The sequence below is a fragment of the Oncorhynchus mykiss genome, chromosome 15 (genome assembly GCF_057628025.1).
Source record: "Oncorhynchus mykiss isolate SJ-2025 chromosome 15, ASM5762802v1, whole genome shotgun sequence".
Taxonomy (NCBI): Eukaryota; Metazoa; Chordata; class Actinopteri; order Salmoniformes; family Salmonidae; genus Oncorhynchus; species Oncorhynchus mykiss.
This window is the reverse complement of record NC_143036.1, coordinates 13,233,490-13,305,578: the sequence shown is the minus strand read 5'-3', so window position 1 is coordinate 13,305,578 and position 72,089 is coordinate 13,233,490. Positions and strand designations below refer to the sequence as shown.

Genomic DNA, 72,089 nt, shown 5'->3' with positions numbered 1-72,089 from the left:
GTGTGACATCGTGGATGTTTACAACAAGCACACAAACAGTGTGACATCGTGGATGTTTACAACACACACAAACAGTGTAACATCGTGGATGTTTACAACACACACACAAACAGTGTAACATCGTGGATGTTTACAACACACACAAACAGTGTGACATCGTGGATGTTTACAACACGCACACAAACAGTGTAACATCGTGGATGTTTACAACACGCACACAAACAGTGTGACATCGTGGATGTTTACAACACACACAAACAGTGTAACATCGTGGATGTTTACAACACGCACACAAAACACAGTGTGACATTGTGGATGTTTACAACACACACACAAACAGTGTGACATCGTGGATGTTTACAACAAGCACACAAACAGTGTGACATCGTGGATGTTTACAACACACACAAACAGTGTAACATCGTGGATGTTTACAACACGCACACAAAACACAGTGTGACACCATGGATGTTTACAACACACACAAACAGTGTAACATCGTGGATGTTTACAACACACACAAACACAGTGTGACATCGTGGATGTTTACAACAAGCACACAAACAGTGTAACATCGTGGATGTTTACAACACACACAAACACAGTGTGACATCGTGGATGTTTACAACACACACAAACACAGTGTGACATCGTGGATGTTTACAACACACACAAACAGTGTAACATCGTAGATGTTTACAACAAGCACACAAAACACAGTGTGACACCATGGATGTTTACAACAAGCACACAAAACACAGTGTGACATCGTGGATGTTTACAACAAGCACACAAAACACAGTGTGACATCGTGGATGTTTACAACAAGCACACAAAACACAGTGTGACATCGTGGATGTTTACAACACACACACAAACAGTGTGACATCGTGGATGTTTACAACAAGCACACAAAACACAGTGTGACATCGTGGATGTTTACAACAAGCACACAAAACACAGTGTAACATCGTGGATGTTTACAACAAGCACACAAACACAGTGTGACATCGTGGATGTTTACAACACACGCAAACAGTGTAACATCGTGGATGTTTACAACACACACACAAACAGTGTAACACCATGGATGTTTACAACACACACAAACAGTGTGACATCGTGGATGTTTACAACACACACAAACAGTGTAACACCATGGATGTTTACAACACGCACACAAACAGTGTAACATCGTGGATGTTTACAACACACACAAACAGTGTAACATCGTGGATGTTTACAACACACACACAAAACACAGTGTAACATCGTGGATGTTTACAACAACCACACAAACAGTGTAACATCGTGGATGTTTACAACACACACAAACAGTGTAACATCGTGGATGTTTACAACACACACAAACAGTGTGACATCGTGGATGTTTACAACACGCACACAAACAGTGTGACATCGTGGATGTTTACAACAAGCACACAAACAGTGTGACATCGTGGATGTTTACAACAAGCACACAAACACAGTGTAACACCATGGATGTTTACAACACACACAAACATAGTGTGACATCGTGGATGTTTACAACAACCACACAAACACAGTGTAACACCATGGATGTTTACAACACACACACAAACAGTGTAACATCGTGGATGTTTACAACACACACAAACAGTGTGACATCGTGGATGTTTACAACACGCACACAAACAGTGTAACATCGTGGATGTTTACAACACACACAAACAGTGTAACATCGTGGATGTTTACGACACGCACAAAAAACACAGTGTAACATCGTGGATGTTTACAACACACACAAACAGTGTGACATCGTGGATGTTTACAACACGCACACAAACAGTGTAACATCGTGGATGTTTACAACACACACAAACAGTGTAACATCGTGGATGTTTACAACACACACAAACAGTGTGACATCGTGGATGTTTACAACACACACAAACAGTGTAACATCGTGGATGTTTACAACACACACACAAAACACAGTGTAACATCGTGGATGTTTACAACACACACAAACAGTGTGACATCGTGGATGTTTACAATAAGCACACAAACAGTGTGACATCGTGGATGTTTACAACAACCACACAAACAGTGTAACATCGTGGATGTTTACAACACACACAAACAGTGTAACATCGTGGATGTTTACAACACACACAAACAGTGTAACACCATGGATGTTTACAACAAGCACACAAACACAGTGTAACACCATGGATGTTCACAACACGCACACAAACACAGTGTAACACCATGGATGTTTACAACAAGCACACAAACACAGTGTAACACCATGGATGTTTACAACAACCACACAAACACAGTGTAACACCATGGATGTTTACAACAACCACACAAACACAGTGTAACACCATGGATGTTTACAACAACCACACAAACACAGTGTAACACCATGGATGTTTACAACAAGCACACAAACACAGTGTAACACCATGGATGTTTACAACAACCACACAAACAGTGTAACATCGTGGATGTTTACAAGAAGCACACAAACACAGTGTAACACCATGGATGTTTACAACAAGCACACAAACACAGTGTAACACCATGGATGTTTACAACAAGCACACAAACACAGTGTGACATCGTGGATGTTTACAACAACCACACAAACAGTGTGACATCGTGGATGTTTACAACACGCACACACAGTGTGACATCGTGGATGTTTACAACACACACACAAACAGTGTGACATCGTGGATGTTTACAACACACACAAACAGTGTGACATCGTGGATGTTTACAACAACCACACAAACAGTGTGACATCGTGGATGTTTACAACACGCACACACAGTGTGACATCGTGGATGTTTACAACACACACAAACACAGTGTGACACCATGGATGTTTACAACACACACACAAACACAGTGTGACACCATGGATGTTTACAACACACACAAACACAGTGTGACACCATGGATGTTTACAACACACACACAAACAGTGTGACATCGTGGATGTTTACAACACACACAAACAGTGTGACATCGTGGATGTTTACAACACGCACACAAACAGTGTAACATCGTGGATGTTTACAACACACACACAAATAGTGTGACATCGTGGATGTTTACAACAAGCACACAAACAGTGTGACATCGTGGATGTTTACAACACACACACAAACAGTGTGACATCGTGGATGTTTACAACACACACACAAACAGTGTAACATCGTGGATGTTTACAACACACACAAACAGTGTGACATCGTGGATGTTTACAACACGCACACAAACAGTGTAACATCGTGGATGTTTACAACACGCACACAAACAGTGTGACATCGTGGATGTTTACAACACACACAAACAGTGTAACATCGTGGATGTTTACAACACGCACACAAAACACAGTGTGACATTGTGGATGTTTACAACACACACACAAACAGTGTGACATCGTGGATGTTTACAACAAGCACACAAACAGTGTGACATCGTGGATGTTTACAACACACACAAACAGTGTAACATCGTGGATGTTTACAACACGCACACAAAACACAGTGTGACACCATGGATGTTTACAACACACACAAACAGTCTAACATCGTGGATGTTTACAACACACACAAACAGTGTAACATCGTGGATGTTTACAACACACACAAACAGTGTAACATCGTGGATGTTTACAACACACACAAACAGTGTGACATCGTGGATGTTTACAACACACACAAACAGTGTAACATCGTGGATGTTTACAACACACACACAAAACACAGTGTAACATCGTGGATGTTTACAACACACACAAACAGTGTGACATCGTGGATGTTTACAATAAGCACACAAACAGTGTGACATCGTGGATGTTTACAACAACCACACAAACAGTGTAACATCGTGGATGTTTACAACACACACAAACAGTGTAACATCGTGGATGTTTACAACACACACAAACAGTGTAACACCATGGATGTTTACAACAAGCACACAAACACAGTGTAACACCATGGATGTTCACAACACGCACACAAACACAGTGTAACACCATGGATGTTTACAGCAAGCACACAAACACAGTGTAACACCATGGATGTTTGCAACAACCACACAAACACAGTGTAACACCATGGATGTTTACAACAACCACACAAACACAGTGTAACACCATGGATGTTTACAACAACCACACAAACACAGTGTAACACCATGGATGTTTACAACAAGCACACAAACACAGTGTAACACCATGGATGTTTACAACAACCACACAAACAGTGTAACATCGTGGATGTTTACAAGAAGCACACAAACACAGTGTAACACCATGGATGTTTACAACAAGCACACAAACACAGTGTAACACCATGGATGTTTACAACAAGCACACAAACACAGTGTGACATCGTGGATGTTTACAACAACCACACAAACAGTGTGACATCGTGGATGTTTACAACACGCACACACAGTGTGACATCGTGGATGTTTACAACACACACACAAACAGTGTGACATCGTGGATGTTTACAACACACACAAACAGTGTGACATCGTGGATGTTTACAACAACCACACAAACAGTGTGACATCGTGGATGTTTACAACACGCACACACAGTGTGACATCGTGGATGTTTACAACACACACAAACACAGTGTGACACCATGGATGTTTACAACACACACACAAACACAGCGTGACACCATGGATGTTTACAACACACACAAACAGTGTGACATCGTGGATGTTTACAACACACACACAAATAGTGTGACATCGTGGATGTTTACAACAAGCACACAAACAGTGTGACATCGTGGATGTTTACAACACACACACAAACAGTGTGACATCGTGGATGTTTACAACACACACACAAACAGTGTAACATCGTGGATGTTTACAACACACACAAACAGTGTGACATCGTGGATGTTTACAACACGCACACAAACAGTGTAACATCGTGGATGTTTACAACACGCACACAAACAGTGTGACATCGTGGATGTTTACAACACACACAAACAGTGTAACATCGTGGATGTTTACAACACACACAAACAGTGTGACATCGTGGATGTTTACAACACGCACACAAACAGTGTAACATCGTGGATGTTTACAACACGCACACAAACAGTGTGACATCGTGGATGTTTACAACACACACAAACAGTGTAACATCGTGGATGTTTACAACACGCACACAAAACACAGTGTGACATTGTGGATGTTTACAACACACACACAAACAGTGTGACATCGTGGATGTTTACAACAAGCACACAAACAGTGTGACATCGTGGATGTTTACAACACACACAAACAGTGTAACATCGTGGATGTTTACAACACACACACAAACAGTGTAACATCGTGGATGTTTACAACACACACAAACAGTGTGACATCGTGGATGTTTACAACACGCACACAAACAGTGTAACATCGTGGATGTTTACAACACGCACACAAACAGTGTGACATCGTGGATGTTTACAACACACACAAACAGTGTAACATCGTGGATGTTTACAACACGCACACAAAACACAGTGTGACATTGTGGATGTTTACAACACACACACAAACAGTGTGACATCGTGGATGTTTACAACAAGCACACAAACAGTGTGACATCGTGGATGTTTACAACACACACAAACAGTGTAACATCGTGGATGTTTACAACACGCACACAAAACACAGTGTGACACCATGGATGTTTACAACACACACAAACAGTGTAACATCGTGGATGTTTACAACACACACAAACACAGTGTGACATCGTGGATGTTTACAACAAGCACACAAACAGTGTAACATCGTGGATGTTTACAACACACACAAACACAGTGTGACATCGTGGATGTTTACAACACACACAAACACAGTGTGACATCGTGGATGTTTACAACACACACAAACAGTGTAACATCGTAGATGTTTACAACAAGCACACAAAACACAGTGTGACACCATGGATGTTTACAACAAGCACACAAAACACAGTGTGACATCGTGGATGTTTACAACAAGCACACAAAACACAGTGTGACATCGTGGATGTTTACAACAAGCACACAAAACACAGTGTGACATCGTGGATGTTTACAACACACACACAAACAGTGTGACATCGTGGATGTTTACAACAAGCACACAAAACACAGTGTGACATCGTGGATGTTTACAACAAGCACACAAAACACAGTGTAACATCGTGGATGTTTACAACAAGCACACAAACACAGTGTGACATCGTGGATGTTTACAACACACGCAAACAGTGTAACATCGTGGATGTTTACAACACACACACAAACAGTGTAACACCATGGATGTTTACAACACACACAAACAGTGTGACATCGTGGATGTTTACAACACACACAAACAGTGTAACACCATGGATGTTTACAACACGCACACAAACAGTGTAACATCGTGGATGTTTACAACACACACAAACAGTGTAACATCGTGGATGTTTACAACACACACACAAAACACAGTGTAACATCGTGGATGTTTACAACAACCACACAAACAGTGTAACATCGTGGATGTTTACAACACACACAAACAGTGTAACATCGTGGATGTTTACAACACACACAAACAGTGTGACATCGTGGATGTTTACAACACGCACACAAACAGTGTGACATCGTGGATGTTTACAACAAGCACACAAACAGTGTGACATCGTGGATGTTTACAACAAGCACACAAACACAGTGTAACACCATGGATGTTTACAACACACACAAACACAGTGTGACATCGTGGATGTTTACAACAACCACACAAACAGTGTAACATCGTGGATGTTTACAACACACACAAACAGTGTGACATCGTGGATGTTTACAACACGCACACAAACAGTGTAACATCGTGGATGTTTACAACACACACAAACAGTGTAACATCGTGGATGTTTACGACACGCACAAAAAACACAGTGTAACATCGTGGATGTTTACAACACACACAAACAGTGTGACATCGTGGATGTTTACAACACGCACACAAACAGTGTGACATCGTGGATGTTTACAACAAGCACACAAACAGTGTGACATCGTGGATGTTTACAACACGCACACAAACAGTGTAACATCGTGGATGTTTACAACACACACAAACAGTGTGACATCGTGGATGTTTACAACACACACAAACAGTGTGACATCGTGGATGTTTACAACACACACAAACAGTGTGACATCGTGGATGTTTACAACACACACACAAACAGTGTGACATCGTGGATGTTTACAACACACACAAACAGTGTAACATCGTGGATGTTTACAACACACACAAACAGTGTAACATCGTGGATGTTTACAACACACACAAACAGTGTGACATCGTGGATGTTTACAACACACACACAAACAGTGTGACATCGTGGATGTTTACAACACACACACAAACACAGTGTAACATCGTGGATGTTTACAACACACACAAACAGTGTGACATCGTGGATGTTTACAATAAGCACACAAACAGTGTAACATCGTGGATGTTTACAACACACACAAACAGTGTAACATCATGGATGTTTACAACACACACAAACAGTGTAACATCGTGGATGTTTACAACACACACAAACAGTGTAACATCGTGGATGTTTACAACACACACAAACAGTGTAACATCGTGGATGTTTACAACACACACAAACAGTGTAACATCGTGGATGTTTACAACACACACAAACAGTGTGACATTGTGGATGTTTACAACACACACAAACAGTGTAACATCGTGGATGTTTACAACACACACACAAAACACAGTGTAACATCGTGGATGTTTACAACACACACACAAACAGTGTAACACCATGGATGTTTACAACACACACAAACAGTGTAACATCGTGGATGTTTACAACACACACAAACAGTGTGACATCGTGGATGTTTACAATAAGCACACAAACAGTGTGACATCGTGGATGTTTACAACAACCACACAAACAGTGTGACATCGTGGATGTTTACAACACGCACACAAACAGTGTAACACCATGGATGTTTACAACACACACACAAACACAGTGTAACATCGTGGATGTTTACAACAAGCACACAAACACAGTGTAACACCATGGATGTTTACAACACACACACAAACACAGTGTAACACCATGGATGTTTACAACACACACACAAACACAGTGTAACACCATGGATGTTTACAACAAGCACACAAACAGTGTAACACCATGGATGTTTACAACAACCACACAAACACAGTGTGACATCGTGGATGTTTACAACAACCACACAAACACAGTGTAACACCATGGATGTTTACAACACACACACAAACACAGTGTAACACCATGGATGTTTACAACACACACACAAACACAGTGTAACATCGTGGATGTTTACAACACACACACAAACACAGTGTAACACCATGGATGTTTACAACACACACACAAACACAGTGTAACATCGTGGATGTTTACAATAAGCACACAAACACAGTGTAACACCATGGATGTTTACAACACACACACACAAACACAGTGTGACATCGTGGATGTTTACAACAACCACACAAACACAGTGTAACACCATGGATGTTTACAACACACACACAAACACAGTGTAACACCATGGATGTTTGCAACACACACAAACAGTGTAACATCGTGGATGTTTACAACACACACAAACAGTGTGACATTGTGGATGTTTACAACACACACACAAACAGTGTGACATCGTGGATGTTTACAACACACACACAAACACAGTGTAACATCGTGGATGTTTACAACACACACAAACAGTGTGACATCGTGGATGTTTACAATAAGCACACAAACAGTGTAACATCGTGGATGTTTACAACACACACAAACAGTGTAACATCATGGATGTTTACAACACACACAAACAGTGTAACATCGTGGATGTTTACAACACACACAAACAGTGTAACATCGTGGATGTTTACAACACACACAAACAGTGTAACATCGTGGATGTTTACAACACACACAAACAGTGTAACATCGTGGATGTTTACAACACACACAAACAGTGTGACATTGTGGATGTTTACAACACACACAAACAGTGTAACATCGTGGATGTTTACAACACACACACAAAACACAGTGTAACATCGTGGATGTTTACAACACACACACAAACAGTGTAACACCATGGATGTTTACAACACACACAAACAGTGTAACATCGTGGATGTTTACAACACACACAAACAGTGTGACATCGTGGATGTTTACAATAAGCACACAAACAGTGTGACATCGTGGATGTTTACAACAACCACACAAACAGTGTGACATCGTGGATGTTTACAACACGCACACAAACAGTGTAACACCATGGATGTTTACAACACACACACAAACACAGTGTAACATCGTGGATGTTTACAACAAGCACACAAACACAGTGTAACACCATGGATGTTTACAACACACACACAAACACAGTGTAACACCATGGATGTTTACAACACACACACAAACACAGTGTAACACCATGGATGTTTACAACAAGCACACAAACAGTGTAACACCATGGATGTTTACAACAACCACACAAACACAGTGTGACATCGTGGATGTTTACAACAACCACACAAACACAGTGTAACACCATGGATGTTTACAACACACACACAAACACAGTGTAACACCATGGATGTTTACAACACACACACAAACACAGTGTAACATCGTGGATGTTTACAACACACACACAAACACAGTGTAACACCATGGATGTTTACAACACACACACAAACACAGTGTAACATCGTGGATGTTTACAATAAGCACACAAACACAGTGTAACACCATGGATGTTTACAACACACACACACAAACACAGTGTGACATCGTGGATGTTTACAACAACCACACAAACACAGTGTAACACCATGGATGTTTACAACACACACACAAACACAGTGTAACACCATGGATGTTTGCAACACACACACAAACACAGTGTAACACCATGGATGTTTACAACACACACACAAACACAGTGTAACATCGTGGATGTTTACAACACACACACAAACACAGTGTAACACCATGGATGTTTACAACACACACACAAACACAGTGTAACATCGTGGATGTTTACAATAAGCACACAAACACAGTGTAACACCATGGATGTTTACAACACACACACAAACACAGTGTAACACCATGGATGTTTACAACAAGCACACAAACACAGTGTAACACCATGGATGTTTACAACACACACAAACACAGTGTAACACCATGGATGTTTACAACACACACAAACAGTGTATCATCGTGGATGTTTACAATAAGCACACAAACAGTGTGACATCGTGGATGTTCTGTTTTTTGAAGCAGGATGGTGTTTTGTCAGGCTGATTCAGCCGCCTGACATTTGATTTGATCTCGTTGTTTAGTACCATCCAGGAAACGTGATTATGGTGGACTATTTTTTTATATATACACATTCAATAACCTAATTTAATATTCTACATGTTTTGTTCTCCTGTCCCAATAGACTTTTCAAACAAAGTCATTCTGAGATGTTAGTGTTGATGTAGTAGAATCGGATGCGGTTTCAGCCTGTCTGCCAGTAGAATGGGGTTATGAGGTAGAATAACTTTAACCCCAACGGAATGTGAGGTGTGGTTATTGAAATCACAAGACAATATTACACAATGGCATAATCCAGACAGTCCATGTATAACCCATTTTTATATCAACCCTTGACGTGCACAAAGATGCTAAACATATCCTTCATATTAAATAGACGACATGACAATAAGTTAAGTTGTACAATTCATTGAGTTCTGATGGAAGGAGAAACGCAACATCTGGTAATACCCGATTTTGCCAAACGAGGTCCCTGTCGACCTAGTCTCAGGACCACCTCATCTAATGACGTCTTCAGTAACCTCCAAGACCAATATCATCACCCTAGCTACAGTCCTCTCACTTTGTTTTGATGTGTCACCCCCCCCCCCATCATCTTTCGAATTGTAATGAATGAAGTCTACAATTATGTAGTGAAGAATATGATTTGATTAATACCAATGGACACATGAAAAGAGAACCTGAAAATCCTCAACTTAATGCAGCTAGCTCTATGGTGTAAGTCTCTCCTGTCCAGAGGGTTGGCTTTGAGGCATACCAGTTCCCAGTTCTCTTATGCAGCGGTCAAGCACAATGCTAGTCTTTGTGTGTGTGAACACTCTCTGGCCACAGATTACCCTCCATCGTTCCCCTGGTCCCAGCGGAGTGCTTTAATACACAGCATGGTGCGGTCTGTCTGGACCACCCTGGGGTTACACAGGGACAGACGGTGTGTTTGTAAACGGTGGTGTGGTTGCAATGAACCTGCATTACTCTCAATGGTGGATTGTAGGGTGCAAGTCTACAGTTTGGAACCCAGCACCTTAAATCGGGGAGGATGGACTCATAGTAATGGTATCAAACACATGAAACATTGTTTCCATAGGTTTGATACCACTCCATTCCAGACATTATGAGCCATCCTCCCCTCAGCAGCCTCCTGTGATGTGTACACAATATACAGCTCATACATAAATCATCGTCACAAGCAGCTTTTTCTTCAATTTATTAACACAGCCAAATAAACAATGCACACAATGTAAAAACAAAAATCACATCCCTTCATTCCCCCCCACCACTATTCCATGTTTCCCCACTGTCTCAGGTCACTGGGTATTGTAGTTCTGTAGTTGTATCACACCTCCAGAGGTTCAGCCGCCCCTGAGAGAGAAGAACAACAGATGGACAGGGCCACAGAGGCTAACTAAGTTTCTCACCCAAAAGTCTACAGTCCTCCACTATTCCTTATGATTTGAAATAGAGCATGTGTAATGCATTCAATCAAATCCAAGTGCTGGAAAACAGCCGTATGTTTGATATTAATGCAGACCTATCATCCAAGGCATTACTACATGCATCTATGCGCATCATACCTTGGTTACATTACACATTTTGGATGCTTGTACATTGGTAACACTAGTGCACCTTAGGTAAATCACCCAATTTCAACACTAACCTACAAAGCCAAATGGACTTAAATGGTGTTTTCTCCCAATAATGTACATAATAAAGTACTGACTACTTACTGTCTGACTCCTGGTGTGTGTCATGCAGTCTAGTCCTATGTTGAAGGTGTGGTCCTACTTACACAATGATGTTGTTGATGGGGATGTGGATGAGCTTGACAAAGAACCCAATGAAGCCCATGATGGCAAACCCAATCGCTGTTGCCATGGCGATCTTCTGGAATTCTAGAAATGATCAGAAGAGATGGTACAATTAGAATCTTTCACAGACAACGGCAGAAAAACCAGACAGAGCTTCACAAGAGTCTTCTTGATCAATGTGTTGTTGTTTTTTTTACATCAAGGGTTTGAAAATAGAAACAGGCCTGCTCCACTCACCAAATGTCATGCTAAAAGAGATTATATCTGAAGCTGTGACTGTGGTCATATAAAGTCAACACTGAAGATTCAATCAGTGATTCATCATCAGTGCTATCCATCTACTAATAATGCTCTGTAGTTGCTCAGCTATGTAACGTTGCAGTCAGTTAACTTGCTACCCGAGTAACCATTTTGACAATCACCTGTGCAATGATTTTATGCTTGAGAGTGTAACCTCACTCAGCAGACAGTGAACTGACAGAAGACAAGATCCTAAAACAGGATAGCAGATGTCAGTGGTTTAGATCCTAAAACAGGATGTCAGTGGTTTACTTATTCAAGTGTATAAGTAAACCACTGACATATAAAGGAAGAGCTGGGTGACTGATAACCATACCTTTCCTGTCTGGTTTGGTGCACCTCTTAACGAGCCTTATGGAGTCCTTGACGAACTGCCGACTGGGCTCAACGAACTGCATAACCTGGTCCATGATGGTTCGTCTGGGGAGCAAACAAGTCCGACAGACAAGGGTTAGTTAGCTAGCTCCATCAAAGTGTCACTAGCTACACGTCTCTTCATCCCTCACCATTTCCTATGTATAATAAAGGGTTCAGTTACGGTTCTGTCCATAAATTCTTAAACATTTAGGCCTGGCTTATAATGTGTTAGCTGAGGTTCTGGTCCATTTTCTGTGTGGGTGCACGAATAAACCTGATACTGTAGCTAACGTTAACTAGCTAGTTAGCTACATGAGACTGGTGTCGATGTAACTGGTGTCGATGGCAACCATAGACTAAGAAGATTTCACAACGAAACACTAGGTTGAGCAATCAAGACAGACATTGCTTTCTAATTTCAACGTCAACGTTGCACTGAACGCCTCAAGATTGTTTGGTTATTTACCAGCAAAACAATCTAGCCAGCTACAGTAGTCAAGCGCCACAATGAAAGAAGACGTAGGTATAACAGTTTGGCCACTAAAATAGAATAATTATTTTAAATGTAGTTTCTTACCCGAGCTATGTTACTATATCAACGCGTCCAAACGAATATCTCTGAGAATAAATAGATGAAGTAGCTAGGCACTGACGTAGCTAAGAGGAGCCACGTCGCTTTCGGAAGCTTTTAGTAGAATCTAGATGACGTAAAATTCGGATGCACATGCGTGAGTGCAGAGAGCAAGAGGCAAAACAAATCTGGCCCAAAATCTGGCCACGAAAATAAGATCAAATCGCATGCGCCGAATACAACAGGTAGACCTTACAGTGAAAGAAGGAAGGAGGAAGGAGGAGGAGTAAGGGGGGGGGTTCTCGACTTGGACTCCCAGAGAGGGGGGCAGACCCCCGTAGAGGGGTGCCTACCTCACCACCCATGGCCACCAGGGGGCACCAGTACATCCAGCTAGCTCCCTACAGAGGGCCAGAGAGGGATGGGGCCAACTCAGGGAAAAGGGGGCCTACACCCGGAGAAGGGTGCCGACCCCCACCCACGGCCAAAAGGGGGTGCCACTACATCCAGCCAGCTCCCTGCACCAGGGAGATGGGGGAGATGGCCAGAGAGGGCTGGGGGTGGCCCCCGGAGAGGGGGGGACACCTCAACACCCATGCAGCGCCACTACATCCACCCTGCTGTCTTCACCAGGGAAAGAGGGGGAGACAGCCACAGAGGGATGGGACAAACCAGGGAGGCGGGGCTGCCCGCCAGAGAGAGGGCCCGCCCCCTGTCCGTGGCCACCAGGGGGTGCTACTAAACTCACCCAGAGAGGGCTGGGACCAACCCAGGGAGCCGGAGCCAATCCCAGGACAGCAGGCACTAACTCCGCCATGGTTGGTTCGAGAGCCTATAGGGTAATAAATGGCGTTTTTGTATTATTTTTTAAATTATTGTCGAAAATGATTTATTTTGTAAATACAAAATACAAAAATAAGTTTTGTACTACAGTTTACATACACCTTAGCCAATACATTTAAAGTTTTTCACAATTCCTGACATTTAATCCTAGTAAAAATTCCCTGTCTTATGTCAGTTAGGATCACCACTTTATTTTAAGAATGTGAAATTAGAATAACAGTAGAGAGAAGGATTTATTTCAGCTTTTATTTCTTTCATCGCATTCCCAGTGGGTCAGAAGTTTACATACACTTAATGAGTATTTGGTAGCATTGCCTTTAAATTGTTTAACTTAGGTCAAATGTTTCAGGTAGCCTTACACAAGCTTCCCACAATAAGTTGGGTGAATTTTGGCCCATTCCTCCTGACAGAGGTGGTGTAACTGAGTCAGGTTTGTAGGCCTCCTTGCTTGTGATGGCCACTCCAATACCTTGACTTTGTTGTCCTTAAGCCATTTTGCCACAACTTTGGAAATATGCTTGGGGTCATTGTTGATTTGGAAGACCCATTTGCAACCAAGCTTGAACTTCCTGACTGATGTCTTGAGAAGTTGCTTCAATATATCCACATAATTTTCCCTCCTCATGCTGCCATCTATTTTGAGAAGTGCACCAGTCCCTGCTGCAGCAAAGCACCCCCACAACATGATGCTGCCACCCCCGTGCTTCATGGTTGGGATGGTGTTCTTCGGCTTGCAAGCCCCCCCTTTTTCCTCCAAACATAACAATGGTCATTATGGCCAAACAGTTCTATTTTTGTTTCATCTGACCAGAGGACATTTCTCCAAAAAGTACGATCTTTGTCCCCATGTGCAGTTGCAAACCGTTTTTTTTATGGCGGTTTTGGAGCAGTGGCTTCTTCCTTGCTGAGCGGCCTTTCAGGTTATGTTGATATAGGACTCATTTTACTCTGGATATAGATACTTTTGTAGCTGTTTCCTCCAGCATCTTCACAAGGTCCTTTGCTGTGGTTCTGGGATTGAGTTGCACTTTCGCACCAAAGTACGTTCATCTCTAGGACACAGAACGCGTCTCCTTCCTGAGCGGTATGACGGCTGCGCGGTCCCATGGTGTTTATACTTTCTTACTGTTGTTTATACATATGAACGTGGTACATTCAGGTGTTTGGAAATTGCTCCCAAGGATGAACCAGGCTTGTGGAGGTCAACATTTTTTTGTAGGTTTTGGCTGATTTCTTTTGATTTTCCCATGATGTCAAGCAATGAAGCACTGAGTTTGAAGGTAGGTCTTGAAATACATCCACAGGTACACCTACAATTGACTCAAATGATGTCAAATAGCCTATCAGAAGCTTCTAAAGCCATGACATAATTTTCTGGAATTTTCCAAGCTGTTTAAACATACAGTCAACTTAGTGTATGTAAACTTCTGACCCACTGTAATGTAAGCAATTATTGGAAAAATTCATGCACAAAGTAGATGTCCTCACTGACTTGCCACAACTATAGTTTGTTAACAAGATATTTGTGGAGTGGTTGAAAAAATAGTTTTAATGACTCCAACCTAAGTGTATGTCAACGTCAGACTTCAACTGTTTGAGATAATTTTCACCAGCTAACATCACATTTCATTATTTTTTAAAAAGCATTTATGCACATAAAGCACATATTGGCTTCACAATTCATAAAGGTCATGTTAAATGACTGATATTATCTCATAGAAGAAAATGTGTAAGATCTCCTGAGCCCCTTAACTTCAGACCTTATTTTTGTCACTGTCATATTTCTACCATTATTACATTTACATTTTAGTTATTTAGCAGACGCTCTGGTAATATTTTACTAAATACATATACTGGGACATCTTTTAGCATTTTCCTCACAGTAACACACATTTTCAAGCTTTTTAGTCTTATTACACCAATTATTTACAGGATCGATGGGTCACCAGCGTAGGCTAATGCGATTAGCATGAGGTTGTAAGTAACAAGAACATTTCCCATGACATAGACATATCTGATATGGGCAGAAATCTTCAGTTCTTTTTAAATCAAATCAAATTAAAAAACAATTGTCACATACACATGGTTAGCAGATGTTAATGCGAGTGTAGCGAAATGCTTGTGCTTCTAGTTCCGACCATGCAGTAATATCTAACAAGTAATCTAACCTATCAATTTCACAACAACTACCTTATTCACACAAGTGTAAAGGAATGAATAAGAATATGTACATAAAAATATATGAATGAGCGATGGCCCGAACGGCATAGACAAGATGCAGTAGATGGTATAGAGTACAGTCTATACATATGAGATGAGTAATGTAGGGTATGTAAACATTATATAAAGTGGCATTGTTTGAAGTGGCTAGTGATACATTTATTACATCAATTTTTCCATTATTAAAGTGGCTGGAGTTGAGTCAGTATGTTGGCAGCAGCCACTCAATGTTAGTGGTGGCTGTTTAACAGTCTGATGGCCTTGAGATAGAAGCTGATTTTCAGTCTCTCGGTCCCTGCTTTGATGCACCTGTACTGACCTCGCCTTCTGGATGATAGCGGGGTGAACAGGCAGTGGCTCGGGTGGTTGTTGTCCTTGATGATCTTTATGGCCTTCCTGTGACATCGGGTGGTGTAGGTGTCCTTGAGGGCAGGTAGTTTGCCCCCATTTTCAGTCTTTATTAGTCTTATAACACCAATTATTATTAATGTATGCCCTGAAAAATATATTCAGTTCCTCCACATTGAAATGAGTGGTGGCCAACTTGAAAATAGGCTGTTGTGATTGATTTTACATTAAATCTAGGATGACTCTATGAAGCTTTTCCAATGTGGGAAGTTTGGTGTCCTGTGGGAAGTTTGGTGTAGTTATCATCTATGGTACGATGTGATAATAAAACACATCCCAGAGCTGCCCATTCTCTCATCCATATACCCCAAAATGCATACAGGTATGACCTTCGACCCCCCCCCCCCCCCCAAGGTGGACCCATGGAGATGTCATTAACATTCCAATTATTTGTGCCTTATATTGCATAGATTGTTCCCTGATAATACAAAATGACATTGCATATCCTCAATCCTGTTTGTACAAATAACCAATGTCAGTGATAACCACTTATAGGAGTAGATACATGTGGTTATCATACCAGAACATAAACCACAGACATGGACCTTAATGAAAATTGTCCTTAGACTTTGCCACACCAAAGTGGGAAAATGCCTGAAATTTGGCCCTCTGGGCCAAGTGCCATGAACTCAATCATTGTGTAATCCATATTTACTCTTACTGTGTTTTTTATGCTATTTTTATTATGTTAACTCAGAATTTATTTTTTATTTTTTTACTGTGAGCGATAAAACCAAATTATGTTGTCATTGATATCAGAAAAGTCTGAAGAATCTAAATCCGCGTGAAAAAGAAAAACGATGACACTTTCCATCCACCAGATGGGATTGTTTTGAGAAAAGTACCTACTTTTCCATTTGTTTGATTAATAAATTAAAGCAATAATAGTCACTATACCTTCCAAATCAAAAAAAGTCTGGATGAAAATGTTTCCTAAAAAGTAATTTATAAACTGTTAAGGGGGCAGTGGAGGAAGAACCAGGGTGCAACATTTGAGAGAAATAAGCTTTTATCTGCCATCTTGTATTTCAGCTCATGTAACATGAGACCAACACATTACATGATGCATTTAGATTTCTGTTCAGTGTATATACGTCCATGTGAAAATGTGCCGCAAACTGGGACGTCACCGTTCAAGTTGGTAATCCACTGTTTTGAGAATAGCTGGCTAGCAGTCTGTCCTGTACATAACATGCAAATATCTAATGTTATCTCAAGGCAACCGCTGCACCGTTTCTTTAGGCATTGATAGGCTGGACATTTACCTACTTATTACCTGACATTGTCCAAGTTCTCATTTCTTATTAGTTCTCCCTTCCTCCTGCAATGTATTCCATATTGCCCACTTCCTCACTAGACAGTAGCAACAAACTATTAAAAAACGGTGCCGATTTCATTCATCAACATTTTAAAAAGGGTAGTAGACTTTTACAGTAGACATTTCCCCATCATAGTCTACAGTGCTTTGCTAAAGTATTCACCCCCTTGGCATTTTCCTATTTTGTTGCATTACAACCTGTAATTTAAATATATTTTTATTTAGATTTCATGTAATGGACATACACAAAATAGTCTAAATTGGTGCAGTGAAATGAAAACAATAACTTGTTTCAAAAAATGTATAACTGAAAAGAGGTGCATGCATATGTGTTCACCCCCTTTGCTGTGAAGCCGCTAAATAAGATCTGGTGCAACCAATTACCTTCAGGAGTCACGTAATTAGTTAAATAAAGTCCACCTGTGTGCAATCTAAGTGTCACATAATCTGTCACATGATCTCAGTATATATACACCTGTTCTGAAAGGCCCCAGAGTCTGCAGCACCACACAGCAAGGGGCACCACCCAGCAACCGGCACCACCCAGCAACCGGCACCATGAAGACCAAGGAGCTCTCCAAACAGGTCAGGGACAAAGTTGTGGAGAAGTACAGATCAGGGTTGGGTTATGGAAAAATATCAGAAACTTTGAAAATGCCACGAGGCACAATTAAATCCATTATTTAAAAAAAAATAAGAATATGGCACCACAACAAACCTGCCAAGAGAGGGCTGCCCAACAAAACTCACGGACCAGGCATGGAGGGCATTAATCAGAGAGGCAACAAAGAGACCAAAGATAACCCTGAAGGAGCTGCAAATCTCCACAGTGGAGATTTGAGCATCTGTCCATAGGACCACTTTAAACCATACACTCCACAGAGCTGGGCTTTACGGAAGAGTGGTCAGAAAAAAAGCCATTGCTTAAACACAAATATAAGCGAACACGTTTCGTGTTCGCCAAAAGGCATGTGGGAGACTCCCCAAACATATGGAAGAAGGTACTCTGGTCAGATGAGACTAAAATTTAGCTTTTTTTGTCAAATAAGGAAAACACTATGTCTGGCACAAACCCACAGTGAAGCATGGTGGTGGCAGCATCATGCTGTGGGGATGTTTTTCATCGACAGGGACTGGGAAACTGGTCAGAATGGAAGGAGCTGGAGCAGTTTTGCCTTGAATAATGGGAAAATATCCCAGTGGCTAGATGTGCCAAGCTTATAGAGACATAAACCAAGAGACTTGCAGCTGTAATTGCTGCAAAAGGTGGTAGGAAAAATGTATATGGTTGATTTTCTCTTTTGCAAAAGCCATAAAGCTTTTTGTAAAGCCTTTATATTTAGAAAAACAAATGTTTTATTTGTATATATACAGTGTTCATATAAATACAGAAGCCGACTGATTTAAGGAATCAAAGCAAGTTTAAGATGAAACATTGACGGAGGAGATCCTTCTCTAACGTTACCAATCTGTAAGTGTTCCATTTTATTTCCAGATTTTAGATGTGCACTTTCAGAACAGAAATACACTAACATGTTGTGCTAACAAGCTTCCCATACCTTTCTATTGTATTTTAGCTAGCTAAGTTAGCTGGTTAGCTGTCTTTTATACTGACTAACGTTAGCCTGTTTGTTTACTGATTTCATAGTGAAGACATCACCCTTTTCCGACAAGTTATTTGTCATTTCATGCCAACTGTCAGCGCCGTAACTTGTGATAGAAATGCATGGCATAATCATTATGTTTCTGAAAGTAACGTTGCTGTCTATTTCATGACTGCTAGGTAACAGTACAATGTTACTCTAATGTACTTGTCCTCTTGCTCAGTTGTGCACCAGTTGTCCCACTCCTCTTTCTATTCTGGTTAGGGCCAGTTTGCGCTGTTCTACAAAGGGAGTAGTACACAGCGTTGTACGAGATCTTCAGTTTCTTGGCAATTTCTCGCATGGAATAGCCTTCATTTCTCAGAACAAGAATAGACTGATGAGTTTCAGAAGAAAGTTATTTGTTTCTGGCCATTTTAAGCCTGTAATCGAACCCACAAATGCTGATGCTCCAGATACTCAACTAGTCTAAAGAAGGCCAGTTTAATTGCTTCTTTAAATCAGGACAACAGTTTTCAGCTGTGCTAAAATAATTGCAAAAGGGTTTTCTAATAATCAATTTCTTTTAAAATTATTAACTAGGATTAGCTAACACAACTTGTCATTGTAACACAGGAGTGCTGGTTGCTGATAATGGGCCTCTGTACGCCTATGTAGATATTCCATAAAAAATCTGCCGTTTCCAGCTACAATAGTAATTTACAACATTAACAATGTCTACACTGTATTTCTGATCAATTAGATGTTATTTTAATCTCTTTTAAAGGCGTCTTTAAAAAACAAGAACATTTCTAAGTGACCCCAAACTTTTGAACGATAGTGTATATTATTAACAGAGAGTAGCAGCAACGTAAAAGAGGGGTCTGGGTAGCCCTTTGAGTAGATGTTCAGGAGTTGTTAAGAAGCCTTTTGGACCTTGACTTGGCGCTCCGGTACCACTTGCCGTGCAGACCCTAACCCTAACCATAACAGAGAGAACAGTCCATGACCAGGGTGGCTGGAGTCTTTGACAATTTTTAGGGCCTTCCTCTGACACCGCCTGATATAGAGGTCCTGGATGGCAGGAAGCGTGGCCCCAGTGATGTACTGGGCTGTGCGCACTACCCTCTATAGTGTCTTGCGGTCGGAGGCCGAGCAGTTGCCATACCAGGCAGTGATGCAACCAGCAGGATGCTCTCGATGGTGCAGCTGTAGAACTTTTTGAAGATCCATGCCAAATCTTTTCAGTCTCCTGAGGGGGAATAGGCCTTGTCGTGCCCTCTTCACGACTGTTTAAGTGTGTTTGGACCGTGTTAGTTTGTTGGTGATGTTAACACCAAGGAACTTGAAGCTCTCAACCTGTTCCACTACAGCCCCGTCGATGAGAGAATGGTGGTTGGTCCTCCTTTTCCTGTGGTCCACAATCATCTCCTTTGTCTTGATCACGTTGAGGGAGAGGATCTTGTCCTGGCACCACACGACCAGGTGTCTGACCTCCTCCCTATACGCTGTCTTATCGTTGTCAGTGATCAGGCCTACCACTGTTGTGATGATGGTGTTGGAGTCGTGCTTGGCCATGCAGTCATGAGTGAACAGGGAGTACAGGAGGGGACTGAGCACACACCCCTGAGGGGCCCCCGTGTTGAGGATCAGAGTGGCGGATGTGTTGTTCCCTACCCTTATCACCTAGGAGCGGCCCTTCAGGAAGTCCAGGATCCAGTTGCAGAGGGAGGTGTTTAGTCTGAAGGGGTTAAACCAAGGCCTCATACCTTTTAAAGGGTTAATAAATTGTGTTATGATAAACTGTAAGGTCATCTTCAGAAGATGCTTGAACTCGTTCACCTTGTTATGTCGCTATACTTGTGATGAAAGGAAGTTTCAGTCAAACCACAGAGTGAATGATTAAAGGGCTTCCTTGTGTGCTCATAGTTCAAGGTATTTAATCTCTGTCATTGTGTTTTACAGCAATCATCTTCAACGTGGAGACAGTGACATACAACAACCTAAAATTCCAGGTGTGAGATCTTGATGTAAAGATGAGTATCAGGTAATGAGATGAATATCACAGCAAGCCTTTCATGTGTATGCATAAACACATATACATGGTATAAAAGAGTATAAAAGTAAGAGTATAAAAGTAAGAGAGTATAAAAGTAAGACAGAAGCTTCTTTAAGGCATCACAACTTGCCATACATTACTTTGCCACACCACTTTGTATAAAGTGTTGGCCTAGTTGCCTCTGCTCTCCACAGTCTTTCCCCTAACCCTTGTTTCTCTTTCCCCTATCCTAATTTTTCTCCCCCAAATCCTGAGCTACTTGATCAGTTCAGTTATTGCCTTAATTCAACACGCCTGGTCTACCAGGTTGGTTAATCAAAAACACATTAGTGCCTGCAGCACTCAGGAACAGGTTTGCCAACCTCTAACATATTGTATCAGAGGGAACACACACACACACTGCTTTCATTGTGAGATTTCTGCAATATAAACAATACTCCTCTATCATTACATCTAACCCAGAACACACTAGTCACACTATTCCTCTCTAGGTTTCTTCCTAGATTTTGGCCTTTCTAGGGAGTTTTTCCTAGCCACCGTGCTTCTACACCTGCATTGCTTGCTGTTTGGGGTTTTAGGCTGGGTTTCTGTATAGCACTTTGAGATATCAGCTGATGTACGAAGGGCTATATAAATACATTTGATTTGATTTGATATTCCTATGAAATAAATCCCACAGTATCAACACACCACTAGTGCACGTTCATAACCAGTAAATGGTGTGTGCTGGTGAACCGTAGGTCCAGAACACACATGAACAGGCCTCACTTATTACCTGGAACTGGTTTATGGCCTATTCCAGATCCTTCCATACTTAAAACTGCCGAATATCATTAACTGCTCTCCCCACACAGTCTCCAGGGACCTTCCAACGAATAATAATGAGACCCCCTCTTTTGGAAAAGAGAGTGTACATTTTGTTAGCATTGACTATGCTACATTTTAATCATCAATCTAAATGTATTAACTATAAACCAAAACTGCTAATTGTAAATCCACAGTCCTTTATCTTGCATGTACTACCATTAGACACGCCGACATTATCTCACCACCGCACCACATAAAAAAATGAAAAAGTTAATTTGAGGTTTGATAACCCCTGTGCTAATTCCTCGTGACCCCTCCACCCTTTCGTCCATTCTAGAATTCTATTCCAGAATTAGACAATATAAAACCAAAATCTATTTAAAAATAAAACCACAAAAAATGTCTCACGATATAAAAAAAACAACAAGGTTTTCTGAGTTTGCAAGGAGTGTTTGGCCAAATAATTTACATTTGTTACCTTTAGAATCCATTCCCCTGGCATTTTGCCTAGATTCTTCAACCCAAAATACGTTTTCCTGTGGCAAATTTAGACAATTTCTCATCGAAAGGAAGGATTTAATCCCCGGCCTCTACTAAAACATCAGAAAAAACGTGATCTCATACGTCTTCCTTCACATAGAAACTGTAATCTCTATGAACCACTTAAATCGATCAAACAAAGACTATACACCGCTAGGGGAAAGTTCCATACCTGCTACTTTCCGGAGGATATGTTGTTGCCCTTTTGAAAATTATGCAAACGCTTGCCTGGCAGCATTTTCTCCGACTACAGCAGGCTCCATACCCACTTTACACACCCTATTCCAATGACCAATAGAGTCCTGTTTTAGGTGTGGGGCTGTCTCCCTACACGTTGATGCTTTTCTGCTACTTTTCTTTGTCTTATCTTAGCCGTTGAAACTATAGTTAGTGCTATTCCCTGTGGCCTTATTAACCCCTCACACGTCTGCGAAGTGAGCACAGCTATATTCCACTCTCAAAACAACTTCTTGAATTAAATCCACTACCCATACAATTACCGTTTTGATCACAGGGTTCAAACCTGTCAAAGTGCAAAATCTATCAATACTCTCCTGTTCCCAGTCTTCTGTGGCAGCGTACTGGTACTCATTCCGGGTTTATCGTGGCTTTCCCGAAGCGGATCCTCTGTTAGAACCACCACAATGGATCTAATCCACAATGGATCTAATCCCAGTAGCTGACCCAAAACAACGGCGCCGCAGAAGGGCCTCCTGGCCAGGCTCCATAGACGTGCACATCGCCCACCGCTCCCGAGTATACTACTCGCCAATGTCCAGTCTCTTGACAGGGCATACGGAATTTGAGCAAGGGTTGCCTTCCAAAGAGACATCAGAGATTGTAATAGTCTCTGTTTCATGGAAACATGGCTCTCTCTGGATACGTTGTTGGAAACATTTCAGCCACCGGGCTTCTCCATGCATTGCGCCGACAGAGATAAACACCTCTCTGGGAAGAGGAAGGGCCGGGGTTGTATGCTTTATATTTAATAACTCATGGTGTAATCATAACAACATACAGGAACTCAAGTCCTTCTGCTCACCCAACCTAGAATTGGTTACAATCAAATGCTGGCCATTTTAACTACCAAGAGAATTCTTGTCAGTTATAGTCACAGCTGTGTACATTCCCCCTCAAGCAGACACCAAGACGGCCCTCAAGGAACTTCACTGGACTCTATGTAAACTGGAAACCATATATCCCGAGGCTGCATTTATTGTAGCTGGGGATTTTAACAAAGCAAATTTAAGGCTACCTATATTCTATCAGCATATTGATTGCACTACGTGCAGAGGTAATACTCACGACCACTGCTACTCTAACTTCCACAATGCATACAAAGCACTCCCTGGCCCTCCCTTTGGCAAATCCGGCCACGACGCCATCTTGCTCATACCGTCTTATAGACAGAAACTCAAACAGGATGTACCAGTGACGAGAACCATTCAAAGCTGGAAGCCACGCGGAAGCCACGCTTCAAAATTGTTTTGATCACACGGGCTGGAACATGTTCCGGTCAGCCTCAGAGAACAACAGCGACCTATATGCTGACTTGGTGAGTGAGTTTATAAAGAAGTGCATTGGAGATGTTGTACCCACTGTGGCAATTAAAACCTACCCTAACCAGAAACTGTGGATGGATGGCAGCATTCGCGCAAAACTGAAAATGTGAAACACCGCATTTAACCATGGAAAGAGGTCTGGAAGTATAGCTGAATATAAACAATGTAGTTATTCCCTCCGCAAGGCAATCAAACAAGCGAAATGCCTGTACAGGGAAAAGGTGATGTTACAATTCAACTGCTCGGACACAAGAGTTATGTGGCAGGGTCTACAGGAAATCACGGACAGCAAAAACAAAACCAGCCACATTATGGACACCGACATCATGCTTTCAGACAAACTAAACACCTTCTTTGCCCGCTTTGATGATAATACAGTGCCACCGTCGCGGCTTGCTAACAAGGACTGCCCCCTCTCAGTGGCTGACGTGAATAAAACATTTCAATGTCTTAACCCTTGCAGGGCAGCTGGCCCAGACGACTCCCTAGCCGCATCCTCAGAGCATGCGCAGAGCAGCTGACTGGTGTGTTTAAGGACATATTCAATCGCTCCCTATCCCAGTCTGTTGTCCCCACATTCTTCAAGATGGCTACCATTGTTCCTGTCACCAAGAAGGCAAAGATAACTGAACTAAATGACTACTGCCCTTAGCACTCACTTCTGTCATCATGAACTGCTTTGAGAGGCTAACCAGCTACCCTAGACTCATTTCAGTTTGCGTAATGCCCCAACAGGTTCACAGATGACGCTATCGCTATCGCCATCACACTGCCCTATCCCATCTGGACAAAAATAATACCTATGTAAGAATGCTGTTCATTGACTAAAGTTCATCATTCAACACCATAGTACCCTCCAATCTCATCATCAAGCTAGAGGCCCTGGGTCTCAACCCCACCCTGTGCAATTGGGTCCTGGACTTTCTGACGGGCCGCCCCCAGGTGGTGAAGGTAGGAAACAACACCTCCACCCCGCTGATCCTCAACACTGCGGCCCCACAAGGGTGCATTCTGAGCCCTCTCCTGTACTCCCTGTTCACCCACGACTATGTGGCCAAGCACGCCTCCAACTCAATCATCAAGTTTGCAGACGACAACAGTAGTGGGCTTGAATACCAACAATGACGAGACAGCCTACAGCGAGGAGATGAGGGCACTCGGAGTGTGGTGTCAGGAAAACTACCTCTCACTCAACGTCAACAAAACAAAGGATATGAAACAGCTGAGCGAGCACCCCCTTATCCACATCGAAGGGACAGCTGTGGAGAAGGTGGAAAGTTAAGTTCCTCGGCGTACACATCACAGACAAACTGAAATGGTCCCCCCACACAGACAGTGTGGTGAAGAAGGAGCAACAGCACCTCTTCAACCTCAGGAGGCTAAAGAAATTTGGCTTGTCACCGAAAACCCTGACAAACTTTTACAGATGCACAATCGAGAGCATCTTGTCGGGCTGTATCACCGCACCGAGAGACAGAAAAACAGCTACTATCTCAAGGCCATCAGACTGCTAAACAGCAATCATTAACTCAGAGAGGCTGCTGCCTACAATGAGACCCAATCACTGGTCACTTTAATAAATGGATCACTAGTCACTTTATACAATGCACTCTAAATAATGCAATTTTAATAATGTTTACATATCTTACATTACTCATATCACATGTATATACTGTATTTTATACTATCCATTTGACCTTGCCTATGCCTTTTGGCCATCGCACATCCATATACTTACATGTACATATTCTCATTCACCCCTTTAGATTTGTGTGTATTAGGTAGTTGTTGGGGTATTATTAGATTACTTAGATATTACTGCACTGTCGGAACTAGAAGCACAAGCGTTTCGCTACACTCGCATTAACATCTGCTAACCATGTGCATGTGACAAATAACATTTGATCTGAAGGTTTGATGGGGATCGTCTCTGAACAGCTATCTTCAGGTCTCTCCAGAGATTTTGGATCAGGTTCAAGTCCCAGCTGTGGCTGGGCCACTCACGGAAATTCAGAGACTTGTCCCGAAGCCACTCCTGCGTTTTCTTGGCTGTGTGCTCAGGGTTGTTCTCCTGTTGGAAGGTGAACTTCACCCCAGCCTCAGGTCCTGATGACTCCGGAGCAGGTTTTCATCAGGGATCTCTCTGTACTTTGCTCAGTTCATCTTTCCCTCAATTCTGACTCATCTCCCAGTCCCTGTAGCTGAAAACATCCCCACAGCACGATGCTGCCACCACCATGCTTTACCGTAGGGATGGTGCCAGGTTTCCTCCAGACATGATGCTTGGCATTCAGGCCAAAAATGTCAACCCTGGTTTCAATCAGACCAGAACATCTTGTTTCTCATGGTGTGAGAGTCTTTTGGGTGCCTTTTGGCAAACTCCAAGCGAGCTGTCTTGTGGAATTTACTGAGGAGTGACTTTTGCCTGGCAACTCTACCATAAAAGCCTGAATGGTGGTGCTGCAGAGATCGTTGTCCTTCTGGAAGGTTCTACAATCTCCAAAGAGGAACACTGGAGCTCAGAGTGACCATCGGGTTCTTGGGCACCTCCCTGAACAAGGCCAAAAGTGCAATCATTTCTAAAAACCTGTTTTTGCTTTGTCATGATGGGGTATTGTGTGTAGATTGATGAGGTGTTTGGCAGATGTCATTGCTGGTGTTGCGAAATGCTTGTTCTTCTGGTTCTGACAGTGTAGCAATATCTAACAAGTAATATCTAGCAATTTCACAACATATAACCAATACACACAAGTCTAAGTAAGGAATGTAATTAAGAATATGTAAATATTTGGACAAGCAATGTCAGAGCGGCATAGACTAAAATATAGTAGAAAAGTATAGAATGCAGTATACACATGAGATGAGTAATGCAAAGTATGTAAACATTATTAAAGTGACATTATTAAAGTGTTTTCAGTCTCTCAGTCCCCGCCTTGATGCAACTGTACTGACTACGCCTTCTGGATGATAGCGGGGTGAACAGGCAGTGACTCAGGTGGTTGTTGTCCTTGATGATCCTTTTGGCCTTCCTGTGACATCGGGTGCTATAGGTGTCCCGGAGGGCAGGTAGTTTGCCCCCGGTGATGCATTGTGCAGACCACACCACCCTCTGGAGAGCCCTATGGTTGTGGGCAGTGCAGTTGCCATACCAGGTGGTGATACAGCCTGACAGAATGCTCTCGATTGTGCACCTGTAAAAGTTTGTGAGGGTTTTAGGTGACAAGCCACATTTCTTCAGACGCCTGAGGTTGAAGAGGCTCTGTTGCAACCTTCTTTGCCACACTGTCTGTGTGGGTGGAACATTTCAGTTTGTCAGGGATGTGTAATCCGAGGAACTTAACTTTGCACCTTCTCCACTACTGTCCCATCGATGTGGATAGGGGGGTGCTCCCTCTGCTGTTTCCTGAAGTCCACGATCATCTCCTTTGTTTTGTTGATGTTGAGTGAGAGGTTATTTTCCTGGCAGCACACTCCCAGAGCCCTCACCTCCTCCCTGTAGGCCGTCTCGTCGTTGTTGCTAATCAAGCCTACTACTGTTGTGTCATGTGCAAACTTAATGATTGATTTGTAGGCGTGCTTGGCCACACAGTCATGGGTGAACAGGGAGTATAGGAGGGGCTGAGCATGCACCCTTGTGGGGCCCCAGTGTTGAGGATCAGTGAAGTGGAGGTGTTGTTACTTACCATCACCATCTGGGGGCGGCCCATCGAAGTCCAGGACACAATTGCACAGGGCAGGGTTGAGACCTAGGGCCTTATTTCAGAATAAGGCTGTAAAATACGGCTCCAGAGTGGCGCAGCGGTCTCAGTGCTAGTGGTGTCACTTACAGACCCTGGTTCAATTCCAGGCGGTATCACAAAAGGTTGTGATTGGGAGTCCTATGGGGCGGCACACAATTGGCCCAGCGTCGTCCGGGTTAGGTCTTGGCCAGGGTTGACCGTCATTGTAAATGAGAATTTGTTCTTAACTGACTTGCCCAGTTAAATAAAGGTAAAAAATAATACTACATTAAATAACTAAATGTGTAAAAAGGGAAATGTGTCTGAATATTTTCTGAATGCTTTCTGTACGTTGTAATATGGCTTGTTTTTCTGGTTTGGCTTCCCGAGGAAGTGGTGCAGTGGTGATGCAAGGCTCGCTACCTTGGCTGTACCCACTGGATACATGTATGGGCCTATAGCATTCACATAGTAATGGAGTTAGATTGATAAACGTAGTTTATTATTATTCAACATAAAATCCACATCAACTGAAATGGAACAATACGCATTTGACTTTCTACCCATGATACAACAGCTGACCCATAATATACCAATTACACAACAAAAATGACAGCTGACATATGGGTGGAGTAGTGGCCCATGTGCATGGTTGAGTGTGTGTGAGAGAGAGAGAGAGAGATGCATAATGCAACATAACTAACAGGTAACATATGAGACTGGTGGCCCACAAACGACTGGTTAATTTATTTTCAATGTGAGTTCTAGTCACTTCCAAGGAAATGTTACATTATAGATAAATAAAGAAATGGAAGGTTCAATTCTGTCACAGCCTTTTATAGCGTCAGAATAAGGCGCAACACTGCATTGTATAAAACAAATAGGCTATCAATAATAGACTTGCATTGCTCAGCTTTATAGCAAGCAGAGACGGCAAGGGTGGTTCGTCACTCCAGTGCCTTGCCGTTCCCCTTCGCACCCCTGGGGCAGACTACACTCAATCATAGGAGTAATATGACCCCTCCCCAAAAAATGGGGGTTTTAGTCAAGAGTCTAGTAGCTGTAACTGAAGTTTATTTAGTGCCTTATCCGGGTAGCCGGAGAGTAGAGCATTGCAGTGGTCTAACCTAGAAGTGACAAAAACATGGATTAGCTTTCCTGCATAGTTTTGGGACAAAACCTTTCAGATTTTTGCTAAGTTATGAAGATAGATAAAACGCTTCTCTTTAAATAGCCTTCAGTTTTATTTGTACAGTACAACAATCGAGATTCATTGTCAGATCCGACAGCACATCTCTTTGTTTCTTGGGACCTAGAACTAACATCTCTTTGTTTCTTGGGACCTAGAACTAACATCTCTTTGTTTCTTGGGACCTAGAACTAACATCTCTTTGTTTCTTGGGACCTAGAACTAACATCTCTTTGTTTCTTGGGACCTAGTACTAACATCTCTTTGTTTCTTGGGACCTAGAACTAACATCTCTTTGTTTCTTGGGACCTAGAACTAACATCTCTTTGTTTCTTGGGACCTAGAACTAACATCTCTTTGTTTCTTGGGACCTAGAACTAACATCTCTTTGTTTCTTGGGACCTAGAACTAACATCTCTTTTTTTGTCAGAGTTTAAAAGTAAAACATTTGCCGCCATCCACTTCGTTATGTCTGAAACACGGGCTCCCAGGGAAGGACATTTTGGGGCTTCACCATGCATAGCAGTGGAAGTTGACATTGGATTACTGATGCTATGTATTGGCCAATTAGAGGCTTTGAAGCGATCGGCCGCCATTTTGGTACTCCCCAAAAGGAGCAGTCGTCCATAGGAATGAATGAAATTACAGTATTTCAATAAAATTTAAATAAAAGCCCAATCAATCCCCAGTAACAACAAAATAAACAGAGTAGGCTAATAAGTCCTTAGTTTTTGAGTTACGCTCAGGTAAAACAAGTTAGCTAATCCATATTTTCAAGTACTATTCTTGAAGATCAAGGGTTACTGAATTAATTGGAATGACTGGAAATTTGAGAGACTGTAAAAGAATGGTTAAAACATTTAGTCTACATCATATTCTGTGGCACAATATGTATTTGACTTAATACAACAGCTAACACGTAATATTCCAATTACACAACGAAAATGTCAGCTGGAATATGGGCGTGGGAGGTGCCCATGTGAAAGGTTGTGTGTGTGTGTTTGTAACAGCTGAAATATGGCGTGGGAGGTGCCCATGTGAAAGGTTGTGTGTGTGTGTTTGTAACAGCTGTTATATGGGTGTGGTGTCCCACTAATGATTGGTTCATTCCTTTTCAATGTGTTTCTTGGAAGGTTCCGTTCTGTCATCCTTTTACAGCGTTAGATTCTAATCACATGCAGGCGTGCCAGCTCACCTAGTGTTTCACTTGATCAGAATTCTTTACCTTGTTTTGTTTTAAACATTTTACCTCAGACGACACATACTGCATTATTTGTGAACAAGTGTTGTTTGAACATGAGGGATGCTGCAGCGCTGCTGGTGTTGCTGCTCTGTGTGTCTGGAGCATGGGCTCAGGGAGAAAGTGGAGGGGTCAAGGCTGAGCTGAAGGAGCTGAGCAACATGGTGGTGGAACAGAAGGTGGAGCCCAGAGTCACAAATACTGAACTGCAGCAGAGGAGCAGGATCAAGGAACTGAAGAAAGATAATGCAGGTATTAAATGAAGGTAGAGTTTACTGTTAATTGACAATTTACTGATGCTTCTTAGGACTCAAGCCTAAATTTCCGACATAGCACCAGCACTGAATTTGGCAGCATGCTGTGCAATATGAAAATATGAAATTCACAAATCAGTATAGAAATGGAATTTGTCTTCCATTGAGTTAGGACATATATTGTGCAGGGCCACCAAAGGAAAGAGACTGTTCAAATAATGTGCAACACTGCATTGTATTAAACGAATAGGCTATTAATAATAGACTTGCATTGAGCAGCTTTATAGCAAGAAAGTCACAGGGCTGCCGTTTGGCCCAAAAATATATATATTTAACCTTTATTTAGCTAGGCAAGTCTGTTAAGATCACGTTCTTATTTACAATGATGGCCTAGGAACAGTGGATTAACTGCCTTGTTCAGGAGCAGAACGACAATTTTTTTTTCCATGTCAGCTCGGGATTTCGATCTAGCAACCTTTCAGTTACTGGCTTAACACTAACCACTAGACTACCTGTATTACAGATTATGTCTTTAAAGTTTACTAAGTGTATTTTGTTGTATCTACAGCCTTAAAGGCCAGACTGTGTGCCAGTGAGAGGGAGGTGGAGGACCTGAAGAGCGAGAATGCAGGTAATTAACAGTTCATTTTGCTTTACCTTTGATTTGGAAAAATACATCTGCTATATGTCTATTAATGTTTCCTTTCATGTGGTGTCAGCCCTGGAGGCCAGAGTAACAGCCAGTGAGAGGGAGAACACAGGTAATACAAAGACATTGATGCAATGAACTGTTATCCTAAAAACATGTTTAACTTTGTTTCAGTATCCTAATGTATCTTTCTGTAAATGCAGCCTTCGAAGCCAGACTGAGTGTCATTGAGAGGGAGGTGGAGGAGCTGGAGACGAAGAAAGGTTAAACAGACACAAACCTCATCAAACCATGTTGGCCATGATCATTTACCAACATATAGCGAGATTTGATCTTCTCAGTAAGATATGATGCATGCTAACAATGTTCCTCTCTAACCACTAAAGACGCATTATAATAGCCAAACACATCTTTCGTATCCCTAACAGTTTACCATCAGTGATGCAAAGCGTTAATAATTCTAACCGCTGCCTCCTCGTATACTGTTGAAACCTATCCTATTGCTCGGTTGACTGGTTGACTGCAAGAGGTGAGGCGAGAGGTTTTAATCCACTCAAAATCTGTTCATGAAAATAAACCAACGAAGTTAGGTCAATGAGAAAACGTGGAATTTGGTCAACAAAATGTTATTGCTAATTTGCTATGTGAGGCTTATTTGACGGAATAGAGGTTTCATATGGTTAGCTTGTTAGGAATCAACAATCTACTCAACGACTTTTTATCAGAGTTGTACCCGAACTTCATTGAGATAGAACTCATCATGGATATAACCCATTTTAGAATGGACACTGCCATTGACGGCTTCCAGCATTTTAAAGTAGTCAACTGGGTTGGGATTCGTATGAGTTGGGAGCAACAAACCAGTGAAGCAGAAAAAAATTGACTACTTTAAAATGGCACAGACGCTATAACGACATTGATACAAAAATGAGTCCTCTATATATGGTCTGTTCACATGCATATCTGCCATTTCATTGGCTAGAATGGTTCCACCTGATCTCGCCTCCGCCTGCCTCTCATCTTTGAAGACATTTCTATTGTTAGAGCAGTCACTCATATCTTTTCAACACAATAGACCATCTTTGCTAAAATGCACTTCACCGTAGACTTAGACTTCTTACCCATCTGATGTGAATGGATCAATTGTTCCTACACCTGCATTGCTTGCTGTTTGGGGTTTTAGGCTGGGTTTCTGTACAGCACTTTGCCATTAGCTGATGTAAGAAGGGCTTTATAAATAAATATGATTGATTCATCAATTGACTGTATCAACATGGGTGTCACGTCCTAGTGGTGTGATAGACTGTGCACATGACATAATGATGAGTAGGAGTCAATCATGTACATTGAACAAAAATATAAAGCAACATGCAACAATTTCAAAGATTTTACTGAGCTACAGTTCACATAAGGAAATCAGTCCATTGAAATAACCTTATTAGGCCCTAATCTATGGATTTCACATGACTGGGAATACAGATAAGCATCTGGTCCCAGATACCTTAAAAAGTAGGGGAGTAGATCAGAAAACCACTCAGTATCTGATGTGACCACCATTTCACTCATGCAGCGCAACATGAGTTCATAGTGGAGGAGTGCAGAGGGTATGAATGTGGGGGGTGTTCATAGACACAAAGGCCTTAAATGTCCACAATCTTCTTGGGCACGTGTCATTAGTACACCCCACCTCAATAGAGTTCAAATAACAATACACAACTTACAAGCAACCTCACTTAACTAAAATGTCCACCCAAATACTTCTGGCAGGGCAATAATAGTCCAGCTCTAATGATCTTCAATGGGAAGTGCATTTGAAAAATAGAAAGTTTGGTTGCAGGGTAAAGCACTGGAACAATAGCGGGAAGAGAAAGAGGGAGAAAGAACGAGAGATCCTAGTTGTGGTCTTCAGGCGTGCCGGTGTACTGTCTGACCGTTCGATTGTTTGTTGGTTTGTATGTCAAAGCTTCACAACAATGTTGCTACTAATCCATGCGATCCATAACCGGCGCGGTCCCAAACGATAACAACCACGACCTAGAGCGACTACACCGATGATTGAGTTAAATACTTTATAAACCACACACGCTGAAAATAAACCAAACTTCTGCAGCATTGCACACAAAATCAAACTGTCGCGCCAACCAAGAGTTCCTCCCCAAAGAGCTGAACGAGCTGTCTTTATTTCCTCCTTCCTTACTGCTGATGCTCTCTTAAAGTGGCAGCGCACGGTGAAGGCTCCTAACCAACAATGCAGTTAAAAAAAATACAGATTAAAATAAGAACTAAATGTAACAAGTAATTAAAGAGCAGCAGTGAAATAACAATAGCGAGACTATATACATGGGGGGTACCGGTACAGAGTCAATGTGCGGGGGCACCGGTTAGTTGAGGTAATATGTACATGTAGGTAGAGTTATTCAAGTGACTATGCATTGATGATAACAACAGACAGAGTATCAGTGTTGTAAAAGAGTGCAAATAGTCTGGGCAGCCATTTGATTAGGTGTTCAGCAGTCTTATGGCTTGGAGGTACAAGCTGTTAAGAAGCCTCTTGGACCTAGACTTGGCGCTCCGGTACCACTTGCCGTGCGGTAGCAAAGAGAACCGTCTATGACTGGGGTGGCTGTTGTCTTTGACAATTTTTTGAGCCTTCTTCTGACACTGCCTGGTATAGAGGTCCTGGATGGCAGGAAGCTTGGCCCCAGTGATCTACTGGGCCGGTCGAAGGCCGAGCGGTTGCCATACCAGGCAGTGATGCTCTCGATGGTGCAGCTGTAGAACCTTTTGAGGATCTGAGGACCCATGCCAAATCTTTTCAGTCTCCTGAGGGGGAGTAGGTTTTGTCTTTCCCTCTTCACAACTGTCTTGGTGTGCTTGGACCATGTTAGTTTGTTGGTGATGTGGACACCAAGGAACTTGAAGCTCTCCACTGCAGCCCCATCGATGAGAATGGAGGTGTGCTTGGTCCTCTTTTTCCTGTAGTCCACAATCATCTCCTTTGTCTTGATCACGTTGAGGGAGAAGTTGTTGTCCTGCCACCACACTGCCAGGTCTCTGACCTGCTCCCTATAGGCTGTCTCCTCATTGTCGGTGATCAGGCCTACCACTGTTGTGTCATCGGAAAACTTGTGTTGTTACCTACCCTTACCACCTGGGGGCTGCCCGTCAGGAAGTCCAGGATCCAGTTGCAGAGGGAGGTGTTTAGTCCCAGGGTCCTTAGCTTATTGATGAGCTTTGAGGGCACTATGGTGTTGAACTGTAGTCAATGAATAGCATTCTCACGTAGGTGTTCCTTTTGTACAGGTGGGAAAGGGCAGTGTGGAGTGCAATAGAGATTGCATAATCTGTGGATCTGTTGGGGCGGTATGCAAATTGGAGTGGGTCTAGGGTTTCTGGGATGATGGTGTTGATGTGAGCCATGACCCACCTTTCAAAGAACTTAATGGCTACAGACGTGAGTACTACGGCTCGGTCGTCATTTAGGAAGGTTACCTTAGTGTTCTTGGGTACAGGCACTATGGTGGTCTGCTTAAAACATTTTGGTATTACAGACTCGGAAAGGGAGAGGTTGAAAATGTCAGTGAAGATACTTGCCAGTTGATCAGGGCATGCTCGCAGTACACGTCCTGGTAATCCATCTGGCCCTGTGGCCTTGTGAATGTTGGCCTATTTAAAGATCTTACTCACATTGGCTGCGGAGAGCGTGACAACACAGTCTTCCGGAACAGCTGGTGCTCTCATGCGTGGTTATCTTCCTCAAAGCGAGCACAGAAGTAGTTTAGCTCGACTGGTAGGTTCGTGTCACTGGGCAGCTCTTGGCTGTGCTTCCCTTTGTAGTCTGTAATGGTTTTCAAGCTCTGACATATCTGATGAGTGTCGGAACCGGTCTAGTAAGATTCGATCTTAGTCCTGTATTGATGCTTTGCCTGTTTGATTGTTCGTAAGGAGGGCATAGCGGGATATCTTTCAAGCTTCCGGGTTAGAGTCCCGCTCCTTGAAAGCGGCAGCTCTAGCCTTTAGTTCATTGCGGATGTTGCCTGTAATCCATGGCTTCTGGTTGGGGTATGTGCGTACGGTCACTGTGGGGACGACGTCATCGATGTACCTATTGATGAAGCCAATGACTGATGTGGTGTACCTCTCAATGCCATCAGAGGAATCCCGGAACATTTTCCAGTCTGTGATAGCAAAACAGTCCTGTAGTTTAGCATCTGCTTCATCTGACCACTTTTTTATTGATCTTGTCACTGGTGCTTACTGCTTACATTTTTGCTTGTAAGCAGGAATCAGGAGGATAGAATTATGGTCAGAACTTTGTATGCATCTCTGTGTGTGGAGTATACGTGGTCCAGAGTTTTTTTCCCCTCTGGTTGCACATTCAACATGCTGATAGAAATGAGGTAATACTGATTTAAGTTTCCCTGCATTAAAGTCCCCAGCTACTAGGAGCGCCACCTCTGGGTGAGCATTTTCTTACGGCAGAATACAACTCATTCAATGCTGTCTTAGTGCCAGCCTCTGACTGTGGTGGTATGTAAACAGCTATAAAAAATACAGATAAACTTTCTAGGTAGATTGTGTGGACTACAGCTTATCATGAGATACTCTACCTCAGGCGAGCAATAGCTCAAAACTTCCTTAGATATCGTGCACCAGCTGTTGTTTACAAAAATACATAGGCCGCCGCCCCTTGTCTTACCAGACACCGCTGTTCTATCCTGCCGGTACAGCGTATTACCAGCCAGCTGTATGTTGATGGTGTCGTCGTTCAGCCACGTCTCCGTGAAGCATAAGATATTACAGTTTTGAATGTCTCGTTGGTAGTTTATTATTCCGCGTAGGTCATCTATTTTATTGTCCAAAGATTGCATGTTTGCGAGCAGAATGGAAGGAAGTGGGGGTTTATTCGATCACCTACAACTTCTCAGAAGGCAGCTCGCCCTCCGGCCCCATTTTCTCTGCTTCCTCTTCACGTAGATCACAGGGATCTGGGCCTGTTCCCGAGAATATATAATTTGCATCGGGCTCGTCAGACTCGTTGCAGGAAAACATGTATTCTGCCAGTCCATGGTGTGTAATCGCAGTCCTGATGTCTAGAAGTTATTTTCGGTCATAAGAGACGGTAGCGGCAACATTATGTAAAAAATAAGTAAAAAAATAAGTTACAAACGACGCAAATAAATTAACAAAAAACACAATCGGTTGGGGACACGTAAACGTCTCTCTTCTTCTCCGGCGCCATTTTACGTCAAAATGATGTGTGGACAGTAACATTAGTACATTAATACATTTTTAATTGTCATGTTCAGTTAACATTAAATAATTTAAATGAATGACTTAAGTTGTCTGTAATAGAACATACTTGCTAAAAACGATGATAGACATTAATAAATGCATTTCTGTAACTTCCTAAAGACGGCTGCACTGTGGCTTCAGTACAGCGCCCTCTGTCAGTCATCCAGGGTTTACACATCATTGGTAGGGGCCCTATTCAATCCATTTCACTGAAGTTCAGCCCTATAGCACACTTGAAATTCAAAAGCAATATCGGATTGAGTCTGCAGCATTTACCGGTGAAAGCAGCCTCTGCCAACACTGTTGCCTTTAAATGTCAAATTGGCTACAACATGGAACTGCAGCGCTATGGATTGAATCCTTCCCTTTCAGATCAGTAGTTTATCATTTATGATGCTCAACATTCAATAACACTGTAACAATTTTTATTTTTTTTACATTTCTATCTGAAACAAACACTTGAGATTAAACAAATCCCCACATGAAATGCTTGATTGTACTTGTTCAGAGAGATTACTTGTGCAAGGTAAATTAAACATGGGCGCCCTGTTTTGTGCACAAGCGCAAGTTTACTACATGTTACACATTCCAATTGTGTAGCTTTTTTTACGAGACAAGCCACCCAAGGGTGATTTTCATCCAATAAAAACCTAATCACGGGATTAGGTGAGAGTTACTACAGTGTGTGTGTGTGTGCGTGTGCATGCCTGAGTGTGTGTGTGTGTGTGTGCATGCCTGAGTGTGCGTGTGCATGCCTGAGTGTGCGTGTCAGCAGCAAACAAGGAAGTTCTGTGAATTCCATTCCAGCCATAGTTCCTCCCACCAACCCCCACTGGTCCCAAAGCGCTATTGTGTCTCTCTCCTCACTGAATTAATGATGTCAATGACTGGGCGATATAAACCAAATAGCGACTGATAATTGTGCACATGACTTCACAATTGAGTTTGAATTAACAGAATGATGAGGACGAAGAAGAAAAGGGTGATTACATTTAGAACAATAATGTAAGAATTCCTCTTCCTCTGTCCTGCGAGAACACCCGAAAAAACACACTTATTTTTCTGGTTCTACTTTGTCAGTAGAATCTATAACTGGACTGTAGTATATTACTAACTAAAACTGTCAGGTTTTTATTATAAGAGAATCTGAAATGTTTTGTTATGTTCTTAAAATATATGTGTTGAGTAGACACAACAAGTGATGTCTGCTAATGAACAAGTTAATGATACAGCCATATAGCCTCGGCTACTAAGCAGACATAAAAAAAAACTTAAGAACAGGTTTGACTTATTTTCCAGACCTGAGCTATTTCATTGATTTGTTTTATTTATTAAAATGTACTTGTGGAACGTTACCGAATAAATAGCAACAGCAGAAAGAACCATCTGGTAGCATTGGTGGAGAGTCAGGCGGGGGACCAGAGTGGAAGATAAATTCAGTACAGGCTACATACTGAAATCAATTTCATGTTCATTCAATTGACTTCTATTTTGCTAATTGTAGGCTTACTGTCTGTATTTTTTTGCCTCAATATTTTTCATTATGTGTAACAACATGCACAATGAAAATCTATGATTTACTGCATTATTAAAGGATTAGCTTTACAATAAGATGCCTTAATATTTTTTGGGGCCCTAGGTGATAATATCTGTGTAGGAGCTGATCGTCAACAGTATTGTGGAATAATTCTACACTCTTAGAATAAAAGGTTGCTCCGGCTGTCCCAATAGGAGAACCCTTTTTTGGTTTCAGGTAGAACCAATTTGGGTTCCATTTAGAACCCTTTAGAACCCTAGGTGGAAAGGGTTCTACATGGAACCCAAAAGAGTTCTAATTGGATCCAAAAGGGTTCTACCTGGAACCAAAAACAGTTCTACAAAGGGTTGTCCTATGGGGACTATTGAAGAACCCTTTTAGATTCTAGATAACACTACACTCTTGGAGAAAAAAGGTGCTACGTAAGATTTGAATGGGGAAAGCTTTCTTTTGATACTATCAGTATCGACACGTGATCCAACGACATACTTAGTGAATGTTATCTCCGCATTGTGTTTTGGGAAATACATGTCATATATTTGGCTGTTGCAGGAACGCTACATCATTAAAACACTGGCATACATACACTGATTTAGTGGAGCTAATCTGATAACACACACAAACTGAGTGGGTCTAGTATATCGGAGGTATCTTTCCTGCAGTCAAGTAACCACATCGCCCTCTAGTGGCCTCATCAGGGGAACATTATTAAAAATGTGTCATCATTTCATAATTAAACATTATTTCCAATAACCTGCTGAAAATCCAGTGTTTCTATGTTAAACAGTTGTTACAGTTCAGTCTTCTGTGATGCAAACTCAAAATGTAATAAATGTTCAATGCATTATATCTGAGATGGTACAGGTGACTTCTTTTTTTAAGCCCATAACCATGTGTGTGAGGTGTATACTTTGGTTTCAAAGTAGATTTCTTTAAGACTACCAAGAAATACTGAGTGAGCGTGATTTAGGGGGGGGGGGGGGGGGGGGTCAGAAGGTACACAGAGGCAGGTAATAAGGTTAATAGCATACGGTAAATATCGTCTGTCAAAACACAAGCATAATATCTCAGTTTACAGAATATTCAACTGTTCATTTCACAATGTTTGTCACTATATAAACAGATGACATTGTGTTTATTTCATCTGTATTCAACATTTTACTGTACATAATCTCTAAATGAGCCCACGCACGCTTGCCCATACACACATACACACACACAATAGCTGTCAGGGCCCAGTAATTATGGAATAGAAGCCAGTCGTTATTCCAATGGAGCGTTCCGTCTGGAAGCTATCAAAGTGCCTTTGTTCCTCTCTCTCTACTCTGATGTGGGAATCTGAATTGTTTCCTGAGTTCACTGGCAGAGGAACCAATCATAATTAAAAAACAAACAATTAGGAGGAAGTTAGAGTTTGAGTCAAGCCAATCGCACACCATGATGATCCAGGGTGATCTTACGCTGACGTCAGTTATTAGTTCAACATGGGTGAGTTGTGTGTGGGTGTGGGTGTGTGTGTGTCTGTGTCTGTGTCTGTGTGTGTGCGTGTGTGTGTGTGTGTGTGTTGGACACCGCAACATAAGCTTCTCTAGCTGTTGTTTACTGTGCATAATAAACACATTTAGGGATTCTATTTTAAAAAACATTTTAAACTACACCAAAGTGAGTTGAAGGACAGAGGAAGGTAACTTGAGGATTCTATTTCCAGTTCTTTAAGTGTAAGACTGTTTTCCAAGCCAGGAAATAGAATGTCACGAATGTAAAGTAAGGCTTTATCTTGGCCCGGCCTGTCTGGAAAAACAGAAGCAAATCTCAAATTAACCTCCTGGTCAAATTAAAGATGAATGAAAGAAAGTGTAATACAATGATATATTTGATAACTTCATATAACCAATGTCTTTCAACTATTTCCTCTAGCCTACTTCTTGACACCATAAAGTATGATCAATATTTCCTTGTGTAAGAAATGTATCTTTGGTTCCCAGCTCAAACCTCAGCTGTGAATGAGTGAAAGGTCTTTATGATATTTATTCTATTGCTAGGAAAGTGGTAGGCCTGTCCCGGCTGTGGTCAATTACACAACAACAGAGAAACTATGCTTGCTATACACACACATGCACGAACACACACACACACACACACACACACACACACACACACACACACACACACACACACACACACACACACACACACACACACACACACACACACACACACACACACACACACACACACACATACTCACACATACACACACACACACACAGTTGTGTTTTGTAAGAGGAAGTTGGTGCCAAGTTTTCAAGTGCAGCCAACGGCACTAAGCAGACAACGTGTGCAGAACAAGCTTTCATCTCCTTCTGTTTGTGTGTGTGTGTGTCCCATCGCATGCCAGGACAGATGGTTAACGGTCTACTCTGACAATGCCCTCTCTGTCTCAACCTCTCCTGGATCCTTAATAACTGCTACTGAGAATATCACCAGCAGGTTGATCTCAGGAAGGGAATAAAAACACTTCAACCGATGTGACTTCAGGTGTAGCCAACAATCAAGTGTACGTGTACATCAGAACAAAACTGTTTTAGACATTTACACTTGACGGTCTTCATCCAAAAACTATTTCTCATTAAACTCTTTCTGATAAAGACACTGGAGCTGAAAAAGTGGCATATATTCATGGATGCCAAAGGAAGCCAGGCTTCCCCCAAATATTGACCAAGAAAAAAAGAAAACAAATATCAAATATCTTACTTTCGTCTCTGTGTTTTCATAATTTTCCTTCAATTCGCAGGAAGCCAATGGAGAAAGCCTCAGTGCGAGCGAAACAGCGCTCTGTCTCTGTATGTGTAGCCCATCTATCTGATGCTGTCTGGTCAAAAAGAGTATGATATTGTTGCCGCCCGTAGCATTGAACGCAATGGAAGCCAGCGAGCATTTGGCCTCGATTTATTAAAAAAATTGTACAGTAATAGCCAATCAGCATTGAGCTAAACTGGGCGAGCTGTGATTGGTCCTGGTGCACCCAAAAAAAGTGTCAAGGAAAGCCAGTTTGAATTTTGCATCATACAAATCACATCACATCAAAAACCAAATGTCATTGTCCTCCGGTGGCTAGCTAAAATCCTCCCTTGCCTAAGTTAGCCATGGATGGAGATAGGGATTTAGACTTGTGGTTTTACTTCATTCTTAATGATTAAAACGACTATTCTGATCCAACCTTTAATTCATACATTGTTGTGCCCCTGGCCTGAGAGGATGGAAGTTCGATATGTAGCTAGATGTAGACGGCTAATGTTATTTAGCTACTGTTGCCCATGGAAGGAAGTTAGGCTAGTGAGCAAGCATTATAGCCAGGTAGCCTAGGACAACAACAAAAAACAAGCGTGTACTGAATGACAGAGTGATAGACCGTTTCTCAACATGAAAGAGAGGAGGATCATGGCATGTTGACTCACCCTACAAGAAGTGTGAGTCAGCATCTCTTTTCTACAAACACGTACGCGCACAAGCACACACACCGACACAGAAATCATTACCATGGACAGCCACATGATATTTAGCTTACGCTGATTGGACTAAATTGTTTTTGGGATCTTTTAGTTGTCACTGGATTAGACAAAGCAGAGGTGATTTGATGATGTTGAGATGTTGAAGTGTAAATGGTGCTGGAATAGTGGAGGCAGCTCCTGTTTTCTTTGTGACTTGCGATAGCTCTCCAGTGTTCTCAAACAATAGTTGTTTAGTAGTCTGTAAATGTGGGAAACATTAACTTGCTTGACCATGCTGTAGGTCATGTAACTGTCTGTTACATTCAACATGCTTTGTGGACTTCATCAGACAGAGGTCGCTGTCCGGTTTTGTGATGAAACAAAGGTGTGAATGAATTTATTCTGCCGCTGTCTTCTTATTTTCTCGGCTTTAGGCCTACATATCACGGTGTCAATGCAGCGAGAACATTCACTAAGTGTGTCGTTGGAGCACGTGTCGATACTGATAGTATCAAAAGAAAGCTTTCCCCATTCAAATCTTACCGTAGCACCTTTTTTCTCCAAGAGTGTAGTGTTATCTAGAATCTAAAAGGGTTCTTCAACAGTCCCCATAGGACAACCCTTTGTAGAACTGTTTTTGGTTCCAGGTAGAACCCTTTTGGATCCAATTAGAACTCTTTTAGGTTCCAGGTAGAACCCTTTTGGATCCAATTAGAACTCTTTTAGGTTCCATGCATATGAACTAACAGGTTATAGAGAAAACAAAGGAATTTTCACAACACTGTATGTTGTAACATGGCTTTTTTTCTGTTTTGGCTTCCCCAGTGATTTTAACCATGCTCCACTCCTGAAACTGAGAACTAGAAGCCCCACCTGCTCAACTTCACCGCTACTGGACTGACATTAGACTGAGCGAGTATAGGTTATATATTTTCTGAGAGAGAGAGAAAGAGAAACATGGTTATGTATATTTTATGAGAGAGAGAGAGAAAGAGAGAGAGAGAGAGAGAGAGAGAGAAAGCTGTTCATCGACTACAGCTCAGCATTTAACACCATAGTAGTCTCCAAACTCGTCATCAAGCTCGAGACCCTGGGTCTCGACCCCGCCCTGTGCAACTGGGTACTGGACTTCCTGACGGGCCGCCCCCAGGTGGTGAGGGTAGGTAACAACATCTCCATCCCGCTGATCCTCAACACTGGGGCCCCACAAGGGTGCGTTCTGAGCCCTCTCCTGTACTCCCTGTTCACCCATGACTGCGTGGCCATGCACGCCTCCAACTCAATCATCAAGTTTGCGTATGACACTACAGTGGTAGGCTTAATTACCATCAACGACGAGACGGCCTACAGGGAGGAGGTGAGGGCCCTCGGAGTGTGGTGTCAGGAAAATAACCTCACACCCAACGTCAACAAAACAAAGGAGATGATTGTGAACTTCAGGAAACAGCAGAGGGAGCACCCCCCTATCCACATCAAGGGGACAGTAGTGGAGAGGGTAGTAAGTTTTAAGTTCCTCGGCGCACACATCACGGACAAACTGAATTGGTCCACTCACACAGACAGCGTTGTGAAGAAGGCGCAGCAGCGCCTCTTCAACCTCAGGAGGCTGAAGAAATTTGGCTTGTCACCAAAAACACTCACAAACTTCTACAGATGCACAATCGAGAGCATCCTGTCGGGCTGTATCACCGCCTGGTACGGCAACTGCTCCGCCCACAACCGCAAGGCTCTCCAGAGGGTAGTGAGGTCTGCACAGCGCATCACCGGGGGCAAACTACCTGCCGTCCAGGACACCTCCAGCACCCGATGTCGCAGGAAGGCCATAAAGATCATCAAGGACAACAACCACCCGAGCCACTGCCTGTTCACGCCGCTGTCATCCAGAAGGCGAGGTCAGTACAGGTGCATCAAAGCTGAGACCGAGAAACTGACAAACAGCTTCTATCTCAAGGCCATCAGACTGATAAACAGCCACCACTAACATTGAGTGGCTGCTGCCAACATACTGACTCAACTCCAGCCACTTTAATAATGGAAATTGATGGAAATTGATGTAAAAAGGAATCACTAGCCACTTTAAACAATGCCACTTTATGTTTATATACCCTACATTACTCATCTCATATGTATATGTATATACTGCATCTAGCCATCTTTATGTAATACATGTATCACTAGCCACTTTAAACTATGCCACTTTATGTTTATATACCCTACATTACTCATAAGCACCAACTGTCAGAGCAGCTCACAGATTACTGCACCTGTACATAGCCCACCTATAATTTAGCCCAAACAACTACCTCTTTCCCTACTGTATTTATTTTATTCATGTATTTATTTTGCTCCTTTGCACCCCATTATTTTTATTTCTACTTTGCACATTCTTCCACTGCAAATCTACCATTCCAGTCTTTTACTTGCTGTATTGTATTTACTTCGCCACCATGGCCTTTTTTTGCCTTTACCTCCCTTGTCTCACCTCATTTGCTCACATCGTATATAGACTTGTTTATACTGTATTATTGACTGAATGTTTGTTTTACTCCATGTGTAACTCTGTGTCGTTGTATTTGTCGAACTGCTTTGCTTTATCTTGGCCAGGTCGCAATTGTAAATGACAACTTGTTCTCAACTTGTCTACCTGGTTAAATAAAGGTAAAATATATATATATATTTTTTAAATCTCATACGTATATACTGTACTCGATACCATCTACTCCATCTTGCCTATGCCGTTCTGTACCATCACTCATTCATACATCTTTATGTACATATCATTTATCACTTTACACTTGTGTGTATAAGGTAGTAGTTGTGGAATTTTTTAGGCTAGATTACTCGTTGGTTATTACTGCATGGTCGGAACTAGAAGCACAAGCATTTCGCTACGAGAGAGAGAGAGAGAGAGAGAGAGAGAGAGAGAGAGTGAGAGAGAGAGAGAGAGAGAGAGAGAGAGAGAGAGAGAGAGAGAGAGAGAGAGAGAGAGAGAGAGAGAGAGAGAGAGAGAGAGAGAGAGAGAGAGAGAGAGAGAGAGAGAGAGAGAGAGAGACAGAGACAGAGAGAGAGAGAGAGAGAGAGAGAGAGAGACTGTTATGTATGTTTTGTGTGAGATAGAAAGAGAGAGACGGTAATGTACATTGCCTTGCGAAAGTATTCGGCCCCCTTGAACTTTGCGACCTTTTGCCACATTTCAGGCTTCAAACATAAAGATAAATGAAGAATCAACAACAAGTGGGACACAATCATGAAGTGGAACAACTATTGGATATTTCAAACTTTTTTAACAAATCAAAAACTGACAAATTGGGCGTGCAAAATTATTCAGCCCCCTTAAGTTAATACTTTGTAGCGTCACCTTTTGCTGCGATTACAGCTGTTAGTCGCTTGGGGTATGTCTCTATCAGTTTTGCACATCGAGAGACTGACATTTTTTCCCATTCCTCCTTGCAAAACAGCTCGAGCTCAGTGAGGTTGGATGGAGAGCATTTGTGAACAGCAGTTTTCAGTTCTTTCCACAGATTCTCGATTGGATTCAGGTCTGGACTTTGACTTGGCCATTCTAACACCTGGATATGTTTATTTTTGAACCATTCCATTGTAGATTTTGCTTTATGTTTTGGATCATTGTCTTGTTGGAAGACAAATCTCCGTCCCAGTCTCAGGTCTTTTGCAGACTCCATCAGGTTTTCTTCCAGAATGGTCCTGTATTTGGCTCCATCCATCTTCCCATCAATTTTAACCATCTTCCCTGTCCCTGCTGAAGAAAAGCAGGCCCAAACCATGATGCTGCCACCACCATGTTTGACACTGGCGATGGTGTGTTCAGCTGTGTTGCTTTTACTCAAAACATAACGTTTTGCATTGTTGCCAAAAAGTTCAATTTTGGTTTCATCTGACCAGAGCACCTTCTTCCACATGTTTGGTGTGTCTCCCAGGTGGCTTGTGGCAAACTTTAAACAACACTTTTTATGGATATCTTTAAGAAATGGCTTTCTTCTTGCCACTCTTCCATAAAGGCCAGATTTGTACAATATACAACCGATTGTTGTCCAATGGACAGAGTCTCAGCTGTAGATCTCTGTAGTTCATCCAGAGTGATCATGGGCCTCTTGGCTGCATCTCTGATCAGTCTTCTCCTTGTATGAGCTGAAAGTTTAGAGGGACGGCCAGGTCTTGGTAGATTTGCAGTGGTCTGATACTCCTTCCATTTCAATATTATCGCTCGCATAGTGCTCCTTGGGATGTTTAAAGCTTGGGAAATCTTTTTGTATCCAAATCCGGCTTTAAACTTCTTCACAACAGTATCTCGGACCTGCCTGGTGTGTTCCTTGTTCTTCATGATGCTCTCTGCGCTTTTAACGGACCTCTGAGACTATCACAGTGCAGGTGCATTTATACGGAGACTTGATTACACACAGGTGGACTGTATTTATCATCATTAGTCATTTAGGTCAACATTGGACCATTCAGAGATCCTCACTGAACTTCTGGAGAGAGTTTGCTGCACTGAAAGTAAAGGGGCTAAATAATTTTGCACGCCCAATTTTTCAGTTTATGATTTGTTAAAAAAGTTTGAAATATCCAATAAATGTCGTTCCACTTCATGATTGTGTCCCACTTGTTGTTGATTCTTCACAAAAAAATACAGTTTTATATCTTTATGTTTGAAGCCTGAAATGTGGCAAAAGGTTGCAAAGTTCAAAGGGGCCGAATACTTTCGCAAGGCACTGTACCTATTGCAGATTCAGTCTTCCCAGCCTGGTGCAGGTCTACAATTTTGTTTCTGGTGTCCTTTGACAGCTCTTTGGTCTTGGCCATAGTGGAGTTTGGAGTGTGACTGTTTGAGGTTGTGGCCAGTTGTCTTTTATACTGATAACAAGTTCAAACAGGTGCCATTAATACAGGTAACGAGTGGAGGACAGAGGAGCCTCTTAAAGAAGAAGTTACAAGTCTGTGAGAGCCAGAAATCTTGCTTGTTTGTAGTTTTATTTATTTTTTATTTTACCTTTATTTAACCAGGCAAGTCAGTTAAGAACAAATTCTTATTTTCAATGACGGCCTGGGAACAGTGGGTTAACTGCCTGTTCAGGGGCAGAATGACAGATTTGTACCTTGTCAGCTCGGGGGTTTGAACTCGCAACCTTCCGGTTACTAGTCCAACGCTCTAACCACTAGGCTACCCTGCCGCCCCAAATACTTATTTTCCACCATAATTTGCAAATAAATTCATTAAAAATCCTACAATGTGATTTTCTGGATTTTTTTTCTCATTTTGTCTGTCATAGTTGAAGTGTACCTATGATGAAAATTACAGGCCTCTCTCATCTTTTTAAGTGGGAGAACTTGCACAATTGGTGGCTGACTAAATACTTTTTTGCCCCACTGTATGTGTGGTTCCAGTCCTTCGTGAGGTCACGAAATAAAACACATTCAACATAAATGTCCCTTAAGTGTCCACAAACCCTTCCCACATTCTCACAAGTGGACATATAGTTTCATTTTCCCATTTTGGGGATTTAGGAGTTCGGCCACGTGAAATCCTTTGTTCACTCTGTGGTCTCTCTTTCTGCATGACCAGGGGGAGAGAGTCTCATCCAGGAATTTACAACCTGAGATAACAGAACCTGGGTGTAGGAGGGAGTGAGAGAGAGGGGGAGAGAGTCTCACCCAGGAATTTACAACCTGAGATAACAGAACCTGGGTGTAGGAGGGAGTGAGAGAGAGGGGGAGAGAGTCTCCACCAGGAATTTACAACCTGAGATAACAGAACCTGGGTGTAGGAGAGAGTGAGAGAGAGGGGGAGAGAGTCTCCACCAGGAATTTACAACCTGAGATAACAGAACCTGGGTGTAGGAGGGAGTGAGAGAGAGGGGGAGAGAGTCTCCACCAGGAATTTACAACCTGAGATAACAGAACCTGGGTGTAGGAGAGAGTGAGAGAGAGGGGGAGAGAGTCTCCACCAGGAATTTACAACCTGAGATAACAGAACCTGGGTGTAGGAGGGAGTGAGAGAGAGGGGGAGAGAGTCTCCACCAGGAATTTACAACCTGAGATAACAGAACCTGGGTGTAGGAGAGAGTGAGAGAGAGGGGGAGAGAGTCTCCACCAGGAATTTACAACCTGAGATAACAGAACCTGGGTGTAGGAGAGTGAGAGAGAGGGGGAGAGAGTCTCCTCCAGGAATTTACAACCTGAGATAACAGAACCTGGGTGTAGGAGAGAGTGAGAGAGAGGGGGAGAGAGTCTCCTCCAGGAATTTACAACCTGAGATAACAGAACCTGGGTGTAGGAGAGAGTGAGAGAGGGGGGGAGAGAGTCTCCTCCAGGAATTTACAACCTGAGATAACAGAACCTGGGTGTAGGAGGGAGTGAGAGAGAGGGGGAGAGAGTCTCCACCAGGAATTTACAACCTGAGATAACAGAATCTGGGTGTAGGAGAGAGTGCGAGAGGGGGAAGCCACGATCTACACCCAGAAAGGGCCACGTCATGACATTACCAAGAAACAGTATGTGGTCCTGATTTGGCCCACTACAGTCAAAGGTTAACTGTAGATCAGTGCCATAGGTTATGATCTTGTATGTACAGTGTATTTGGAAAGTATTCAGACCCCTTGACTTTTTCCATTTGTTTTTACGTTACAGCCTTATTCTAAAGTGTATTAAATGTACTTATTTTCTCATCAATAGGCAAAAGCAAAAACTGTTTTTCTGAAATCTTTGCAAATGTATATAAACAAAGCAAAAACAGAAATACCTTATTTATATAAGGTACCAAAGTTGACAGGTCATGTCAGAGCAAAAACCAAGCCAAGGGGACGAAGGAATTGTCCGTAGACCTCCGAGACAGGATTGTGTGGAGGCACAGATCTGGGGAAGGGTCCTCAAAAAAATATTCAGCATTAAAAGGTCCCCAAGAACACAAATGGTCACTCTGACAGAGCTCTAGAGTTCCTCTGTGGAGATGGGAGAACCTTCCAGAAGGACAACCATCTCTGCAGACCATTCACCAATTTGGCCACTCTTCAGTAAAAGACACATGACAGCCCGCATGGTGGTGGCAGCATCATGCTGTAAGGGTGTTTTTCAGTGGCGGGGTCTGGGAGACTAGTCAGGATCGAAGGAAAGATGAACGCAGCAAAACAATTTCATGTCAGTAGGCTTCCACTAGTTACCACAGTCACAAAGTCATAATTGACTACATTATAAGAATTCATGAAAAAAAGAGGTTAGGGATAGGCATATGGTTAGGTTAAAAAACACTTTTAAATTAGATACCTTTTTTTAAATAGGCAGGGTTTATGACTTTATGGCATAACTCAGATATGAAGTGTTTTTTCTTAAAGTTGCCAGAATGTCATGTCCTACTTATATCAGTACACTCATAACAACCTAATCACACCAACACTTCTATTCGATAATACAATTCTTTGTTAACCAAAATTTGACACTCTTTCATTGACTTCGATGAAAAATATCCTCGCTTGGCGGGGAAAAAAAGGCAACTGCTGGAGAATATAATGATACAATATGTATTTTATTATTACCATAATGTAGCAGTGGCTGATTGAGAACTGGTTATGATTGTCTGGCTGAATAATGGTTAAATGAGCAAACAAAATAAAATATATTTTGGAATGTACACCTATTTTCCAGATGTTGAATTACTGTCTGGAACACCAAGAAAATGACAGCTACTCCAATCAGGGCTCATCTCTGACTAATGTCCCAAATGAACAGAGTGACATTTTTTTCAAAGATTGTGGATCATTTAAGATAGTTCACTCAGACCTTTTACCATATATTTAACAAATCCATTCCGGTCTACTTAACTAGGTGTCTCTCTCATAGAGATCAATGCAATAGCAGCTGGTTCTGGTCTACATAGTTCAATGTGTTAAATGGGGTGATCGATTTCCATTCTGTGAAGTTATTGGACTCTTTTCAGTGGTAAGGCGAAATCAACTGACTGTAAACGAAAGTCGAGGAATGAAGTCGGGGATGTGCATCTGCGTCAGCCGAAAGTCAATTGGCATGGCAGTGTTGCCATTGTTTCTAAAAGTTTATCTTTATAATGTCCCCAACCCCCATGTCACACACGTACAAACTGAAAATGTATACAAATGCAAATGTAAACATTGTAGGCTACAATCAATTGGTGAGAGAGCCTCAAAGTTGGTTCCTCTATCAGTCAAGTCTTTGATCACGTTTGCAGGTGTCAAACATAAACACCCTAATGATTTGGTTGACAATTAACCTCCCACAATGCAGGTGATGGCTGCAGGATGACGTTGGTGAAGAGCACCTGCACAAACTTGCATTCGCCTTCAGTCAAAACTTCAAGACCTTTGATCACATGATTTCTATGAAGTTCATGCAGTCCACATGTAGGAGCAAGTCGGACAATTGTTATCCCCATAATGCAACACACTTTAAAAGGCGGTGACCAACGATGGTCACAGACTTGACAAAAGTGATCCGTTCGAATGCGCCCATTGCCTTGGAATTGATTGGTTAATTGATCTGTTAAGTTATTTATTAACAGTTCTGACATAGCATACCGCTATTCAGGTTTTGTAAAGGCCTATTTTCAAAATGTTTGTTCCTTTTCCCTACAGTACAAAAAGACACAAAACATGGCTGATGATGGCAGTTTACATTACCAAGGACTGTCAGAGAACAAATATTAAAAATATATATATTTCCTGGTTAGAATAATATTAACTTTTCTTTCCTGGAAAAACTTGCCCACACATCCTGAGTGATTAACAACGTTTGTGAGACAATGTCAATGTTGTGTAGGAAAACTCACAACCTTTTCTTTTTACAATCCGAGGTGAAGTTTACTGCTACATCATCATCTTCTTGTATGACTGAGCACTATGCTCTGACCACTACGTTTCCCCATGGGACAATTTATGTGGAGAAAGATATTGCATGTTTAAATAACGTCTAAATTGCTACAAACAAGAAAACAGACAGATTGTGGGTTCTGTCATTCAACCATTTTATTTGATAGCGTTTTACTTTTATCCAGAAAGCTCAGGAATCGAAGGTGTAGAAACAGAAGATGTTCTCGTTTTAACTTGCTTATTGACCAAATACCAAAAGTACATATTGAATCATGAAAGTTGTGAAAGTGTGCTCTAGCTATTTATGAGTTGGTGTTCTGTAAAACAGCAATTTCTTGAAATACTGTATGCAGTTTTTTTCTTGACTGATTATTTGATATATTACTTTCCTTCACCAGTCTCAGATATTTTACTGACTTCAACACCGTCTCTCAACATTCTAGAACCTGTCTGTACGACTTACACTGACCAACAGCCCCATCATGCATCACCTGTTTCTCTCCCTCTTCACATTCTACCCTCATATTTACAATTTGATTAGGGGGACTATTGTCTCTGTATTTGGTGTAAAGATAACATTATTATTGTGTGTCTGTTAATCTCCAGCTGATGTCCAGTAGATGACAGTTCACAGCCTTCATCACTACCATTCACTGCCTGGGCACACTCATTCAAAGAGAGAGAGTTTTAAATTACCTTTATTGGGTCTGGGAACCCACAACACGATAAACACCCATGCAAAAGCATGGTTACACATCAATTAAAAACACAACACCAAATCTTCCTCCACAGTAACTAAACACAAACGTCTCTAAATACCCCATATACTCATAGATCAATATTGATCAAACAGATCAATATTGTTAACCAGTTTGTAATTGGAAAACTCAACCCTCTGTCTCACTTTCAACATCCCCTCCAGCATGCCCACCACCTCCACAGACCCCTGTCCCCGAAAACTGTTCTTTCGTGTCTTCCATATTGCTAATTTAGCTGCCCCTGACACAAAATTAAGAAAAATAACTACACCACTTTGACTAAACCTGTACTGTAGCCCAAATACGTCTCCCAGAGCTGAGAACCAGCTAGTGATCAGGTCAATCATCCCGACCAACCTGGGACACTGTAAGAACAGATGTGGTAGAGTTTCAGACTCAGCACAGAATGGACACCCTTCCCCAACAGTATAATCCAGGTGTACAAGATGCATATTGGTGGCTATCGCTCCATGTATTATCCTCCATTGAAGGTCAGCTGTCCTCTAATCAATAGGCAGTTTATATAAAGACTGCCAACAGCCTTTTGGGGAGGCAGCTGGACCAAACACACCCACCCACCTCATTGATTTTACCACTTCCAGGGAAGACACATGGGACACTTTTACACAGATTTTGTACATGGCTTTCTTCCCCACTGCCTTAAACTCCCCCAGCTCCGGGGTATCGAAGGAAAGCAGCATCCTTAAACTCCCCCAGCTCCGGGGTATCGAAGGAAAGCAGCATCCTTAAACTCCCCCAGCTCCGGGGTATCGAAGGAAAGCAGCATCCCCACGTCCTCCTCGAATACCCCGACCGCAGCACAAACATTCAGCGCAGGGAACACATAATCCAGACCCTCCGTCCACCGATCAGAATGGGAAGTGTCAGTCACATATTGTCGATGAAGTACTGGCAAGGAATCACAGACCTCAGAGACGACCTTCCTCAGTAGGCGAGATGATCGGATCCCCGCTCTTTCTCCCAGCTCCTCCAACGATCTGCTCAGATGACCCAGCTTGGTACACCCCACACCTAACAGGCATGAACGTAGGCTGGCTGAACCCATAGCACAGGACTGGACAGCAGTGTTCTAAAAGAGAGGCTCTTCAATAAGCCACATCCCTGGTGGCGTGCAGGCCTTACGGGACTTGACAAAAACTATCCAAGCCTGCATACAGACTCATAAAATGGAGTCAAGCCAGACAAATCAACCCCCCTCTAGCTTTAAGAGTAAAATGTGCTTTAAGAGGAAAAGAAGCCCAAACAGCTGCTCTCCTTATCAATGTATAGGCTGTGTTGACCCAGCTAGAACAGTCACAGTACAACAGTCTCTGGTCTACTTGAAGCCGGGAAAGCCATGATCCTGGAAGAAATGTCCACCAGGCGTTGCCCACCCTCGTGCAGTGGCAGGTACAGGGCTGCATCTTTAATCCAATGTTGTCCAGATCAAAAGAAATTGACAAGGGTCCTCTGATGCTCTTGTGGCTGTAAAATCATTAGTCTGTGCCTCAGGTTAGAGGCAGCTAGATTATTGGCTACCAGCACCCTTCCCCTATAAGACAGCTGGGGTAGCACTCATTGCCACCTAGACAATCTGGCAAACACCTTCTTCACTAGACCCTCCCAGTTATTTTTTTAAAGACATCGGAGCCTAGAATAACCTGCAAAGTCTTCATCCCATCTCTGCCCCACTGAAGCCCCATAGTAACCGTGGAGCGGACCCAATCTGAAGCCCCCCTAGTAACCGTGGAGCGAACCCTATCTGAAGCCCCCCTAGTAACCGTGGAGCGGACCCTATCTGAAGCCCTCCTAGTAACCGTGGAGCGGGACCCCATCTGAAGCCCCCCTAGTAACCGTGGAGCGGACCCTATCTGAAGCCCCCCTAGTAACCGTGGAGCGGACCCTATCTGAAGCCCCCCTAGTAACCGTGGAGCGGGACCCCGTCTGAAGCCCCCCTAGTAACCGTGGAGCGGACCCTATCTGAAGCCCTGCCAGTAACCGTGGAGCGGACCCTATCTGAAGCCCCCTTAGTAACCGTGGAGCGGGACCCCGTCTGAAGCCCCCCTAGTAACCGTGGAGCGGACCCTATCTGAAGCCCTCCTAGTAACCGTGGAGCGGACCCTATCTGAAGCCCTGCCAGTAACCGTGGAGCGGACCCTATCTGAAGCCCCCTTAGTAACCGTGGAGCGGTACCCGTCTGAAGCCCCCCTGGTAACCGTGGAGCGGACCCTATCTGAAGCCCCCTTTTTAACCGTGGAGCGGACCCTATCTGAAGCCCCCCTAGTAACCGTGGAGCGGACCCTATCTGAAGCCCCCCCAGTAACCGTGGAGCGGACCCTATCTGAAGCCCCCCTAGTAACCGTGGAGAGGACCCTATCTGAAGCCCCCCTAGTAACCGTGGAGCGGACCCTATCTGAAGTCCCCCTAGTAACCGTGGAGCGGTCCCCGTCTGAAGCCCCCCTAGTAACCGTGGAGCGGACCCTATCTGAAGCCCCCCTAGTAACCGTGGAGCGGACCCTATCTGAAGCCCCCCTAGTAACCGTGGAGCGGACCCTATCTGAAGCCCCCCTAGTAACCGTGGAGCGGACCCTATCTGAAGCTGCCCTGCCCACAGTGATTCACTCTTTCCCCAACTAACTCTAGCTGAGGAGGCCCCCTCATACACCTTTAAAGCGTTTGAGAGAACCTCAACTTCCTCAGCTCCTGTAATTAAAACTGGCATGTCATCTGCATACTCAGACAGTGCTATCGTGGGACCCTTCATTACCCCTGGCACAGAGAAACCAGTAAGCTTCGCTCTTAAAAAACAATGCATTGGTTCAATTGCCAGACAATATAAATGCCCTGAAATTGGCATCCAGCCTGATACCCCCTTGGACGGGGATGGGGCAGCTCAAACCACCCCCTACCTTCACCATACATGAGGCCCCAACATACGGTAAACTCATCCAAGACAAAAAACATCCCCAAACCCAAAGGCTTTCATTGTTTTGAACAAGTACTGGTGGTCCACACGATCAAAGGCTTTCTCCTGGTCCAAAGAAAGTAAACCCACATTCACATCAGACAGTTTACAAATGTCTAAAACATCTCTTATTAGAAACAAGTTATCAACTATAGAGAGGTGAGGTCCACAGTAAGACTGGTCCCCCCAGATATTCTTTCAACCTGTTTTAGAGACATTTAGATATAATGTTATTTTCTGCATACAGCAATGCAACAGGTCGCCAATTTTTTAGAACAGCCAGATCCCCCCAACAATGAAAGCACAGCACGTTGACAGGATACAGGAAGAGAAACCTCATGAAAAGATTCACACATCACCCCCAAAACTGCCTATAGAACTCAGATGGTAAACCACCGATGCCAGGGGCTCGGCCTGATCAGAGCTGCATAACTGTTGTGGACAGCTCCTGCAGAGTAATGTCAGAGTCCAAAGCAACACTCTGCTCAGGGTCCAATTGAGGAAGACCTTGTAACAACTGTTCAGTACACAGAGAATCCCAATCCTCCACCTTATAGAGGGCCGAGTAGAAATCCACGGCATGTTGGCGCATTTCACTGTCATCCCTGGTCACCTTCCCATCAAGGCAGACCATCTGTTTGCAATGTCGACTTCCCCAGGTTAAAAAAGCACTAGGAGCATCCATATCCTTGAGGGTAGCAAAGTGAGACCTAATCAAGGCACTCTTCATGTAGAAACAACCTCAGTTCATGTCTCTTGGTAATTAGTACTATGACTGAGTATATGCTGCCCCTCTCACCATGTACCCCAGTCAACCTCTTTAGCCTCATCACTATGTGTCTCCTGTGGGAAAACTACATTAAGCCTTTTCTGTTTTATTACTTCTAATACCCAAGCCCTCTTATTCCTGTCCCTTCCCCCATTAATATTGAGAGAACCTACCCTTAGTACCTCCATATAGAAAAGAGAAAAGAAAAGCAGAAGAAACCACAGAGAAACCAGACAAAGAGAAAGAAAACACCTTATGAGGCATGATCATCATCATTGTTTTATTTTTCTCTGAACCTTCCCACGTTTCCCACAACCTTTTGTTGCCGTGACAGCAGTAACATATTTCCTCAAGCGGAAATGCTTCTTCACACTCAGCTGGTCTAACCCCACCGTCTTCTGTAACATCACAGCTGACCTCACAAACTTACCAACATCAAAAACATCTGCCAATTTGACAGATTTCCCAAAAGTCTGAATCAGGAACCCATTTACCTCCTCTAGACTGTAAATTGAGTTGTCACCAGCTGCTATCATATCAAGAGAGATATCCATATCCTTCTCCTGATCCTCCTCAACTGAGGACACAGACCCCTGACTCCCCTCTGCCACATCCCTCTCAACACTCCCCACTTGCACCCCATCACTAGTACCAGGCTTCTCCTCCGCTGCCTGGGAGACTAGCTCCACATGAACCCCCTCCTCTTCCCCATCTCTCGTACTGGGCATCTCCTCCACTGACTGGGAGACTAGCTCCACATGAACCCCCTCCTCTTCCCCATCTCTCGTACTGGGCATCTCCACCACTGCTTGGGAGACTAGCTCCACATGAACCCCCTCCTCTTCCACATCTCTCGTACTGGGCATCTCCTCCACTGACTGGGAGACTAGCTCCACATGAACCCCCTCCTCTTCCCCATCTCTCGTACTGGGCATCTCCTCCACTACTTGGGAGACTAGCTCCACATGAACCCCCTCCTCTTCCCCATCTCTCGTACTGGGCATCTCCTCCACTGACTGGGAGACTAGCTCCACATGAACCCCCTCCTCTTCCCCATCTCTCGTACTGGGCATCTCCTCCACTGCTTGGGAGACTAGCTCCACATGAACCCCCTCCTCTTCCCCATCTCTCGTACTGGGCATCTCCTCCACTGACTGGGAGACTAGCTCCACATGAACCCCCTCCTCTTCCCCATCTCTCGTACTGGGCATCTCCTCCACTACCTGGGAGACTAGCTCCACATGAACCCCCTCCTCTTCCCCATCTCTCGTACTGGGCATCTCCTCCACTACCTGGGAGACTAGCTCCACATGAACCCCCTCCTCTTCCCCATCTCTCGTACTGGGCATCTCCTCCACTACCTGGGAGACTAGCTCCACATGAACCCCCTCCTCTTCCCCATCTCTCGTACTGGGCATCTCCTCCACTGACTGGGAGACTAGCTCCACATGAACCCCCTCCTTTTCCCCATCTCTCGTACTGGGCATCTCCTCCACTGCCTGGGAGACTAGCTCCACATGAACCCCCTCCTCTTCCCCATCTCTCGTACTGGGCATCTCCTCCACTGCCTGGGAGACTAGCTCCATATGAACCCCCTCCTCTTCCCCATCTCTCGTACTGGGCATCTCCTCCACTGACTGGGAGACTAGCTCCACATGAACCCCCTCCTCTACCCCATCTCTCGTACTGGGCATCTCCTCCACTACCTGGGAGACTAGCTCCACATGAACCCCCTCCTCTTCCCCATCTCTCGTACTGGGCATCTCCTCCACTACTTGGGAGACTAGCTCCACATGAACCCCCTCCTCTTCCCCATCTCTCGTACTGGGCATCTCCTCCACTGCCTGGGAGACTAGCTCCACATGAACCCCCTCCTCTTCCCCATCTCTCGTACTGGGCATCTCCTCCACTGCCTGGGAGACTAGCTCCACATGAACCCCCTCCTCTTCCCCATCTCTCGTACTGGGCATCTCCTCCACTGCCTGGGAGACTAGCTCCACATGAACCCCCTCCTCTACCCCATCTCTCGTACTGGGCATCTCCTCCACTACCTGGGAGACTAGCTCCACATGAACCCCCTCCTCTTACCCATCTCTCGTACTGGGCATCTCCTCCACTACTTGGGAGACTAGCTCCACATGAACCCCCTCCTCTTCCCCATCTCTCGTACTGGGCATCTCCTCCACTACTTGGGAGACTAGCTCCACATGAACCCCCTCCTCTTCCCCATCTCTCGTACTGGGCATCTCCTCCACTGCCTGGGAGACTAGCTCCATATGAACCCCCTCCTCTACCCCATCTCTCGTACTGGGCATCTCCTCCACTGACTGGGAGACTAGCTCCACATGAACCCCCTCCTCTTCCCCATCTCTCGTACTGGGCATCTCCTCCACTGACTGGGAGACTAGCTCCACATGAACCCCCTCCTCTTCCCCATCTCTCGTACTGGGAATCTCCTCCACTGCTTGGGAGACTAGCTCCACATGAACCCCCTCCTCTTCCCCATCTCTCGTACTGGGCATCTCCTCCACTGCCTGGGAGACTAGCTCCACATGAACCCCCTCCTCTTCCCCATCTCTCGTACTGGGCATCTCCTCCACTGCCTGGGAGACTAGCTCCACATGAACCCCCTCCTTTACCCCATCTCTCGTACTGGGCATCTCCTCCACTACCTGGGAGACTAGCTCCACATGAACCCCCTCCTCTTCCCCATCTCTCGTACTGGGCATCTCCTCCACTACTTGGGAGACTAGCTCCACATGAACCCCCTCCTCTACCCCATCTCTCGTACTGGGCATCTCCTCCACTACCTGGGAGACTAGCTCTACATGAACCCCCTCCTCTTCCCCATCTCTCGTACTGGGCATCTCCTCCACTACTTGGGCGACTAGCTCCACATGAACCCCCTCCTCTTCCCCATCTCTCGTACTGGGCATCTCCTCCACTGCCTGGGAGACTAGCTCCATATGAACCCCCTCCTCTACCCCATCTCTCGTACTGGGCATCTCCTCCACTACTTGGGAGACTAGCTCCACATGAACCCCCTCCTCTACCCCATCTCTCATACTGGGCATCTACTCACCAGTTTGGGGAAATGGCTCTGTCTTACCTCCTGCAACAATATGTTTCTGCTGCACATCAGACGCTATGTTCCCCTCTGGTACATGCTGCAACTCAGTACCCTCAACACAAGCACTTGTTCCTCAGCAACAGGTGCTTGTGGCTGTTCTACCACTGTTGGCCCACCTCTCCCTACATCAGTGGGCCCAGGCGTTACGAGGACCACCTCTCCCTACATCAGTGGACCCAGGCGTTACGAGGACCACCTCTCCCTACATCAGTGGGCTCAGGCGTTACGAGGACCACCTCTCCCTACATCAGTGGGCCCAGGCGTTACGAGGACCACCTCTCCCTACATCATTGAGCCCAGGCATTACGAGGACCACCTCTCCCTACATCATTGAGCTCAGGCGTTACGAGGACCACCTCTCCCTACATCATTGAGCCCAGGCATTACGAGGACCACCTCTCCCTACATCATTGGGCTCAGGCATTACGAGGACCACCTCTCCCTACATCATTGAGCCCAGGCATTACGAGGACCACCTCTCCCTACATCAGTGGGCTCAGGCGTTACGAGGACCACCTCTCCCTACATCATTGAGCCCAGGCGTTACGAGGACCACCTCTCCCTACATCATTGAGCCCAGGCATTATGAGGACCACCTCTCCCTACATCAGTGGGCCCAGGCGTTACGAGGACCACCTCTCCCTACATCAGTGGGCCCAGGCGTTACGAGGACCACCTCTCCCTACATCATTGGGCTCAGGCGTTACGAGGACCACCTCACCCTACATCATTGAGCCCAGGCGTTACGAGGACCACCTCTCCCTACATCATTGAGCCCAGGCATTATGAGGACCACCTCTCCCTACATCAGTGGGCCCAGGCGTTACGAGGACCACCTCTCCCTACATCAGTGGGCCCAGGCGTTACGAGGACCACCTCTCCCTACATCAGTGGGCCCAGGCGTTACGAGGACCACCTCTCCCTACATCAGTGGGCCCAGGCGTTACGAGGACCACCTCTCCCTACATCAGTGGGCCCAGGTGTTACGAGGACCACCTCTCCCTACATCAGTGGGCCCAGGCGTTACGAGGACCACCTCTCCCTACATCATTGAGCCCAGGCATTACGAGGACCACCTCTCCCTACATCAGTGGGCCCAGGCGTTACGAGGACCACCTCTCCCTACATCAGTGGGCCCAGGCGTTACGATGACCACCTGCGCCCCTCCCTCGGCCTTCTCCCTTTTCGGGCAAGCATGTCGCTTACGGCCAACATCACCACACTCAAAACACCGTTGACTAACCATACTAGCATAAGCCATATACAGTCTGTTGTCATACTTGACTTTAAACGATGACTCTAAAGTCTGCTCCGGTGAGTCCAAAAACATAAACACCTGTCGCCGAAATGACATAACCTGTTTCAGAGTGTTTGCAACACAGTGGAACAATAATGAATTCATTAATTGAACTTGAAAACTTCCCAAACCGCAATAACGTGCGTGCGCTCCAATAGCTCATTGGGAGTAAACGGCGGTACATTTGAATTCGTTACTTGAATAAACAAATCTTTAAGTACACCTTGTTCAACCATCAGATCAACAAGACGCTCTTCTTTAAGAAGTACTCCATGCTCAACCATCAGATCAACCAGACACTCTTCTTTAAGAAGTACACCATGCTCAACCATCAGATCAACAAGACACTCTTCTTTACCTTGTTCAACCATACGATCAACCAGACACTCTTCTTTAAGAAGTACACCATGCTCAACTATCAGATCAACAAGACGCTCTTCTTTAAGAAGTACGCCATGCTCAACCATCAGATCAACCAGACACTCTTCTTTAAGAAGTACACCATGCTCAACCATCAGATCAACCAGACACTCTTCTTTAAGAAGTACACCATGCTCAACCATCAGATCAACAAGACACTCTTCTTTAAGAAGTACACCTTGTTCAACCATACGATCAACCAGACACTCTTCTTTAAGAAGTACACCATGCTCAACTATCAGATCAACAAGACGCTCTTCTTTAAGAAGTACACCATGCTCAACTATCAGATCAACAAGACGCTCTTCTTTAAGAAAAAACACCACCTCTTTATTCATCCGTGACGCATAAGCAACATTCTCATATCCTACCTTCTCTCCTACGGCGACCAGAAACTCCTCCACAGTGACAGTAGCTTCAGTAACACACCTAAAGCCATGCCGAAGTGCGGTCGACATCCCCGCCAAAGCCAGGGCAATTTTCGACAAGAAAAACAATATATTTAATTCTACCACAACAAATAAAATAAAAAAATAATTACCTTAATCATGCATAGAAAAAGGAAAACCACCAAGAAAAGTAAAACAAGAAGGAAAAAACAGGCGATCTACCTCCAGACAACACTCGCTCATACAATTCCCAGCATGCACCAAACACTCCCAGCATGCAGAGAGACATTGTTACATCATGCCAATTAAGCAAATGTAATTTGATTGATAGAGAAGGAGAGATAATTATAATAATTTTAGCTCAAATCAAGTACAGTATGGGGTTATTGTTCAGGGTCAGGTGTGAGAGGTGAAAGGTCACTGACCTGTAGTAACCCTCAGAGGTCAGTGTCAGCTGCAGTCCCGAGTGGTATAGGCTCTCTCTGCTGGCGACTTGAGGAAGTAGCTGAACTTCTTAAACATGAGCTGTAGGGGGCACTTTATGCAACACAATCAGATCAGTGATCACTACCCATGGGGGCACTGCATAGGCTGTCACACCTAGACCTGTCAACACACACACACACACACACACACACACACAAAACATCTTCTTGTACAAGTGCTCAGGGCATCTTTGCTCCATTTCCAACCCCTTAATGTTGGTGGCTAAGCCATTAGACACTCACACTGGTACATGCTTAGATCCAGTCTCCATGCAACGGGGTGCAGACACACACACATACGCAAACCAGGCCCGAAATCAGCGTTACCAACCCTTCTCGTGTGGTTGTAGAGAAGGTAGACCAATCTGTCTCTGTGCTTAGAAAGCAAATATCCTCTGAGAGACTTCAGAAAACCCCTCTTCAATCAGTCTGTCTTTCTGCCACAGTAATGGATGTGTTAGAGAACTCTGTGTGTGTGTGTGTGTGTGTGTGTGTGTGTGTGTGTGTGTGTGTGTGTGTGTGTGTGTGTGTGTGTGTGTGTGTGTGTGTGTGTGTGTGTGTGTGTGTGTGTGTGTGTGTGTGTGTGCATTTGTGTGGTAGTGGCACCGAGGCCCACCAGGAGAGGAGGGTATTTTCTGTTGTTTGTGAAAACAGGAAGTTATAACTAGTCTGCACATGGTTTAAATGAGATGTCCTCAGCTGCTTCTACAGAACAGAAGAGAGAAGTGTATAATATAAGGCTGGTTTCTTGAACAGTGTATGGTTGGAGAACATTGGCACCTAACTATGATAGGATTCCACCTAGTGGAGGATTTACACACACACACACACACACACACACACACACACACACACACACACACACACACACACACACACACACACACACACACACACACACTGCATTCCCTGTAGGGATGAGGTTTTCTGGTTTGATGCTGGTGACACAGGGCAACAGATGCTCACCTGGAAACTACCAGAAACATCTCAGAGAGAAACGCTGAAACTGGAATATTTTCAGCTGCTGTTTAGACAGGCTTGAATTACACCTGAGGTGAAACAGAACCTGCATGGGAGTGTGAGATTCATTTCTTACAGTTTCTCTCATGTCGGGGCCTGGGTTTTACCTGATGATATGACACTAGGTTTTCACAGTCAAGTCACAATGGTCAGGTGAAACTTGATGCCCAGCTAATTTAAGGAGCCTCCTTAAAAAATAGAACTTCCTCTATGGTCCTACTTGGCACAGAATGAGAATACTGTTACTATTCAGATAGACATTTTGTGAGAGTTGCTCTGTGACATAACTCTCCTCTGATGAAAGAGGGACTTCATCTGTAGCCTATCAATCGTTCATTAACAATTTGGAGGCATGACACACACACACACACACACACACACACACACACACACACACACACACACACACACACACACACAAACAAACAAACCAGGCTCAAAATCAGCTTTGCCAGCCGTTCTCATGTGGTTATAGAGAAAATAGTCCAATCCTAAATGCTACGCTATCTAAACTTGGCCTATGCTTTGTTGGTCCTATACTGCCAGCTGGCAGTCATCTTGTGTGATAATGAAAGACTGTCAGTCTGTCTGTCAGCATTGGGACAGTGACAGAAACTGAAGCCTGGCCGCATGTGTAATTAGCGTTGTTTTCACAGCCATTATGGCTCTGAGAGAAGATGAATAACTATTCATTGTAATTACCAGATAGTAGACAGTAAACCATGAAGTAACAGTACGACTGCTGTCACAATGGGGCTTGATGAAAAAACACACTGAATTTTTATCAAAACAGTTCTGTCATTTATTGCAATTTGATTTGAATCAATATGTACATTTTATTTACAGATATGAACAAGTTAAAAGTTTCCACTTTCAACTCCTGAAAGCTATATTTGATTAGTTAGCTATTGAATACCTGGTTTCAGACCTGGACTTGTGGAGCCAGATTAACAAACTCTCAGTTCTTAATGAAGGTCAATAATAAATCATGAGTAGGTGTTTAATTATCTCGGTGGGTGAATCCTAGGTCTCCTGCTGGGCACAAGATTGTTACCCCTCTGAGCTAAAGCTAACACCAGTCTTTTTAAACACGGTTACTCACAAGAGTGTGGATCACCAAACCACTTCCATGGTTTTTATAGTAAGACAATAAGGTCTTTGGTTCCAGAGATTTCTTAATTAGTCCTACACCTGACAGCATAAAAAACATTTACAAAACAAACATTTACATGTATATTATACACTGAGTCCACAAAACATTAAGAACACCTGCTCCTTCCATGAAATAGACTGATCAGGTGAGTCTGGGTGGAAGATGTGATCCCTTATTGATGTCACTTTAGTGTAGATAGTGTAGATGCCCACAATGCCCACTGGCTGCAAAAGACATGGATTCGTTTAGGGGGCATTACGGCCACACAAAGGGCATGGATTCATTTAGGGGGCATTACGGCCACACAAAGGGGATGTAGCCGGGAAATTTGAGGCATTATCAAGTGCTTGTCAAATTGTGAACGAGAGACTGATGAAGTGTGTACATCCTGCACAGAAAAACAAAGCAGAGCTCATGCCTTTAATGCAACTTTTTTTCAAATGGTCATTAGAGTTGCATCATGCAGCCTTAAAATGTATTAGAAATCAATACACATAGCCCAACATTTGTATCACAACTAAAGTTACACAAATAACTCTAAATGAAGCATATAAGAGTACTGTACCTGATTCTTTGTTAACCTCTCAACACAGAATAGCACCATGTCATTATTATTCAGCTTTATTCCATTAGCCCATTGTTCAATTATATTCTTCATATTATAAAATATAAAATGATGCCACGGAATTCTAAACAAATCTTGTCTTCTAAATGAAATAGTGCAGCCCACAGCCATATGGCATAGCCACATCAGGACCTAACATAAAGACAACTCAGTATGCTATTCCGTTCTTCTGAAATAGTCTACATTTTCTTCATATCATGTTTCTTTAGACCTGTCTAAAATAAATAATGGATTTACTGTGATGGTTTAGGCTATATTACATGGATTTATTCCATTTTTAAAGGTCTGCATCAGTGACTTGTAGGAAGTGGAAGCCAGGAGACGCTGAATGTGTTTATGTTAATTAACAGTCAATTACTGTGAGACAGGCAGTTATTTGCTTGACAATCACCAGCTGACAAAATTTCATGACCGCCAAAGCTCTACATGAGACTATTGAGAAACAACCACAAGGGCAGATGAGGATCACAGTCCTCCAGGTTCCAAGTCTATGGCCCAGTTCTAATACTTAACACCTACCCAGGAAGACCGTGGACGATTGTTTGGAGTAGGTCGTAGCAGTAGGTTTTGGACAGGCTTCGCTCCTCTCGTGGTTTAATGGTACACTATCCACCATTTTCACGTTTCAATTCTCCCTCGGCCACTGATCAGTCACTTCCTGAACCGGCAGGTTGTCCTCCTGCCGTAGGGGGTTATGGGTAATGGAGTTTACTGAGGATGCCACTGACGAATGGCTGACGCTTTTGGAGGAGATGGAACTATGGAACATCGGAGCTCTCTCATTGGCCTGTTCCTGGACGGGGCTTCCGAACGCATCGTCTGGCCCCTCCCCCTCGTTGCCTAGAGACGTCTGGCTGACGTAGACGACGATGACGTCAGCGTTGAAGTTCATCACCTGACCACTAGAGATGAAGGTGGTGTTGTTGTTCCCCGTCACCTGACCTGAGAGAGAGAGAGAGAGAGAACGAGAGAGAGAACAAGAGAGAGAGAGCGAGAGAACAAGAGAGACAGCGAGAGAGAACGAGAGAGAGAGAGAGAGAGAGAGACAGAGGTAAGGGGTCAGTTTAGCCAGCATGTTAGGGGCAACCCCAGATGACTAATAGCCAGTGGGCGTGATGATGATGGTGCACAGTCACCACAGAAAGACCGTGGTTGGCTGCGGTACCTTTGACCATAGTCCTGGTCAAGGACATCCTAACCATATCCTTGAACATCAGGGTTTCAGTGTGACAAGCAGTTTTCATTCCATGTGAAAATGTACAAATTTATTCAAACCACCACTTAGACAGAGAAGTACAGTTTGTCAGAACATGATCACAGACGACATGTCCTGTTCACTACAGAAACAGATACTGTCATTAAATCTGACATTAGACAGTGGCAAAGAAACATTTGTAGTGAAATTTGATCTGATCTTCATCTTAGGCACAACAATAGACATTGTGTGCTTAAACTAATTACACACAAATGATTGTATTTTTCTTGTCTATATAGAATACATCATTTAAATATTCACTGTGTAGGTTGGAAAAAGTATGTGAACCCCTAGGGTAATGACTTCTCCTAAAGCTATCAATGAGACGAGATTGGAGATGTTGGTTAGAGCAGCCTTGCCCCATAAAAAACACTCACAAAATGTAAGTTTGCTATTCACAAGAAGCATGGCCTGATGTGAATCTTCTCTCTTTTACAAAAGAGATCTCAGAAGACCTCAGATTAAGAATTGTTGACTTGCATAAAGCTGGAAAGAGTTACAAAAGTATCTCTAAATGCCTTGATGTTCATCAGTTCACGGTAAGACAAATTGTCTATAAATGGAGAAACCCACTGCTGTCCAAAAAAAACATTGCTGCACATCTGAAGTTTGCAAAAGTGGCTTCAACAGAAGAAAATACACCTTCTGGAGTGGCCCAGTCAGAGTCCTGACCTCAACCCAATTGAGATGCTGTGGCATGACCTCAAGAGAGCAGTTCACACCAGACATCCCAAGAATAGTGCTATTTTGTAAAGATGAATGGTCCAAAATTCCTCCTGACCGTTGTGCAGGTTTGATCCGCAACTACAGAAAACCTTTGGTTGAGGTTATTGCTGCCAAAGTAGGGTCAACCAGTTATTAAATCCAAGGGATCACATACTTTTCCCACCCTGCACTGTGAATGTTTACACAGTGTTTTCAATAAAGACATGAAAATGTATAATTGTTTGTGTGTTATTAGTTTAAGCAGACTGTATTGTTGTGACCTAGGTGAAGATCAGATTTCATTTTATGACCAATTTATGCAGAAATCCAGGTAATTCCAATGGGTTCACATACTTTTTCTTGCCACTGTAACTTCCAGCTACTGTAGCATCAAGCCTTGCCGCCAGACACCACACTGAGCCATCGGAACATTCAAATGAAGAGGAACAAACTTCCATCTGTTCCCTTATTTCCATATTCATAGATCACACTACTGATGGCATTTATAAACACAACCGGAAACTTACAGACATCCATGTCTGATGTCGTCTGCTGCCCATTTCAACACACCTCCTCCTCCTTTCTATCCCTCCCTCTCGCTCTCTCGCTCCCTCTCCCTCTCTCCCTCTCCCTCTCTCCCTCTCCCTCTCCCTCTCCCTTTCCCTCCCTCTCCCTCTCCCTCTCCCTCTTTCTCTCTCTGCATTTTTCTTTCCTTCTCTAGTTCCTTTAAAAAAAATCTGTTTAGAGGTGCAACGAGACCCCAGACTTTCACTGAGTCACTCTTCACACATTTTTATACACACAGACACACATGCACACATTTATCATAACCTGTGTGTCAGTGTCTGGAATCACATCTGAAATAATTGACTGGAACTGTAACACCAGTCTGGCCAGGAATACCTGCTGTCTCTGTGTACAGTAGACTGTTTAGAGTTGAACTACCCTAGGGAGGCAGATAACATAAACCGTACACATGGCATAGTAAGAATAGAAAAAAACTTTCTGACCACACGATTGTGAAACATTTCAGTCTAAAGTGGCTTCCTCTCTTCATGTCCTTTCCTTCTTCCTTCCTCATGTGATCATGTGGAAGAGGTGTCCTTGCTTCGCTCTCTGTACTATTCTCACCCATCCTACAGCTCTTTGTGAAGGAGAGGAGAGACACAGAGAGGAAATCTCAATAGACTGTTGAGATGCAGCCCCTGTCTCTCCCTGTCTCTCTGAGGTGTGATCCCATGTTTAACCTCTGAGCGGGAAGTCCAGTTGATTACATGTTATTACTGCATTATGGGAAACTGTGTTTATTTGCTTACTACTGCCTTGGGGCATAATTCAAGTACACAGTGATTGATGAGAGTTTGAAAGTGTGTGAGTCTGGGTATTACTCAAGGGCTGGGTATTCAGAGCACATCTTGTTTCAATTACACCTGTGGTCACTTTGAATAACCCTGTGGAACTCTGGGTAAACAGGAGTGTTGTGTGTGAGCTTACACTCCGAGAGTTAAACACCCACCCATGCACACAACCACACACAACCACACACAACCACACACACACACACACGCACGCACAAACACACACACGCACGCACTCACGAACACACACACATACACACACACACACACACACATACACACACACACACACACACACACACACACACACACTGAATGTTACAGCGTGTAATCACTGGCTCATCACACACATTCCTACTGTGTGTGGTCCTTAAGACAACAGGAGGTCATTAGGTGGAAACCAATACATACATTTTGGAGGAACAACATTGAGATTTCAGAATAGCCTTTTCACAATCCTATACAATAACCCAGGTCCAATAAGCCAGGAGAAACACCAGTGGATATATGTATCTTTCCTCTTTAACAATGGTTGGAATGTATAATGACACGTGTATTTAGCCTTTTCTTATGAGTGTGGAACTGCTAGAACTCTGCGCTGTATCTACCTGAGGTGAGTGCTGGTTCCGTGAGTTGACTCTGGAGGCTCTCAGGGGCACAATCCAGCTCCGAGCCCCCAGACGAGAGCTTGTTTCCCCCAATGTCCCTCCAAGAAAGTCCCTGGTTTTGCTCACTGCTGGAGGCTTCAGAGGTCAGCTCGGATTGCCGGTCACCCACAGTTACAGAGGTCACCGAGGGGTAAGGAGATATAGTGGAGGTCAAAGGGGGCGTGGCTTTTGTGGTGAGGGTGGAGCTTATGCTGCAGTTCAGTCTGTATAGCTCCTCCCCTTTCCCCTGTGAGCTGTCAATAAGCTGACCTTTGACCTCTGACCTGACTTGCGTCAGCGGCGGGTAGAGGTCACATGAATGGTCAGTGGGGGAGAGAGAGGAGGAGATGGGAGAGAGGGAGAATGGGGAGGAGGTATGGCTGCTCCTCTCAGAGCTCTTCACTTGCAGACCCTCTACCACCTTGGCCCTCTCCCTCCCTCCATCTTTCCTTTCATCCTTCTCTCCCCCCTTGCTCTCCCCCTCTCCTCCACAGGAGCAGGTCCCGAGGGTTCCAGGGTTGACAGCCTGGCTACAGTCTTCATTATCCCCTACCTCTAATGGTTCCCTGACAGACAACACACACACACAGGAGCCAGCCCACAGTGGAGACACACACACATCCTCTGGTACAACCTCCTCACACACACCATCCTCAGAAACCTCCTCTGCCTCCCCTGACCCTTCACTCCCCACCCCCTCATCCTCCTCCTCCCTCCTCTCCTCCTCCTTCCTCTCCTCCTCCATCTCTTTGGAGGGTGGCAGTTTGACCCGGTCACCAGGTGTAGCTGTAGGACAGGTGTGTGGGGTTTCTGAGGGGCTGTGAGCCAGGCCAATAAGACAGGTTGTCTCACGCAGAGTGCCGCTCTGACCCTCTAGTCCCCCTCCCACGATGCCACTGTGGTAGAGAGGGGCCAGAGTCTCCTGGAAAGAGAGACAGACAGATTAGACTATTTGTAAACTGTTAATGCGTGTCATCTTGACGACTAAAGAGAGTCTATCTTACCTGCTGTATCCTGGTCCTTTTCAGATTCTGGACACATGATCGTAAATTCACTGTAAGACGTTAGAGGATGACATTAGTCAGTCATTTCGCTCATTAGTCAGTCATTTCGCTCATTAGTCAGTCATTTCGCTCATTAGTCAGTCATTTTATGCCAAGACATATTTCTATAAAAGCAAAATTCCCTCAACATCATGGTCATACATAACAAATGTGATCTCTGCCTCAGGTACCTGAGAGTAGTCGAAGTTTTTCCTTGTAGCAGAAGAGCAGGAGGATGAGGAGACAAAGGACAGTGATGACTGACAGAACCCACAGTAGGACCCAGGAGGTAGAGGCACCAGAGAGATGGGGTCCACATACAGCATCAGTCTGGTCGCTCCCAGTCTGCTTGTCACTCTTCCCCAGATCGTTACAACTGGGAGGAGAAAACACAGGGGAGGACAGGACACAGGGGAGGAGAGGACACAGGGGAGGAGAGGACACAGGGGAGGAGAGGACACAGGGGAGGAGAGGACACAGGGGAGGAGAGGACACAGGGGAGGAGAGGACACAGGGGAGGAGAGGACACAGGGGAGGAGAGGACACATGGGAGGAGAGGACACATGGGAGGAGAGGACACAGGGGAGGAGAGGACACAGGGGAGGAGAGGACACAGGGGAGGAGAAGACACAGGGGAGGAGAGGACACAGGGGAGGAGAGGACACAGGGGAGGAGAGGACAGAGGGGAGGAGAGGACACAGGGGAGGAGAGGACACAGGGGAGGAGAGGACACAGGGGAGGAGAGGACACAGGGGAGGAGAGGACACAGGGGAGGAGAGGATACATTGTCATTATTTCTGTTTTTAGCAATCCAGGCATTCCATCTCTCTTTATCTCTTTTTTTCTTTCTCTGCTCTCTCTCTATTCAATTCAATTTGAAGGGCTTTATTGGCATGGGAAACATATGTTTACATTGCAAAAGCAAGTGAAATAGTTCACGAAGAAAAGTTAAATAATCAATAAAAAATCAACAGTAAACAAGTTTCAAAGGAGTAGATAGATTTCAAATGTCATATTATGGCAATGTATAGTGTTATAGTGATGTGCAAATAGTTAAAGTAAAAAAGAGACAATAAATAAACATAAATATAGGTTGTATTTACAATGGTGTTTGTTCTTCACTGGTTGCTTTTTTCTTGTGGCAACATGTCCACTAGCATGTTACATGTGAAACAAGAGGGAACAAAACTCTAGACCACCTTCACTCCACACAGAGTTGCGTACAAAGCTCTCCCTCACCCTCCATTTGGCAATTCTATCCTCCTGATTCCTGCATACAAGCAGAAACAAAATTAGGAAGTACCAGTGACTAGCTTAATACGGAAGTGGTCAGGGGACGCAGATACTAAGCTACAGGACAGTTTTGCTAGCACAGACTGGACTATGTTCCGGGATTCATCCGATGGCATCCGATGGTACACCACAACAATCACCGGCTTCATCAATAAGAGCGTCGATGACGTTGTCCCCACAGTGACTGTACGTACATGCCCTAACCAGAAGCCATGGATTACAGGCAACATCCGCACTGAGCTAAAGGGCAGAGCTAAAGGGCAGAGCTGCCACTTTCAAGGAGCGGGACAGGCAAAGCGTAAATACAGGACTAAGATTGAATCCTACCACACCAACTCCGGATGTGGCAGGGCTTGATAACTATTCCAGACTACAAAGGGAGCCCAGCCGCGAGCTGCCCAGTGACACAAGCCTACCAGATGAGCTAAATTACTTCTATGCGCGGGTCGAGGCAAGCAACAATGAAACATGCACGAGAGCACAAGCTGTTCCGGACAACTGGGTGATCATGCTTGCAGTAGCCGATGTGAGCAAGACCTTAAAACAGGTAAACATTCACAAGGCTGCAGGGCCAGACGGATTACCAGGACGTGTACTCCTAGTATGCACTGACCAACTGTCATGTGTCTTCACCGACGTTTTCAACCTGTCCCTGGCCGAGTCTGTAATACCTACATGTTTCATGCAGACCCCCACGGTACATGTTCCCAAGAACACCAAGGTAACCTGCCTCAATGATTACCGAAACGTAGCACGTCTGTAGCTATGAAGTGCTTTGAAAGGCTGGTCATGGCTCACATCAACAACATCATCCCACAAACCCTGGACCCAGTCCAATTTACATACCGCCCCAACAGTTCCACAGATGACTATATTATAATCAACAATGAATGCCCCTTTCCACCTGGACAAAAGGAATGCCTACATGATAATGCTGTTCATTGACTACAGCTCAGCATTCAACACCATAGTGCCCTCAAAGCTCATCACTAAGCTAAGGACCAGAGGAGTAAACAACTCCCTTTGCAACTGGATACTGGACTTCCTGATGGGCCACCCCAGGTGGTAAGTGTAGACCACAACACATCTGCCATGCTGAACCTCAATATGGGGGCTCTTTGGGGGTGCGTGCTTAGTCCCGTCCTGTACTCCCTGTTCACCCATGACTGCGTGGCCAAGCACGAAAGCTGGGCTTTACGGAACAGTGCCCAGAAAAAAGCCATTGTTTAAAGAAAAAAATAAGCAAACACGTTTGGTGTTCACCACAAGGCAAGTGGGAGATTCCCCAAACATATGGAAGAAGGTACTCTGGTCAGATGAGACTAAAATTGAGCTTTTTGGCCATCAAGGAAAATGCTATGTCTGGCGCAAACCCAACACCTCTCATCACCCAGAAAACACAATCCCCACAGTGAAGCATGGTGGTGGCAGCATCATGCTGTGGGGATGTTTTTCATCAGCAGGGACTGGGAAGCTGGTCAGAATTGAAGGATGGTGCTAAATACAGGGAAAATCTTGAGGCAAACCTGTTTCAGTCTTCCAGAGAATTGAGACTGGATTGGAGGTTCACCTTCCAGCAGGACAGTGACCCTATGCATACTGCTAAAGCAACACTTGAGTGGTTTAAGGGGAAACATTTAATTGACTTGGAATGGCCTAATCAAAGCCCAGGCCTCAATCCAATTGAGAATCTGTGGTATGACAACGTCTTAGGGCTAGGCGTCCAGCTAGTGG

The 72,089-nt window shown here is 43.8% G+C and overlaps 3 protein-coding genes across 4 annotated transcripts in view; 1 reads left to right on the top strand and 2 right to left on the bottom strand.

Moving 5' to 3' along the window:
- Positions 1-11,635: 11,635 nt before the first annotated feature.
- Positions 11,636-13,544, bottom strand: LOC110489588 (protein transport protein Sec61 subunit gamma). Of its 2 annotated transcripts, XM_021562321.3 has the most exons (4): positions 13,484-13,544; positions 12,866-12,969; positions 12,231-12,333; positions 11,636-11,803 (listed from the first exon to the last, which is right to left on the bottom strand). In XM_021562321.3, the coding sequence occupies exons 2-4, from the start codon at positions 12,957-12,959 to the stop codon at positions 11,794-11,796; spliced, it is 207 nt and encodes a 68-aa protein (XP_021417996.1). In that variant the 5' UTR covers positions 12,960-12,969; positions 13,484-13,544; the 3' UTR covers positions 11,636-11,793. The 2 variants fall into 2 exon arrangements, with proteins under 2 accessions (XP_021417996.1, XP_090055204.1); XM_090199078.1 differs by lacking the exon at positions 11,636-11,803 and having other exon boundaries at positions 12,227-12,333.
- A 17,251-nt stretch (positions 13,545-30,795) lies between these two features.
- LOC149977387 (uncharacterized) lies at positions 30,796-33,140 on the top strand. The gene is made up of 4 exons (XM_090199076.1): positions 30,796-31,217; positions 31,788-31,850; positions 31,939-31,980; positions 32,072-33,140. Exons 1-4 carry the CDS (start codon positions 31,022-31,024, stop codon positions 32,134-32,136), a joined length of 366 nt encoding a protein of 121 aa, XP_090055202.1. The 5' UTR covers positions 30,796-31,021; the 3' UTR covers positions 32,137-33,140.
- Positions 33,141-63,054: 29,914 nt separating this feature from the next.
- LOC110489589 (uncharacterized) overlaps positions 63,055-72,089 on the bottom strand; it is a 23,231-nt gene continuing 14,196 nt past the window's right edge. Inside the window, exons 6-9 of the mRNA XM_036943718.2 lie at positions 69,254-69,438; positions 69,024-69,073; positions 67,981-68,941; positions 63,055-64,996 (exon numbers count right to left, since the gene is read on the bottom strand). Of these exons, the coding sequence (XP_036799613.2) occupies positions 64,680-64,996; positions 67,981-68,941; positions 69,024-69,073; positions 69,254-69,438 (1,513 nt within the window). The 3' untranslated portion in view covers positions 63,055-64,679. The remainder of the gene's footprint in view (positions 64,997-67,980; positions 68,942-69,023; positions 69,074-69,253; positions 69,439-72,089) is intronic.

Bases quoted from the DNA above. Each gene is read 5' to 3' on its own strand.
- LOC110489588 (XM_021562321.3), bottom strand. From the start codon at position 12,959: ATGGACCAGGTTATGCAGTTCGTTGAGCCCAGTCGGCAGTTCGTCAAG. The intron at 12,334-12,865 runs GTATGGTTATCA...GATCATTTCTAG, and splicing joins CACCAAACCAGACAGGAAAG to AATTCCAGAAGATCGCCATG.
- LOC149977387 (XM_090199076.1), top strand. From the start codon at position 31,022: ATGAGGGATGCTGCAGCGCTGCTGGTGTTGCTGCTCTGTGTGTCTGGA. The intron at 31,218-31,787 runs GTATTAAATGAA...TTGTATCTACAG, and splicing joins ACTGAAGAAAGATAATGCAG to CCTTAAAGGCCAGACTGTGT. The intron at 31,981-32,071 runs GTAATACAAAGA...CTGTAAATGCAG, and splicing joins CAGTGAGAGGGAGAACACAG to CCTTCGAAGCCAGACTGAGT.